Raw genomic sequence first — 53,428 nt, 5'->3', positions numbered from 1 at the left:
AATCTGCATAGAAACCAATGCACAGCCACCATTGAATGTTGTACGTCCTGGCACTTGTACATTGCACTTATTCAAGGTACTTAATTGTGTAGCATCTACAGTAGCTGCTATCATTGCTTTACACGGGGAATGGGTTAGCCTAGCGATTGTAATACTTGCACTTGGTTCTATGAACATCTTTACTGTACCAACAGCGATATATTGTTTCACTTCTTATGACAAATGTACTTATTGTAACAAATGCACTTATTGTAAGTCGCTTTGGATAAAAGCATCTGCTAAATGCCCTAAATGTAAATGTAAAATGAATCAATAACTCCAACAGATAAACATTCACACAATGCTTTAATAAATCAATATCAATATTCTCCCCTAAAACGCAATCACTTCAGACAATGTCAAATCATCTGGTAAGTGAAGTACTCCAATTTTACCCAGCATAGATAGTCAGACATAAACTCAAACAGACAGAGATGCAGACAGACCGACAGACAGAGACACAAACTGACGGACAGTGATGGACAGACAACTTATGAGCCTTTTATTTATAAGTAGTACAACTTTGAAAGTGCCGAGCAGCACTATTGTGTTTTATTGACTTGATCCAAGGAAACCTTTTTCATACAGACGGACCGGATACACGGTGGAAGACAGTCCTGTGTAAACCGTGCGGCACTGTGTTTAGGTTTGTGATGGATTTTGGAATTATCTCGACAATTTGTGACCGTTTTATTATTTTTTTTGTGACTGAGGGCACTCGGTTTATTTACAGGCAAAGCAAGTTCTTCAAACTTCTGAAGGTTGTTTTTTCTTTATCCTTGAATTCTACTATTTTCTTGTATCTCAAGTTTGAACCTTGAGATACAAGAAACACACGTGTGTGTGTGTGCCTGTTTGTGTGTGCGTCTGTCTGTCTGTCTTTATGTCCAACTATACATGATTTGCTCACATGCTTTGTATTGTTTGTATTGACATTTGTTGTTGTACACAGCAAATCTTAACCTAATGATAAATCTAGCTCTGTTCTATTCTTTTCAACCATCACTATAGCCATATATCCATTTATCCTCCAATCCTCTTCTATCCTTCTGGATATCACAGTCCCATGATGATTGAATGGAACAGAATAGTGTAGTAGTGGCTAGGGTGTTCAACTGCCAGCAAAAAGGTCTGAACCCCAATATAGCACTATAGAATACTGTCGCTAAACCCTACCTGCTCATAACATGTATCCTAACATCTTCACTGTAAGTTGCTTTGCATAAAACAGTCTGCTAGATGGCTACATGGTAACAACACAACACAGTTAATTATTATATTCTCTTTTCTATCCTTATTCTCCCAGTGCACGCTATCATGGGACCCTTGTGTTTCCATATTATATAATCAAAATGGCCGCGAGGCGCGATAACCAAAGACTCCCACAGGAAATCTTCCTCCAAGAGTTTAAAGCGTTTTTCGATTTCTTCCCTCGACTCATACTGTAATGTTAACCTTGGACAAAACACATGATTGTACTGATGAAAGCTTTTGCTCCTCTGTATGGCTCCTGTTGTTTTAACCTCCAGCTTCTGACTTCATAATCGGGGCAGCAGGGAGATGGACTGAGGGGAGGTCGGATTCAACTTGGATGTTCGATTTATTTCTCAAATGTTCAATCATCGAGGGTTTCAAGAGTAAACAGAAAGGGTGAGGTTACCTCCTTCCTTCCATCTTTGTGTCTGTCTGAAGACACGTGAGAGCACACACACACACAAACGCGCACAAACAGATAACTGTAACATTGATAATCATACGTACACAAAGAAATAACTAACCAGTCGACCGGGCAAATGCCCCTCTGGGGTCACATAGTAGAAAAATAGACCTTGATGTGTAAACCATTCCCTTGGAATCCGAAACTGTGCGCACTGTTTTTACAATCCGTGCGCATGGATTCCCCATGAGCATTGTGACGGTGAATATCTATCTGATTCAGACTGGCATCTATACAGTATGAATGACTGAATATAGGGTTTATCATCTATACAGTATGACAGTCATACTGTATAGATAATAAACCCTATATTCAGTCAGTCATGCTATGACTGAATGTAGGGTAGATCATCTATACAGTATGAATGACTGAATATAGGGTTTATAATCTATACAGTATGACAATCATACTGTATAGATGATAAACCCTATATTCAGTCAGTCATACTATGACTGACTGAATGTAGGGTTTATCATCTATACAGTATGAATGACTGAATATAGGGTTTATCATCTATACAGTATGACAGTCATGCTGTATAGAGGATAAACCCTACATTCAGTCAGTCATACTATGACTGACTGAATGTAGGGTTTATCATTTATACAGTATGAATGACTGAATATAGTTTTTATTATCTATACAGTATGAATGACTGAACATAGGGTTTATCATCTATACAGTATGAATGGGTGAATATAGGGTTTATCTATTCAGTATGCATGACTGAATATATGGTTTATCATCTATACAGGGTGAATGACTGAATGTAGGGTTTATCGTTTCACATGATAATATTTGAATGTTTGTTAAAAAATAAACCTAATCATGGGGAATTCAAGCTGCGTAGAACAAACCAAATCCGTGCGCACGGTTTCAGAATCCAAGGGAACGGTTTACAAATCTGTGCGCACGGATTTACACATGAAGGTATTTTTCTACCATGTGACCCCAGGGGGAATCCGTACAAATGTGTTTACTCAGTTGAGACACAATCTGTAACAACACTGCCACCTATTATCAATTCCTGGTAATTCATACATTCAGTGTTCACAAACAACAAGTAGAGTAGATTTAGGGTTGACTATATAGAATATACACAAACACACACTTTAACCTAACAATAATATGAATGCAGAAAAATAAACTTAGATAAGGTACTTAATGAATAAGAAAATTAATAAATGTAGCAAATCTTTCAATGTTTGAAAAAATTAACTAACTGATTACCAATATTGAGACTAATAATTTAGGCTACTATCGTTCTCTGGATCTTATCATTTCACTCTAGTTAAACGTTTAAAATGCTATCAACCAATAAGTAGACGAGTGTCTGTGTAAGATTGTCCTTCAATTTTCTCGACAATCGGCCTATTCTGAATAGGCACTGTTTGAACAAGCATCGCACTCGCACTGCTACATGTGATATATAATAAGCCTACAAGGTCTTTTAACAACAGACTCTTGGAATTACCCGCAGACGTAACTGTTCCCCAGCATGGTTATTTTTAGGTATCATTGCGTAAACTATACTATTCTTTGTATATTGGATAGCGGGTCATTATCTATCCAGGGTCAGAAACGTTTAATTTGGCAGAGCTATAGAGAATGTCATTGCTTAAATTTGTTACTAGACGTACCATAGAAGAGCTTAGATTTGTATCATTCAACATTTTAGGAAAGTTATTAATTCATTGCAAATTACACCTCACCTTTTAGGGTGGAAAGAATTCTCTTTTTTCGAATTTCAGATTATGATTGTAGATTATGGTCAAAATAGAATGACCTAGAAACTACTTTGAAATGTATCTTTGCAACCCAGAAACACAATAATACAATGTTTTGTGTGCCTAAATCCATACCTGCTCCTTAATTGCATGTACAGTATCTCAGATAGATTGCAAATCACTGTAGACAGAAATGTCTCTCAAATGATGAAATAATAGATATACAGTCCTTCATTGAAGCACTCTAATGGATTTGATGTTTCATGATGGATGGGCGACATGCAGCGGTCTTAGGGACATAGTGTGTGTTTGATACTTTATGCATAGGCGACATTGTCTACATACGTGTTTCAGTGCACCACAGTTTACAGCAGGATCCGTTGAGACCTGTTCAACAAGCTTAAACCATTCATATATCCTCAATGTAACCAACAGTAAAGACTAAACAAAAGACGCGTTGACAACAGTCATTCATCATTTGTCTCTCATGGGTTTGAATGATATGCTGCTTTAGGAATTCAACATAAAGATGATGTTAATGGGAATGCATTTTTATACATAAAACCATCAGAGGTAGTGTTGTTCGTTTTTAGTACAACAGCAATGGTTTAGCTTTAAGCAGAAAAGCTCAATCTGAAAATAGAACAATCAAAACATGTGTCACATGTGTGTGTGGGAGGGCCCTGATCTGGGTGTGTTCCCATGTGTATTGTTGTCCATTATCCAGACACATGGAACAAGATAGAGCAGGAATCCACCCTGGCTTCATTTTTAATTTTGAGCAACAGGCGGCTAGAATAACTGACGGACAAATCCATTTTTAGAAAGACGTCCACAGTACTAGGTTCTCTTTGTCCCACACATAACATGTGAGCGTAATTGAGGAACATTATTGGCGATTCATTATTTTTAAGTATGTTTTAATGTTGAAAACTGGGGGAATAGAACAGAAATCGGAAGGTGCAGGCCTGCAATGGTAAGAGACAGCAAACAATACTTACAAATGAACAAACAAATTCATTAACAAACTGAAAACAGCATTAACAAATTATTATTATTTTTTTACAATCAAACAAAGTTACAAACAAACCCGTTAAATAACCAACTTTCCATACCTTCAGGTTGTATGTGTTTGGCAGTCAGGTATTATCAGCTGATATCTCACCGTAGCAATTTTTGTTGCGTGTGAGATCTAATTGACCTCATCACCAGAACAAAAGATAGATATTATATATGGGTGAAGCCAGTGATGTGATCAACAACCACCAACAACAACATGGTAAAAATGCAAAATGCTAAAGTAAAAATCCAAAACCCTCCTTGAAGTTTTGTAATTGAATACTTCAGTATACTCAATGAGTAGTGCATCATTTATTGGTTAGGAAAATTTGCCCAGTTCAGTTCGGATTATCCCAACATATCTGAATCAAACATATATGGGGCAAGATAGTTTTCTCAGTGGTTAGGGTGTTTGACTCCCAGCGGAAAGGTTCTTGGTTCGATCCCCCATTTCTGAAGTGTCTTAATAGGCATCATTCAGCAACATGCCGTTACCACTGCTCTGTAATTAGATACATAACAGCAAATAACTGCTATCTGCTTTGGATTAAATCATCTAGTAAATTATGTTAATAGTAAATAGTAAATATTCAATGTTTTTGGGTGTAATGTGTACTCAGCAGCAAGACAAGCCCCTCAGAACCCATCGGCTTGTGAGGTCCATCACCATCGACCCGTATGACCAGCCTTCCCCCCCCGCCGAACACGTCTACGAGGACATAGACTCCGGTTATGTAAGAGGGCTTTTATTGTCTCGTATCTATAGTTTTATTACAATCAGTAACTTGGTGGTGGTTTTCTTCATGTTTATCTGATTAATTAAACCCAGGTGAGCCGCATCACTGCACACACTCCAGGAGCTCTCCTGGATGACAACATGGAGCACCAGTTCTTCAATGTCTGCAAATGTTTAAAATGAACCTTCCAACCACAACCCCCTTTGTCTCGAGCTACCTAGGTGACTTTAATCAGGCTCCTCCAGACAAAAGACGCATGGCGGGGTTGCTGGAAGAGCAGTTCACCTCAGTCATGTTTTAATTCTCCCACTGCTCTTTGCATTCATCCTAACAAATTGTGAGCTGCCACAGTGATGTTTTGAGAGAATTACGCTTGAAAAGGAGGGCACGATGGTGTAGAGAAGTGGTTAGGCTGTTTTACTCCAGACCGGAAGACACTTCTGATCGATAGACACATAGTCATCGATTGGATAGACCAGGGGTCGGCAACCCTAGCCACGCGTGCCACCACTGGCACGGGGCAGCATAATCATTGGCACAGTTGAAAGAAAAAAAAAAGTTTTATTATTATTAAAAAAAATCACAGCACAATGCAGCAGCATAATCATTACTACCGATTTTCTTTTGCACTTTATTCTGTTTTGGGCATTTCCTCCCAGTGCAAATATGTTTAAATTAGTTAAAGAAAGCAGTGTTCTGAAATGGGATCAATTAATATATTTTAAGCCTACGTTGAGTAATAGAGAAGAAAATATTTAAAATATTGTTGCAAGTGGGCTGTATGCATCGCCTTCACATGGTTTTGCAAAGCTGTACATGACAAGATATTGAAAGATATTGATGTGGATGGTTCCAACATTCTCATATATTCTCGTTTTTTTCGTTTGTGAATGAGTTTCTGAAAATGGTGTTTTAAGATGGGACATATGTAATTATAATTTTCAAGCCCATGTTGCAAATATAACAACCAAAAAAACATTTAAAATGTTGATGCATGATTGTGGATTATCTAGAAATAGTACAATTCCAGGTCTTCTGGAAATGTTTTTGGTCACTGTGTCATCATTCGGCTTAATTTTTAATATATTGTTGCTTAAGGCATACTCTTAATGGTCAAACTGGCACTGCATGTTGAAAAGGTTGCTGACCCCTGGGATAGACTGTGTCTATCTTATCGATTGACTTCTACCTGTAGGCATCCTTGAGCAAGATGCCCAAACCTTAAATATCCTGTATGTTGCTTTGGTTAAAAACATATTTATGTAAATTAATAAATTAAACATTAATGTGATTGACTTTCATTGGCTATAGTCACCATTCTAGCGTCATCTCTTGAACCCTTTACTTTATTATCATTGGTTTCCAGGAAGCAAATGTCGACAGAGTGCCTCCTCCTCTCCCTCCTCCTCCTTCCCAAAGGCCACGACCACGGCTCCATCTCCCTCCTCCTCCTTCCCCAAGGCCACGCCCAAGGCTCCCGCCCCCTCCACCTTCAAAGCCGCTAAATGTGAGGAGGCTTCCTCACCAGACATCAGCACCTGGTCTCCAGGTAACACCTCCCCTTTTTTCCCCTCACCTGACCAACAAGAAAATAGCTCATCCTCATATTGCATAAGACTTGGTTTGACATTTCTCTATGAAAATGTAAAATTAAGTCAATGTTGTTTATGGAATAGGCTCTGTGTGCACGTTAAGAAATGTAAGTCCAAGACTAAATCAATTACCTCTAAATAAATGGCATTTTGGCGAAAGACCCTTTTATTTAGTAGGATAGTAATATAAGTAGTTGCTTTTATTCTTGCATTAACATGATTACAACATGTCTTATTATTGCTATATAATTTTTACTGTCATTAGAATACCTGTTATTATACAGATAATTTTACTGTAGTCCTTACAGGATACAAGTAGTAGTAGAAATAGAAGCATACTAAGCAGTATTACTTCATAGATACTTATGCTTTGTTAGTAACAATAAATGTCACTCAGTCCTGTAAAGTATGTCAGAGAAAGCAGGGTTTCCCCTACATGGCATTGTGTACTTACAGGAACAAGGACGTGAACAGGTTTATATTTGATGTGTGTTGATAATAACTGAAAACAAAGTTTTGAAACATTTGTATTTTCCATTTAAATAGTCGACAAACGTCCATTGCAACAGAATTCGCAAAAGCATAATTTTCTTTCTCAATTCATATTAGATTTAGGCAAAACTTTCATTAGTTATCCATGGACTAACTTCAAATGTGTTTCTCAATGATCTTGCTAGGTTGTTCAAATTATTGTCAAACAATACAAAGGAGAAAATGTAATGCTCTCGCTGTAAGGATTTAACAGATCTATATATTATTCAACCCAGGATTGCTGAACCGTCTGTTGCATCTTCCCTCTATTCCAGAACCCTGCACCTGTGTATGAAGAGAGGAAGGTCCCTCCTCCTCCTCCTCCCAAGACCTATATGTACGCCAGTTTGCCCAATCTTGCTGCTGGCTCTTCCTTATTTCGCCCCCAGACGTACACTCCGAAAAATCTTGTGGCCAATGAGGTGATAAAGATTTTTACTTTGTGTTGTTACAACCTGGCCTCAGTTTATAACAAATCCATGAGGGGAATCCCACACAGAATATCATTGAAAGGGTTTATTTGTAAATCAAAACTTAACCATGAGGTGTGTAAGTCAGTTAATGCGTTGCTGAGAGAGAGAGAGAGAGAGAGAGAGAGAGAGGTTACCTGTCCATAGCCTACCTGTAGGTAGACTTTAGTTACAATAAAGGGTAACGTTTGTCATTGTTGTTTGTCTAGTTGCCACAGCCAGACATCCCAACAGGAGGTCCTCGACGACCTGCCCCTCCACGCCCTCCTCTCCCGGTCAAGAGGTCATCACTGAATTCCTCCCCATACTCCTCCTACGTCTCCTCATCCCTTTGTCCCTCCTCCTGCTCTTCCTCTTCCCTGTACTCCTCCTCAGGTTACGGCAAGGAACCTGTCTACGAGGAGGTGGAGGAACAAGTTTACCTTGAACTCCTGCCCGACAGGAGCAGGCGCTACACAGTGAGAGAAACACTACTTGCCCCACTGTAACCACACCTTGCATTGTGTTGTGCACAAAGCGCACCAGCTAACCAGCTAACCATTAAATTTTTTATACTTGTTTCCCCCAACAGTACTTAGACGATCTTTTGGAAGACTGGAAGAATGTCGATGGTGAGAATTGGAACGCATATTGTAGTGAAAATAGCCAATAAGGACAAACCATTGCTGTTGTACTAAAAACAAATAACACTACCTCTGATGGTTTTAGGTATAAAAATGCATTCTCATCAACAAAATTTGCCTTTTAATAACTAAAAGGCAAATTGTATATGCCTTTTGTTCTCTCAGACTGATGTTCAATAATGTTTCTCCTGTTTGTATTTCTGCAGTCTGTGATAACATGTCTCTTGGTCTCTATGGCGTTGGTAGAGATGACCAAACCAGGTAACTTCACTCAACAAAATGTATTCAGCTTGCTAATATGCTAACAATGCATCATGCAAGCAGCCATGTCCTAGTTTATTGTACAGCATAACTGCTGAATCAGTTGACCCCTTTCAGTAATATGTTTACATTTACATTTACATTTAGGGCATTTAGCAGACGCTTTTATCCAAAGCGACTTACAATAAGTGCATTTGTTACAATAAGTACATTTGTCATAAGAAGTGAACAATATATCGCTGTCGGTACTGTAAAGACGTTCATAGAACCAAGTGCAAGTATTACAATCGCTAGGCTAACGCTATGTTACTGCCATTAGCACGATAGCACAAGCTACAAGCAAATGGGCAAACATGCTTAAACGTCCTACTATAAGCATAGTTTAGGTGACCCCTCTACTTGATCCCATCGTGAAAAGGGAGAGAGTAGAGGGGGTTTACTCTGCCCGCTTTTCAGAGGGCAGAGTAAAGCCTGCATGACTTATATATGCATACATCAGGAAATGTGGGTGAATAAGCAGAACTCATGAACGATTCAGAATATCAATCCCTGTAGAACATTTTGCCATTGGTTTGGTGTCGATATCTTGAAAACCTGAAAAAGATGCTTTCAAAAAATCTGGCAGAAGAATTACACTACATTACAATAGTGTGCTTGCCCTTGAGACTCAGTCTCTAATACATCTCGAAAGAATGGATGTTTTCCTCCTCCTCCTCACCAGAGCTGTCATCCAAAAGGCCATCACAGTGACGAGGGCCCTCAAACACTTCAAGTCCCTCCTGGACTCCCTCCAACAACACGTCTCAGAGCTCACCACCTTCTGCGACCACCTTAACAAGAAGCAGAAGAAGAACAAGGCCATGGGCATCGCCGGGGGCACCACTGGCGCCGTGGGAGGGGTGGCGGCAGTGGTGGGCTTGGCCCTCGCTCCCGCCACCATGGGCATTTCCCTGGTCGTCACGGCGATTGGCACGGGCATGGTGGCGACCGCCGGCGGGATCAGTGCCCGCGCCGCCATCGCCGACAAGAAGAAAGCGGCAGAAAAAACGAGGATGGAGGGCATCGTGCACGACTACACAAACGACGTCGTCGACATGGAACGCTGCTCGCTGTTAATCCGCGATGGGATGGACAAGCTGAGGAGGGATGACTGCAAAGTGCTTTGGGGACCGGATGTCCTGCCAGAGGCACTGAGAATTGCCAAACTATCTCAGTTTATGCTTGAGAATGACATGTTGAGTGCATCAGGGATGTCCACCGCGTCCAAAGGTCGGATTTCGTCCGTAAATCTGCTCCAGGCCTTTTCCGGAGAGTTGGATTTGTATTTCACTGAGGAGAATGGTCAGAAGTTGAAAAAGTCAAATGAGATGAAGTTTGCAAGCAGAGTTCGCCAATTGGCAGAGAATCTGCAGGAAGTGCTTGATGAACTGTATCTAATGTGGGAAAAGATTAGTGGTTAGTACGCCTGGCGTCCGTCCATTCGATCGTCCATACTAGAATCAATCTATGTATGTGTATTTTAGACTAGAAAAATGGGACTACACTTGAATGGATCAACTGAACCCATCGTCAAGTCCGTAGAACCAGCTTGAGATGAAGTGTGCTTTGTAACATCATGGCATAAGCAGCTTGTTTCTCAGGAAAAACTTAAGAGATGCTGCTGAGATACTAAAAGCACACTGTTTAGCAGTTAAACTAATTTATATCACATCTACTACTCTTATGTGTATTGACACATTTTCTGTGTATCATTATTTGCATTCGCATGTTCATCTTTTTTTAATTATTATGTCATACATCCTACCCATCGGAGCAACAACTGACCATGTCTGTATTATTTCATGCATTGTTGCTGCCACATTATTTTGAAATAAATGGCACAAACTTTGCTGTTTAAATGTCATACATTGTAATATGAGCGCCAATGTAAGTAGGCTAATTACTTCCACTAATGTATGTTTTGAAAGTCTTTTTTTAGGGAGGTTTCCCTAAACACACACACACACACACACACACACACACACACACACACACACACACACTGTAAGCAGGACTCTAAATTCCACTTTAAATTTGTGAAATAATGTGTATCTGTATCAAAAAGTACCATAAGGGTAATACGTAGGCTACTCATTATTCATCCTCGATTCCAAGTCTGTTGTGACACTCGTTTTATTCCACAATTTATAATTCAATAAACATTCATATCGGATTACATATACATTTTAACTCCTTCAGATTGGATTTAAAATGGTCATACCAATGTTTTTATATAATTTTGTTTCTATCCACAATGAATTGCGAGTTCTACTTTGTATCTAAAAATTCGATCCCTGGAATGCATAGTGACCGGACGGCGCATTGATATAACTTAGTTCAGCGGAAGAATACCTTCAGCTTCTATATGCGTCGCCGCATCCGCGTATCGCCATTTTCTCCTCTGTGGTCCACAAAATTACATATTAGCCACCGGAACCAACGCGTTTTTGGCGAAATGGCCGTGTAGAGCAGCGATCAACAGCCGCCAACAAACAGTGCATCCAACCAGTGCACTGAGCCAATTTTAATTAATCAAAATGACGTGAGTATAATTGTTCTTCGTTTTTCTATGATCTGCTTACAGGCCTTCTAATGCCGCTCGCTTACCAGTATATACATTTTAACTACGAAATATGAATATTTCGTAACCCACAATCAGTTTGTAAAATATGAAACCGTCTGATTTTAATATTTTGGAGTAGGCTGCCCAATATGTAGACGTTTTCATTGTTCAATGTTACAGCTTCGATATGAGGCCTACATCCTCCCATACGTTCTCTTAACGCTAAATGTTATCCACGTTTCTCGGAATAAATCACCAGAAATAAACCACTGAATTGAATTTCTATTAATATTATATAAGTTAACTAAATGGGCTTGCCGCCAACGTGGCGTTTAGAAAGTAAGTCGTTTCCTCCTTTTTGGCCAAAATGGCGGCTTGAGCCAAACTGCGGCTGCTTGAGCTGTTCTTTTGGTTTGCCATTGTGCAGCTGAACGGCCATGTTGAAGCTGACACCCTGATTGACGTCAGAGTCATAAGAGTCGAGGCGGAGTTAAACCTAATTGTTCCGAGCATGAGCCCTCAATCCCACCCAGTGTAGTTTCAAGCACACCAAGATTTCTTACATTTGTTCCTTGGCACCATGGCAAATGCAGTAATGAGATTATCTCACATACGTTTTATTTGTGTTTACACTGAAATGAATATAAATAAATATTTTAAAATTCTTAACCTCATGTCTCGCTTATCTTTTTTTCTTTTTTAGGTCCTTTGTGGAATCCCTCCGATCTGCTGCAGTCGACAGCAAAAAAGACTCCGGCCCATACATATCGCCACGTACGCCGTTCGTCACCAACAACAGCCATTATGACCATGATGATGACAGACTCACAGTTTGGCCTGGGAGACATGGAGGCCCTTCTCTGGGGGCCTTCCTCTCCCATGGCTGACCCAACAGGGCTCCTGAACCCCCAGTGTGATCCAGCAGAGGAGCCGAACGGACCAGAGGGCCCTCTGTCCTTCTTCGCGTCATCGTTGCCCTCTTCATTTTCCTCCCCCTCCACCTCCTCTTCTGACTCCCCTGTTGCCTTCTACTCCCCCCCTGCCTCGCCGCCCCACAGGGACAAGGCCGGTCTTGGGCCGGACGTCCTCTCCCTCCCCTGGTTAGCCCCGTCCCCAAGTCTGGGCCGCGTTGGAACGGAGGTGGCCAGTGGCAAAGGTAAAGCCCCTCGCATCTCTTCAACAGAGAACAACCCCAATTTATCTTCTACCTTAAGAAGGGCTGAAAGTGTAGCATGATCTATTACACAATTTTAATTAGTCGTTAACGATGTACCAGCTGTAAACTGAATGACTCTCACTTTATTTGATTATGGGAATGTCAGACGTCATACCAATAATGCCCTGAATAGTCAAGTTAATGTTTTAACACTTCCATGTTCCCCTGTAGGTGATGCGTTCTGTGACCTTGACTGGATGACGGAGAGGATGGACCTGAGCGAGTTCGACCTGGACTCTCTGATTGGCTCGTGCAGCGCCGATGACGACGTCCCTAGCTCACCAGAAAGCCTCCTTGCCTCCCTCGACAGTCCGATTGTGCTCGACACCCTCCCCCAACTGCCCCCTCCACCTGCCCCCCTCAGCCCCCCTTCCCCCGCTGTGATCGCCGTGTCTACCCCCACCGACTTTGTGATGTCACCTTCTTCAGAGCCCGGGTTTGAAGTTGACCTTTGGGAAGCCACCTCCCCGCTGCCATGCGTCCCCGAACCCCAGGAGGAGCTAGAGATCAAGTCGGAGCCCGACTCCCCCGCGCCCTCCCCCGCCTACACCCTGGACCTGGGTTCCGAGGTGGACGTGGTGGACTGCGAGGTAAAGGAACGCGAGGCAAAGCCAGCACTGGTGGCGGTGCCCACTGCCGTCGTGCCCCCGGTCCCCAGGATCATCCTCTCCCTCTCCCCCACCCGCATCGTCGTCCTCTTGACCCCAAAAGACCAAGTTACAACCACCGTCACCAACATGCCAGCGGTGGACCAGTCCTCCACGCGGGCCTCCACCACATCGCCCAGGCCCCCACGGAGCAGACCCTACCCCGACCCCAGCCTCCAATCTCCCAGCACCAGCGGAGCTGGCAAGGTGCGCTCCACCAGGGGCTCGACAAGGGAAGCGGGCGGTGGTGGTGGTAGTAGTAGTAGTTGCAGTAGCAGTAGGTCGTCAAAGGCTCCCAAGGACAAGAAACTGAAGAAGATGGAGCAGAACAAGACAGCCGCCACGCGCTACCGCCAAAAGAAGCGTGTGGAGCAAGAGTCACTGAGCACCGTGTACTCAAACCTGGAGAGGAAGAACATCGAGCTGAACGAGAAGGCTGACTCCATGGCCCGCGAGATCCAGTACCTCAAAGAGCTGATGGAGGAGGTCCGCACGGCCAGGCTCCGGAAGGGTCTCGGTGGCGACCTCTAGTGGGTGGAAAGGGGAAGTGACAGGACTGCAAGATGAGATGGGAGCAAGGCGGGTGTATGTGCAAAGAGTGTTTAGGGCTGGGTCTCAGGCTGTATGTTTCAGTGTTTCCACGGAACCAGGGGCTGTATCGAACTCGACAACGAAACTCTCTAACAAGATCACTTTCTCCGTCGTATCTACGTTTTAAATTCACACATGTTGATATTTGGCCCATAAGACAAGCAAATGCAACTATGCGTCTTAAGCTGATCAGAATACTTGCCATTTCTCTGCATGGTTTTGAGTATAGTATTGTATAAGTATTGGAAATCAAGCGAAGACTTTTTAAATCGAATGCTAGTATTGAGTTGTAAAACTCACCCCTACTATGTCTAAGGTACCCACTATCCAGTTATGGACTTGCCCTGATGTGTCTCCTTTGTTTTCAGTGTAATTATATTTCTTAACTTTTTTTTTAATAACTTCTGCCTAAATATGAAGAGTAGTTGTTAGTGACGCTGTATTGCCTATCAAGTTACTTATGCATTTGTTGCTCATCGTGTGTTTCTCTGGACCTGACTAATATGTAATGATATTAAGTTGAAATGGGAATAAACATGTCTAATGTCTCAATAAAGAGATTATAACCCACTTTGATTTTGTGTAGTGTCATATGTCCATCATAAATTAGCACAATTAACCGAACATAATTTCAGGGCACAAACATGCAAGGGTTACAATCTGTTTTTTCACTAAGTAATTTAGTCGCTGAAAATTGCATGAGTCATGGTTACTATGGATTAATCACCCTCAACTTTTGCTGAACCTATTTGAAGACCACATTTGATGTATTTTCAGTTGAATGTAATCACTTCACTGTGTTTACAAGTCCAATGATTCATAGCCTCGTGAGCCGGAGGAAAGGCTGAAGTTATGCAAGTTATGTCTGAATACACCCGGTGCTTCGGAAACGATGGTTACACAAGATAAGGCATGAAACTGCCTTTAAAGAATTTCCAGGGAACACATGAGTTTAGTTGCATTGCATTCTAGATGCTACGATAAATGATTATGACAAAGCAGCGGTTACAACGTACGTGTGAACGGTCAAGTATGCTTTTTTGTTCAACGTTTTGCCATAGCTTTCAAAGTTCTTCAGTCCACACCCCAACAAGATGGCATACATATTATTTATGTTTGGACGAGAATAGTCAATAGCCAATGTTCAGCAAAAGTTATGTCATCAATGGATGATTGATTGCTGTGCATAAATGTACATTGAGCAAAGCAAACATGGCCTTCTGAAAAGCAGCTTTTATATTTGTTTTTGTTTTTTGGTAGCAAAGAAGACAAGTTCTAATAAACAAGATAAGCTGAGGTTGAGGGAAGGGTTAAGTTGAAAAGACGACTCACTCCTGGTTAGAGAAGGAAGAAGGACTTGTGATCACAAAAGGAAACAACAAACAATGTTATGAGGAAGTACATAGAAAGAATATAGCACCCTGAACAGACACTATATCCAAAGCAACTTACAGCATCTTGCTTAAGGATGCCCTCAGATAGACTGAGGACCTCAGGGTTTAAACACAAAACCTTTCGTCCGGGAGTCAAAAACCTGTAACCACTGCCTTGCACAGGAAAAACACAAGCTTAGTTGAACTTTTCAGTTGCATGATGTTTTCCGATTAAACCTTTTGAATTAGCCCTTTTCCCAGAACTATGCAGAGTACATGTTTAGTTAGGGGGACTGTAGCAGTATTTATGGGCTGCAAACCATGTTTGCAGCCCATAAATGATCATGTGCAAGGACCCACAACAACACCCTATTCAAAACTTATTGAGTTTACAAAGAGATAAATAAGATGGTATTTTTATAGCCCTGTGTGCAATTATTTTCATGCTGACTAAATTTCTTTGACATTGTGAGTATGTGACACACAAGCTAAAGGGTATATGAGCGAGAGGGATGTATAGGAGGGATATAAGAGTGTATAATAGAGAGAGAGAAAGAGAGAGAGAGAGAGGGAGAGAGAGATGCTGACTGCTAAGGAAGGCATTTCTTGATTTAATCACAATGCACACAGAATCTGTGAGCATCCAAAGTGGTCCCCAAAGATGCAAGACTATCTTCTCTGGCGGCTGGCCCAGGAGCTGCAGGTACACTAGTGAATCCTCATATGGATTGGAACCAACCTCAGGACTGTGCCTAGGAAACCTTTGTCGCCCTGGTAAAGAAGAAGAATGACCTTTAGAGGTCTCGGCCATACAGACGATATTTTACCCATAATATTGTATGGGTGCTTAAAATGCAAATCCACCATACAATGAGATCATATCCTAGTTTGTTGACAGACCACACAGGGCAGTCAAAGTTTTGAAAGTGAGGCTCTTGCACCTTTTTCACAGGAAAATCATCCCCTGATATTCAAATTCAGAACTCGTATTTTGCATCTTTTCTTTGCGTTATGGTAAATCTATTCTGGACTAGACCAGGAAGAACTGGATTGTTCAGACAAACTCTCTTTGTTGTCATGGTGTTGGGAGTGAAAGGTCCTTGGGAGGAACTCTAGGGAAATATTGTGTGAAAGTTTGCATTGACACACATACACACACACACACACACACACACACACACACACACACACACACACACACACACATGTCTTGTGCCGAGTCATCATGGTTCACTATGCTTGTGTCTTCTCCTCAGTTTTCTCCAAACTATCAATGCCATTACTCCTGTTATGGACACGGAGACAAAGGATTTATGCTATATCCTACTCCTTGATTTATATAGGCTACTTGACTGGGCTTGCCAATGGTTTGGCAGCGAATATAAAAAACTATAGGCCAAACAATAACATTAATGCATTATATTAGAAGTGAATAATTGGTATACAAATCCAATACACCTTTACTGCCAAACTTCTCTGCAATAAAAAGGTCAGAGAAGTCAAATAAAGTGAATAATTACTTTACAAATACAACTACTATTTGTGGGTGAATATTATCGTAAGGCCAAACCACTTATTTTTGCTGCACTAAAAATGTTTCGACGCTACCTTGCTAAGACTAGATGTGCGTATGCTACTGACAAATTGCATTTGTGTGAAAACAGGTTAATACATTCAAAGAGAAGACAAACCGCCCTCTGATGATCTTGCAAAAACAAAAAGATAACTGGGACCTTTTAAAGAAACTAACAGCTAACATTAAGTAGCATTAATTATACGATTCATGTCTTTTTTTATTCTCCTTATTAGTACCCCCAATATATTTCAACTCTGTATTATTGATGCATTTACTTGCTTTAATTTTGTTGATTAGGCCTGTCTGGTCCCAACACATTCAATCAGAATTATGAAAGCAATCTGAAACTGCCATGATAATAAATACAGCCAAAGCACCACAAAATAGACAACAATATATCTATATATTTTATTGTAGCTGTCCAAGGATCCAACAATTGTATAAGCAATTATGAAATCACAATTTTTAAGGACAACACACACACACACACACACACACAGCAAGTTAACTCAACCTTAGCTACAATCAATAGTGTAACACAGTGCAAAATGTTGTTCTTTTCATATTTATATCTCTCTATATATGTATGTATATATATATATATATATATATATATATACCACGTTACATCTTCTACAATGTAAATACACACAGCTTCTAGAATGTATTCACAGGTGGAGCGGAACATTATTAAGGTAGTGGACTCAAGGTCCCAAAAGTAACATATAGGAACCGTTCCACGTGGAAATTCATGCTGTTTTTTTTTACACTTTACACTAAGTGCTGCGTCAGCCTACCATGATGAGATGGGGCACAGAGTTAAATAGCATTTGGAACGAAAGCTAGCTCAGGGATTTTTTCCCTTTGAGCTGTACGGCTCCTGAATGAGAATTGTTGGCTTTGCTCTTCTTATTAAATGCATGGCAGTGCTATCGGTCACACTTTATTATTTAGGTCATTTTTTTTGTTTGTTATTCATACCATTGATCTCAACAGTACTGGGCTCAAGTGTTTGAGGTTTTTTCTCCTTGTTATTCTGCTTCCTCTTCTTCTTTTTCTTCTCCCGTAGCAATAGAGTTATAAAAGGTGAGGAAAATGGCGTCACTGTAAAAAAATGGACGTGGCTTGCAGCTGCAAGATTCACCCCGTGAGCTGGCCAACAACTGCGTAGGCACTGTGTCGTGTATCTTGGATTGCATGCGTATCATCTCAGCATGCTTCAGGGAAATTATTTTTGTCGTACATATACACGCATATATATATATCTATATATATATATATATATGTTTGTATGTATGTTTATTTCTTTATTCAAAGAAAACCACTCTTGTGGGTCAGAAGCGGGCATGGCGTTGTAGGGTGAGGCTGTGTTCGCCTGCTGAGACTGAATGAGGTTATCTCTAGAGGGTCCCACGGCATGAGACAGCGCCGTAAAAAGGATGTGTCTTTAATTCGTGGGGGAGGATGGCGGATTGGCAGGTGATAGCAGTGTGGTGTTGTTATAGACTAATGAGATGTGGAGGTGGGGAGTTTGGCTCAGAATGTGCAAACGCTGCATCTATCCTGCGGATCATGCTAACTTAAGCAAAGTCTCAAAGCAACTGTCATTTTGGTTAACTTCTGACTCACACCTGCAGTTTGTGCTAATCAGCGATTTTGTAGAAGGTGTCGGAAATATTTTCCCCAAAAGGCAAACTGTTAATTATCTCTACTGTAACATAAAAATATAGTTTTTGCTTCATGGTTATGTTTAGCTAGTTTAATATTTCTGAGTTAATATACAGTCGCTCTTTCTCCTTGCCTACAATTGAAAACCCCCAAAACTAAAAGAACAGGAGACAGCATTAAATAGCTACATTATTTAAATATGACGCAGTGACCCCCACTCCACAGGATCTTTCTGGGTACCAGCAATACTCCAAACTTTTACTTTCTTTCAGCATGATTACTTTCCTTCACTTCTACTTAAAGCAAAAGTGAAAGTGAAAGCGAAAGCGAAAGTGAAAGAGAACGCTCTGAAGCCCTTTCTGCATGTCAACTGTACACCCTGGGTGTACAGATGTTTTCACTCTGCTGCGCTCCTCTAGCTCAGAGTTGATATGGGGCAGGGCACCCCATTCCATCTGTATCTTCACCATCGTGGGCATGAGTTTTGCTCCAGCACCTCGTACCACAACCCCCTAAGACCTTGTTATTTATGAAAGTTTGCACGGCTTGTTAGTAAACATTTTTCAGTCTCGGATGAGGTTTCTCATCACAGTGACGCGCTACAGAGGATGAGACCAAGCCAGGGTGTAGGTCATCTGCGATTGCTTCGTCTCCTGTCAAAAGGCCCTTTGAGTTGTGTTTGAGTCCGCTTCTTGATTGAAGCCTTTGGGCATGGAAAAAGAGGCGTGGTCAACTGGATGAGGTTATTTTCTTGTCTACTTACGTATAAATGAGGTTATGTTTAGGCCTGGTAGAAGGCTAAGAGCGGGGTTTGAAAAAGCAGGAGTCCACTCTTGCTACGAAGGACGCCGTCACTGAAGCTGACACCCTCGACAGTCATCCTCAGGCTCTGTGTTGTCTGACGATTGTGAACTGTCCTCGCTCACTGAAAAATAACATAAAATGTAAGAGTTGTGTGTACATGTGTGTTCGTGGTGGATAATTACCGAAAAAATCCAACAGAATCAAGACTCGCGATATTTTACTTAACTAAATGTTTTACTTTTACCTTTCCTTAGGAGTGTGTATTGGTAGAGCTTAGGGGGGCATATTTGAATGTTTGTATCACGGAAAAATCGATGAATGACATGAAAGGGTTAGACGGATAAAAAAGAATAGACTAGACTCGAACAGATTAAAAAAAAAAGACTCTACAGACTTACGCCACTCGCTTTGCACGGGGAGGAAGGCCTCATCGCCGTTCTCCCGCACCATCTCCTCGATCTTGTCCAGCAGGTCCGACACGCTGCGGCTGTCCTTGCCGGGGGTCTTGCTGTCCAGCACGTGGTAGTAGTTGCCGCAGTACTCCAGCAGGCGGTGCAGCTCCCGCCCGCCCCGCTGGATGTGGTCCTCGATGGGCGTGCGTCCCAGCCAGTCCCCGCAGCTAAACAGCACCATGGTGTGCAGGGACGCCCGCTCGCCGAACAGTGCCTCGATGTGCGCCAGCAACGTGCGGCGCTTGCGGGTGGTGAGGGACGAGACGACTGGCAGCACCAGCAGCAGAGTGTGGGGGCCCGGGCGCAGCAGGGCCGCGCCCCGCTGGGACTCCTGGCGGATGCGCTTGGGCGTGCGCCGGACGGAAAACCAGTCCCAGCCGGGGGTGTCCACCACGGTGACCCGGCGGCCCGAGACCAGTGCTTGCCTACGCAGGCACATCTCCGTCTCCTGACCCACCTCGAAGTCCCGGCGGCCTAGGATGGTGTTCCCCACCGAGCTCTTGCCCACGCCCTTCCAACCTAGCAGCAGCAGTCGCAGCTCTGGGAGGGGGGGTGGGGGAGGAGGATTACACAGCACCGTGCAAGATGGAAGAAAAGATGTACAAATTCGGTTCAAAATTAAATGTAACCGACTCACCGCACACTTTTGATGAGTTAAATGTGGAAGTGCTGTGCTGGCTCACGCTAAGGAGATCAGATAGAACTGTATTGATCCCAGCTTGGTCATTTGGGCCAATTACCAATCATTGCCTTTTTACATACGTTAGTTACACATTTCATTCAAGTGTTTAAATACCCATGTAGTGTTCCATTAGTCCTAATTAGTCCCATAAGTAAGGTAATGTAACGACATCTTTCCATAATCACATGCTCATAATTAATTTGGTGTAACAAGAGTTAGACTCACTGTTTAGCTTATACAATATATACAGTCAGCATATTCTCCCCCCCCCATCACCCATCCCCAAAGCCCCAGCGTGTTTCCCTACCTCTGGGGGGTCCCCCTATCATCTGGTCTCTCTGTCTTGCGTGTTCTTCCATCCTCATCCTCTCCTCCTCCAGGGCTCTCCTGGCCTGCTCCTCCTCTAGCAGAATCAGCTCGTTCACCTCAAAGTACCAGCCTGCAAAACCGGGTTGCATAGGTTTCATTACTGCTGGAGCAAAGTGCAATGGTTCCAGAGCCGGGGGAGATATGAATGTGATGTCCATGACTAAATATGGGGCGTGATGCTGTGGATAAGCACCATCATCGATATTAGATGTAACTAAAATGTCATAATACTGTTGGTAATGTTTGTCAAATTTACAATAGTCAAAAAGGTTAGTCAAACGTACAATTATATTGGATCCTGCAGGCATGTCCTGTCCTGTAATCCTTCCCTTTACGTCTACTGCTATGTAACTTTGTAGTTAACACTATATTATCATAACTAGAAAGAAACAAAGCTTATAAGAATACAAACAAAACCTAACCAAAAATAGGAATGGACAAAAAAAACGAATGGATTTGAATAAAATGTGAATGACAAAACAACAAACAAACAATGAATCGCAGTCTGACCTTGATTGTCAGTGATCATCTCCTCCACCTTCTCCATCAGCTCTGGCACCTGCGTGTTCTCGTCTCCGTCCTTCTTGCTGTTGTCAAAGGCATGGTACCTGGAGAGCAGACCGGTGGAACAACGGTAATCACCTATCACTCAAGCTCAAAAGGTGGGATCGGTAAGGGCACCAAGCCAGCAGGCTGTTGTACTATTTACTATTCTATTTATTTATTCAGCGGACGTTTCATCCAAAGCAACTTACAATGCATTTTATCAAGGATGCATGTTATAAGGGAGCAGGTAGGGGTGATGCATCGATCTTTCTCAAGGGCACCAACAAAATGACTGCGGACAATGGGGTTGAAATTCACTATGATCACACTATCCGGCCCTTGTGTCGCTATCATACAATGACCTTTATCGACTTTTAGGTTAAAATAAAGAAGGTCTGAGTGCAGGTTATTCATTCTAAAAGGCAGGCATTTTTCTTACGCTCCGTGAAATAAATTGCAGCCTCAGGATATATATTTTTACAGGCTGTGTGTGTTTTTAGGGGATAGGAGTATTAATATGTGTGGTTATTTAAATGTTTGACATTCCTCCCAAACACCAAATCTCGGCAACAGCCCCATCTTGAGTTAACCACTTGTTACTGCAATGGCTGTGTCTGATTTGCTCCAGTTGTTGCCAGGAGACAAGTAAATAGAACCAATCAGAAATCAGAATCAGCTTCATTGGCCAAGCATGCCTTACACAGGCAAGGAATTTGACTACCGTTTTCAGACCCTCCTTCAAGCACTATCCAAATAAATTGGGCTTATCATATGTCAACTGTATTTGTATAGCACTAAATCACAGTTGCAGTCTCAAGGGGCCATCAAAGGCTGCTATTATGCTATTGATTAATTGATTAACATGTCTTTGGCTGTGTCCCTCTGGTTGCATATCCATGTTTGATGGTTTAACTGATTGATTTGGTTTCCAGAAGAACCATTTGTGTCGGGTTGTGCTTCAAAACCTACGAAGAACATCCTCCTAGTGTACATTAGGACTAAACACAGATGATGAGAAGTAGGTGATACCATCCACACTGAATTAAACATGTGCGCGATGGAAAGAGAGAGCCTGATATAGTTATAGAAAGAGACAGATTTAGAGATTAGAGAGACCAAGAAGATAGAAGAAGGAAAGTAGAGAAGCAACATGAGTTGGGTAGCACTTTGACCTCTGATTGCATGCACTGTTGCACTGTTTTTAAGTCTCATATCCCATGTCACTTTGGATAAACGCCAAATAACCCAATGGAAATGCAATGTAAAAGACATCAGGGCCCCTCCTACCTGCTCCCACACCTCTCCACCAGCCACTGCAGAGCCTCCCCTGTGTTGGCGATGTGCTCCTCCACGAAGGTCCCCTTGGGCAGCTTGTCCACCCCAGTGAACAGCACCATGGAATACCTCCAGGTCCCTCCGCCCAGGGCCCCGAGCTGGTCCTCGGCGGCCCTTCGCTGGGTCTCCTTGAAGGGCTGCGAGACCGACACCACCAGCAGGATCACGTGGGGTCCAGGGGGGCACAGAACGGCCCCCATGCACGGGTCCTCGCTGTCCAGGCTGGCGGGCGCCGTCCTCGGATGGCGCCCCCCCCCCCGAGTCGCCATCAGTGGCGCTCTCACTGTCGTCGCCGTCGTCGTCGCCGCCGCCGGCGTCCGCCACGTGGCCCGGGACCCCCCAGGGAGGAGTGTCCACCACCGTGACGCGGCGGCCATAGATCTCTGTCTGGCCGACGTTGCTGTGGGTGGTCTCGGTGCCGGCCTGGAACACCTGGTCCCCCAGGACGCTGTTGGCGCAGGAGGTCTTCCCCGCGCGCCGCCCCCCCAGCAGCAGCAGCCGGCGTTCGGGGGGGTGGCGGCCTCCGGTGTCCCCTACCACCGTGGAGCACAAAGAGAGGGGGAGACGGTGAAACACACAGGGGAGCCCTTTCATTTGGTCCCATGCCCTTGGACAGGTGACGTAAGCATGTACTAGTGGCGTCTTCGGACTGTGTAAGGACGTTGACGGAGAAAAGAGCGTCTTGGATAGGATTCAAGACCCTCCACTGTGACCCCTTTCAATCGGTGGCCTTGGTCACTGCGTAGTTTGTCGTCGCACATCGTCAAGTGTATACTAGGAGAAGCCTCTGAAAACCGCTCTCCGTTTATTCATTGGAGATCGGTGATGTCACTGCTGGCTTTATTAGTTTGTTGGATGTTGGATGCTCGGTTGTCAGTGATTTTGCACTATTTTATGGATGGGTCCTCTCGCGGTCCCAAAGGAACACCCACATTGATTAAAATGAGCTAGCTAAAAAAAAAGCCTGCAGTCAGCATCACTGTTGTTATTAGTAACCAATCCATGTAACACTCTCCATGAGGAACCCAGCAGAGAGGATATAGTCTTGTGCTCAGTAAACACCGGGGTTTCAACACATCTGCAATGTGAGGAAACACAAAAGCTAAACCCCAAAGGCCAGCAGTTTGCACTGAGATCTGGGTACAATTGGTACCCTTGTCATGTCTATATGAGTATGTTTAAGTCAAAATTCTCCAGTTTCAGGTACGCTGAAGTGTACACCCAACATCGGTGTGTGTGGGTTTGTCTGTGTGTGTGTGTGTGTGTGTGTGTGTGTGTGTGTGTGTGTGTGTGTGTGTGTGTGTGTGCGTGTGCGTGCGTCCGTTCAGCATGAATAGTAGGTGAGCAACTCCATCCCAGCATTGACTGGCATGCCGTTTAGCATCGTTCCACTGCATTAAGTCCAAAGTCAGCTGGGATGCAGGATCTAAACCACTGACCCCAGAAAGATGGATGGCTGGATATAGATGGATGGCTGCATGAAGGAATGGATGTGGGAGAAGGCAGGGTAGTGTAGTGGCTTAGCTGTTCCACTGCCAACCCAAGAGGTTCTGCGTTTGATCCAACAATATCCGCAGCTTTAACCTGCGAGCATCCTAGAGCAGGACGCCCTTCCTGCTCTGTATTTCCTTTCACTCGTTTTAGATTAAAGTGTTCGCTATATGACTAAGTTGTTAATGGATGGATAGGTGGATGGAATCACATTTGCGTTCAGGTTGACTGTCCAGTGCATCATGAAACATTCGATGGCTTCCTTCACCTCCTCCTCCCTCGGCTGTCCTTCAACACCGTCACTCTTTCTAGCACCCCTGGCTCCCCTTACTGTCCTCCAGCCTTTCTTCTGTTGTGTTTGTTCCAGCTCTCCCTTTTGTTCACAGAGGTGATGTCACAGGGAGTGAGGGCTCATAATGTGGTGAGGATGAGTGACACAATGCTGCAACCTGAGATTGAGACAAGGTCTACAAGTAGCCTGCGTTTAGGATGAGCCGCAGGAGAGAACAAGAGAGGAGGGAGAGCGAGAGAGGGGGGGGAGAAGCGTCCCAAAAATTCATTGATTTATCACTCTCAATGACTCATTAGCGTTCCGGCTATCCATGTGAGCAGCGAGACACAGGAAGTGGACGTGTCGGCTTCCTGTCTCCAAGGAGAGATGCCACGGCATTCTCTGCAGCTGACATGATGGTGGGACGAGTGTATGGGGATGATGAGAAGATCGCCAGGGCAACGGATGAGGAGGTGGGGAGACAGAGAGAGAGAGAGAGAGAGAGAGAGAGAGAGAGACAGCGAGAGACAGAAAGTGGGGAAGAGGGGGTGAGGGCTTACAGGCGAGGATGATGTTGATGTTTAGGAGGAGGAGGGTGAGAGGGTGAAGAAAAATGCTGGAAGTGTTGAACTCACCGGACTCGGACGGCACAGCAGCCATCTTGTGCGAAGAACCCCTGGCGTCTTCCTCGACCGCCGCCCCCCCCCTCCGCCTTCTCCTTCTCGGCTCCACTTTGCCGTCTCTCCTCGTCTCCCCTCTCCCCGGCCGATCAGCGATGGAGGAGGAGGCGGCACGGAGCCGTGGAGCGTCGGCAGGGTTCTGCAGAGTGGCGGTGGTGCTGGCGGTCCAAGTGTTTCCTCTTGCCTCGCTCGCGGACTCTCATTCTACTGCAGCACATAACACACACACACACACACACACACTCTCTCCAGGTCTCTATCGCATGCTCTCACTCCCTCTCTTGCTCTCTCTCTCTCTCTACTTTGTATCCAGCTCTCTCTCTCTCTCCCTCTTTCTCTCTCTGTACCACCTCTGTGCCACTCACCCCCTCCCTTCCTTCGGTTCTCCCCTCCCTCTCCCCCTTAAAGCCCGTCTAAAGGACCCCCCCCCCACACACACACACACACACACACCACACACACACACACACACACACACACACACACACACACACACACACACACACACACAACACACTGCCCTTACCCGCTGTTTATCTAATTTGCCGTTTAGTTTTTGTATTTCACCCGACCCACCCACTGCCGTGTAATTACCTCTTGTCGTCACTCGGAGGTCCAAGCAGCGGTGAGGTTGTGCAACACGGGAAGCGGGAAGGAGTAGACTCCTCGTCTTGCTCATGAAAAACACTGGGAGGAAGCCGACCCTCCCACACGTACACATCACCCACAACTGTAGCGTGAAGGCTGCGGTAAAGGAACAGATAGACAGATCCACGGCAACAGAGAGAGAGAGAGAGAGAGAGAGAGAGACACAGAGAGACGTGTTTACAGCTGGAAACATTCCCCAGCTGATGCACACCCACACTGTCACCAAAACACATTACTATTTTTATAATACCCCGTGGACATGGAAATATGAATATGAAGAAGGAGCGAGTAAAGCCCCCGCTCTCTGACATAGGCATAACAAGCATAATTTGCAATTAACAAATGCTGTCATTAGCATGATTAATTGATCTAAGACGCCATAATGAAAATGTAATTCCCTATGTTCAAACCCACGCGACGTGCCAACATCATTGAATTAAATTATCCATCCAACGACTGTTCAACGAAGATGATGTGGATTAAAAACCGTGCGGTCATTTAAAATGCGTTGACGTGATAAGTCAAGCAAAAGCACTTAGCAATACCTAAATATTTTCAATAAGAGCAAAGAATGGAGATAGCAGTATACGCTGTTTATTTTTTTATATTTACAAAAAATCGATTGACCTTTCACCGTAAATTATTGACTGTACGGAACAATGATTACCTCACGCCGTACGTCGACCATGAGTGTCGTAAAAAGATAAAAACGCTTCCATGTGAGCTCGTTCATGCGGCAGTGCTAGCTGACTTGTCTTTAGACAGCTAGTTGATAAGCTGGAATAATCATTGAAGTGTGTCAACAAAACGAGTTTGACTGCAGTCATGGAAGGATCGGATGAGTTTATGAAATATCGCTCCCCGCTGGTTTCCAGATATGCCAGCAAGGAGATGGCCTACAACTTCAGTGACAGGAAGAAATTTACAACCTGGAGAAAACTGTGGATCTACCTGGCCAAGGCGGAAAAGGTTTGATACATTAACACAGGCTAGTTAGTTAGCCACCACTGCATCTTTACATTATAGTCTAGTTAGTAGAGCGGCATAACGGGTCGTGAAACCTGTATTAACCTACTTTATAAGAAAAGGTTGCGACCTTTAGGCAGACATATCAAGTTCCCTGTTCTAAATATAGTTCTACAGGCATCCCCTGTAATGAACAACACTGGAATACTCTGTAGTGGGCTCAGCTGTAGTCTTATTCAGGCCAATACAACGGAACTCGACGGAGTCAAGACACAAACCAGGCTTTCCTACCCAAGGAACCACCATATTCTGTAAGATAGTACACAAATATCATCCTGCAGGCCTGACATGGGTATAATCTATTAAGTAAATAGAAACCAGATCTGTCAATGTTTAAACTATATAATATCTTCAGTTACTGAATCTTTGAGAGTGCCCTAATACTGTGTGAATGATGCATATGCACCTTTAATGTAGTTTAATTGGAAGCAGCATCTCCACACACACACACACACACACACACACGAAATTGGGTCATTGAAAGGCCATCAGCTGGCCTGGCTAAATGTCAAAGTAACAGGAAAGTTTCACCTTAAAGAAGAATTTAACTTATTTTGCTTGCCGAGCTGGCGAAGCATCCTAGATACGTATGATACGTATGATATTGTTCTCTCCAACCGTCTCACATTCGTAAGTTGCTGGCCATATTGGTGCCCCCATCCCCACAGAACACTCATTTAGGTGTGTGTGTGTGTGTGTTATCATTGGTTTGGCGAAAATGATATGTTTGTTGGGTACAAATGTTACAATATAACAGGACACAGAACAAACATTTATTTGGCTAATAAACTCTGTTTGCCAATCAACTGTCTCGTTGTGTTATCTGTTAGCAAGGTCACATGACCATTCAGTGCAAATTGGAGGCACTTGTTCCTGGCATGTGATGTGTCTTGTGAGCAGAAGCCCCATTTCCAGAAAGTACTCTGGGAATATGACTGAATGACTGGGAGCTAGGTTCTGAATTGCATAGTTTATCCCTTTTTTTTTTTTTACCTTTTATGCAACTTATTTAAGGAGGGAGCAACCTGTCATTTGACCAGTAGATTAAGCTGCTGTAGTCTATTTCTCAACATATTTTAGCGGTTATTGAGTCAAAATCTGTACTTTATGTCTAGCTCAATGATAGAGCTTGGCATTGATACTGCCAGGGTTAGTTGGTTTGGTTCCCACTGGGCCTACCCTTGCTAACAATGTATTCACTGAAAGTATTGTAAGAACCTTTGGATAAAAGTGTCCATTAATGACAATGGAATTGACATTGACTCCCCAAAACATATTATCATCATACCCAGTGTGTTCGATTCCTTCCTTTCAGTTCCTTAGCTTTCCAGAGCATGCATTCAACCATGGGAATACAACCTAAAAATTGCAAATATAGTACACAAAATGCATAAAATAATCAAACCACTTCAAGGTTTATATTATAGGACGGAACATGTGTAGGGTTTCAGCTGTCCTGATGTCAGTGGGGAGCTCGTTCTACTATTGTGCAGCCAGGCAGCAAACAATCCATAACAACCAACAGTTCCCACTGTGGTTTGTATTTCAGGGAATGTTTATCCCTTAAACCTGAACATATTTGATACAGTATCAGTGTCCGTACCCTTCTGATGAATGTGCCTTTTCATGGACGCGACAAGCCAGGGTAAAGGGGTTCCATTCCCACTGGGGTATATAAGACCCCCCCAACACACACATACACACACACACATGTTTGCCAAAGGCCTATTATATTCCGATGTATTCTCTCGACCCATGACTACCCCCATCCTCACCGCCTCCCCCACCCCCCTCTTCCCCCTGCAGGCGCTCGGTCTGCCCATCAGCGAGGCCCAGGTGGTGGAGATGGAGGGCCACGCGGAGGACATCGACTTTGCCATGGCGGCGGACGAGGAGCGCAAGCTGAGGCACGACGTCATGGCTCACGTGCACACCTTCGCCCACTGCTGCCCCGCCGCGGCGCCCATCATCCACCTGGGTGCTACTTCCTGCTACGTGGGGGACAACACCGTAAGGGACATATATGGAATCTATGGTGTCTCTTTATAATTTCTTTGGATTTATTCATATATATTTTTTGTCCTCTTTTGGATTTCAGCACTGATTTGACTAATGAAATGTTAAAAATGAATCATAAATTGCGCTAGTAGTTATCAATGCAGTTACAGTGTCTTGGGCCATTGGATTGGGATTATTCAGATCTTGATATCATTTTGGCAAAAAAAACATTTGTATTTCAAATGTAACTTAGTTGAGGCTGATTTGGGTCATTTTTAGCTGTCTTTCTCTCTGTACAGTACACTATGTGCAGAGAAGAGCGGTGTGAGCCAGAAGTTAACGTGTCCCATGGTACACAGACCAGGTGTACCATAGACCTGTCCTGACCTTTTTAAAATAGATTCACATCATGCAAGCAAAGCTGTCCTTTCTCTCCTAAGAAAAGCTTTGGTCCATGCGTAAAAGATCTGCCTTGCAAAGTACAGATGGTTACCGTTAACCCTTTGTAGATGTTGGCAGGTGCACAATTGTTAATTAGAGTACAGTAACACTTTCCCTTCTTTGCCAACTCTGTTTATTATGTTTTTATTTTTCTTTCCCTAGGACTTGATCATGCTCCGGGATGGATTTGACATCCTGCTGCCGAAGGTGAGGCTCAGGTGTGTGTGTGTGTGTGTGTGTGTGTGTGTGTGTGTGTGTGTGTGTGTGTGTGTGTGTGTGTGTGTGTGTGTGTGTGTGTGTGTGTGTGTGTGTGTGTGTGTGTGTGTGTGTGTGTGTGTGTGTGTGTCCTCTGTCGAATCCTCAGCTGTTTGTGTCAACAATCTGGATATAATTTGATCATGTTAGAGTGGTTTTGGTTAAGTAGCAGTACTTCATTTCTACAGGGACATAATGATGAGATAAACAGATGTTATGGATGATGAGATCCTGGAAGAGTTCATGTGTGCGTGTTGGGTTATGCATATCTGTGGTGGGTTTGTGCGCGTGTTATGTAATTGTGTTGCTATGTTTGTGCTTGAAATGTGTGCTGTTTTGTGTGTGTTGGGTTAGGTGTATCTGTTTTTGTGTGCGTGTGTGTATGTGTATCTAACGTTATCATCAATTCAAGCGAAGGCTATAAACGTGCCAGAGTGTGACTACTAATGCCTCGATGGTACAAGTGTGTGATCTGATGTGCTGATATATTATCTTTATTTATTTATTTTATTTTATTCGCAAAAGGGTGTGCTGAAATTAAAGAAATTAAATTAAAGAAAATAAAGAAATGTCGTTCTTTATTTGCGTGGCAAATTGATATCGTTTTGAGCTTTGTTTTCAAGCTTTATCTTGCATTAAAGGATGTATCTATGTATTTATGTATCAATTAGAACTAAAGTCACAAGATGTAGCCTGTAATGCCTACCAAGTTTTGGTAGATATTAATCCCCAGACAGAACGGTGTGTTTTTCGTGTGTGTATATAATGAGTGTTTATGAAAGGAATGGCCTATAATGTTTAGTTAGGCTAAGGCTACCTTAGAAGATAAGGTAAGGATATAATGAGTAATCATTTTTGCAACAATGACCTTAACCTTTACTAGTAATACAAGTATAGGAACATAAAGATCCAAGCCTTTTGAGAACTCTAGCCGTATTCTGCTTGCAAGGTGATGTGTCTCGGACACAAGAACACAGTGGTTTGCAGAACCGAGGTCGGTCGCCTTCGTCGGCATTTCATCTTCCATCTTTATGTGGCGCTAGCGTTTGTTGTTCTGTGTGTGATTATTGTCTAATTTTTGGTCATGCGTTAAAGTGTGTGCACATGAAAACATGCTGACACCCCCCCCATCTCCCCCCCAGTTGGCTAGGGTTCTGGATAGACTGGCCAACTTTGCAGAGAAATACGCTGACCTCCCCACGCTGGGCTACACACACTACCAGTGAGTTTCACTTGAAGAGACGAGAGAGGCTGTCTCAGGAGATAGCCACAGTTGTTTTTGTTAAGGCATTTGCTATTTTTCTTGCTGTGCTGTTATTTAGTGTGTGTGTTTGTCTGACACTTCTATCTGACCTGTACATGTTTCTGATCCATTCTTTCCTGCATGTATTCCTTGCTTTTATCCTCCTGTCCTTCATTCTATCGATGTTTCCTTCCTATCTTTCTCGCTCAAACTCCTTCCTTCCTTACATGGTCCCATGCTTCTGCCCTGGCCGTGTCTCTCATTATTACTCTCATTGTCTCCTCATTCCTTCTCTCCATCCTCCTTTCCTTCCTTTCTCTATCCTCCTTTCCTTCCTCCCTTCGTCCCTTCCTTCCATCCCCCTGTCCTTCCTCCCGTCCCCCCTGGCTGCCTCCTCCACCTCCAGGCCGGCCCAGTTGACCACGGTGGGGAAGCGGGCCTGCCTGTGGGTGCAGGACCTGGCCATGGACATGAGGAACCTCCAGCGTGCCCGACACGACCTGCGCTTCCGGGGGGTGAAGGGCACCACGGGCACCCAGGCCAGCTTCCTGCAGCTGTTCCAGGGCGACCACGAAAAGGTGCGCACCCGTAGAGATCCACAGTGGTCAATGCATTTACAGTCATTTTGACAGCGGTTCCAGACCTTTTGCCACTCGATGCCCACTAAAACACTTCTAAAGTGTATAATGTCACCATGCTTACGTTGTGGCTTGGTGACTGACAGGTGGAGGATCTGGACAGAATGGTGACCGAGATGGCTGGCTTCAAAAAGTGAGTTCCATACCCACTCATATAGGTTGAAAACTCAATCCGCCATGATCCCTTTGAATCTTCACTAGACCTTAATTGGACAATAGACAAAGGAAGAGCTCAACTGTTCTATGTAATGATGAAATAGAAATTAAACTTACAAATTCTTTATTTCAATGGGGCAGAGGCCAGTATTGCTAAGACTATTGCTATGGGAATCAAATTTTTAAGTTGACTTCCTCTTTCCTCCCATTCCTTGCTTCCTTCCTCCTCCCTCCTTTCCCAGGTCCTACCTGGTGACAGGGCAGACGTACAGCCGCAAGGTTGACATCGACTCTTTGTCAAGCCTGGCCAGTCTAGGAGCCACCATTCATAAGGTGAGAGAAAACTGACTGGGAATCGCATGAAGAATGTCGTCCCCTAGTGCTGGACTATCAACACTACACATATAAACGAACCCTGCAGAGATTATTCAAAAATTAAAATACATTTAGATGTCTACAATCGTATTGTGTGATTCTGATTAAAATATATATTTTTTATATTTACTATCCTGTATACTTTCATAACCATTTCTTTCTATTTTAACCTGGTTTTAAATTCTATCACTGATAGATCTGTACTGATATCCGTTTGCTGGCTAACCTGAAGGAGATTGAGGAGCCCTTTGAGAAAGAACAAATAGGTATTTATCTGCTTTCGAATTTTTTATTCGACAAGTCAATGTATCTCACAACTAGCAGGAGATTGTTTGGCCTATAGGCTCCTTAAAAAAAATGTTTAAATTCATTGGTCATCTGATGAAAGCATGAACCAAATTATCAAATGGTACTAAAAATTACTAAATAATGAATAAATAATATCAATACATATGTATCAATGAATAGATGCATAATACATCAATAACTAAATCACAAGAACGTAAATAAATCTATATTATATTAATATTATAACAGTAAAAAATTGTTTTCTAAATAACGTACAGGATGACTGTTGCCTCCGGTATTGCTGTTTACAGCTTTCCGGAGAATCGCTCAACAAAACAAATTGTGATAACTAGGGTTGGGAATCACAGGGTACCTCATTATACGATATGCAATACATGTCCCACGTTACCGATAATATCATGATACAGCGATTCTGTGATTATCAATATATAGTTTGACAATCCTAGAACAATACATCACGATATACAGCGCCTTGCAAAAGTATTCACCCCCCTTGGCTTTTTACCTATTTTGTTACATGACAGCCTTTAGTTCAATATTTTTTTAATCTGAATTTTATGTGATGGATCAAAAAACAATAGTCTAAGTTGGTGAAGTGAAATGAGAAAAATATATACATAAAACTATTTTTTAGAAATAAAAAACTGAAATTTGCCATGTGCATATGTATTCACCCCCTTTGTTATGACGCCCATAAAAAGCTCTGATGCAACCAATTACCTTCAGAAGTCACATAATTAGTGAAATGATGTCTACCTGTGTGCAATCTAAGTGTCACATGATCTGTCAGTACATATACACACTTTTTTGAAAGGCCCCAGAGGCTGCAACACCTAAACAAGAGGCACCACTAACCAAACACTGCCATGAAGACCAAGGAACTCTCCAAACAAGTCAGGGACAATGTTGTTGAGAAGTACAAGTCAGGGCTAGGTTATAAAAAAATATCCAAATCTTTGATGATCCCCAGGAGCACCATCAAATCTATCATAACCAAATGGAAAGAACATGGCACAACAGCAAACCTGCCAAGAGACGGCCGCCCACCAAAACTCACGGACAGGGCAAGGAGGGCATTAATAAGAGAGGCAGCAGAGAGACCTAAGGTAACCCTGGAGGAGCTGCAGAGTTCCACAGCAGATACTGGAGTATCTGTACATAGGACGACAATAAGCCGTACGCTCCATAGAGTTGGGCTCTATGGCAGAGTGGCCAGAAGAAAGCCATTACTTTCAGCAAAAAACAAAATGGCACGTTTTGAGTTTGCGAAAAGGCATGTGGGAGACTCCCAAAATGTATGGAGGAAGGTGCTCTGGTCTGATGAGACTAAAATTGAACTTTTTGGCCATCAAAGAAAACGCTATGTCTGGCGCAAACCCAACACATCGCATCACCCAAAGAACACCATCCCCACAGTGAAACATGGTGGTGGCAGCATCATGCTGTGGGGATGTTTTTCAGCAGCCGGGACTGGGAAACTGGTCAGAGTTGAGGGAAAGATGGATGGAGCTAAATACAGGGATGTTCTTGAGCAAAACCTGTACCACTCTGTGCATGATTTGAGGCTAGGACGGAGGTTCACCTTCCAGCAGGACAATGACCCCAAACACACTGCAAAAGCAACACTTGAGTGGTTTAAGGGGAAACATGTAAATGTGTTGGAATGGCCTAGTCAAAGCCCAGACCTCAATCCAATAGAAAATCTGTGGTCAGATTTAAAGATTGCTGTTCACAAGCGCAAACCATCCAACTTGAAGGAGCTGGAGCAGTTTTGCAAGGAGGAATGGGCAAAAATCCCAGTGGTAAGATGTGGCAAGCTCATAGAGACTTATCCAAAGCGACTTGGAGCTGTGATCGCCGCAAAAGGTGGCTCTACAAAGTATTGACTTTAGGGGGGTGAATAGTTATGCACATTGACTTTTTCTGTCATTTTGTCCTATTTGTTGTTTGCTTCACAATAAAAAAAACAAAAACATCTTCAAAGTTGTAGGCATGTTCTGTAAATTAAATTATGCAAATCCTCAAACAATCCATGTTAATTCCAGGTTGTGAGGCAACAAAACACGAAAAATGCCAAGGGGGGTGAATACTTTTGCAAGGCACTGTATGTCTAACTATGAATACATAGTGACTGTGAAATAGGTATAGTGTTGGATATCTGTCTTTATTCATGGTCTAAACTGAGTTTTTCAGTTACTTGTCTTAAAAAAATACATATTTAATAATGAATAAATAATTAATTGAAAATAACGATATTTGGCGCCAGTCTATCGATTCTCGTATTGCAAATAGAAAGGCGCTGATATATTGCTGTATAGATATTTCGTAACAGCCTCAGTCATAACTCTGTTTTCAAGGAACTCAAAGGACACACCCACTTTCCATTTTAGTCAGATATATTTTACATGCGTGTATCGTGCGTCCAGGTTCCAGTGCCATGCCCTACAAGAGGAACCCCATGCGGGCGGAGCGTTGCTGCAGCCTGGCCCGCCACCTGATGGCGCTGCTGAGCAACCCGATGCAGACAGCTTCCGTCCAGTGGCTGGAGAGGACGCTGGACGACAGTGCAAACAGGTCGCCCAACCCAAGCACTAAAAAACAACACTGAATGCCTTTTTGTCTGTGTGTCTATCTAAGAACCTACATAAATAGCACAGCGAGGAGCTCACTAAAGGAATCTTTTTGGGACCGTTACGGTCGCCTCAGGAGGATCTCTCTGCCGGAGTCGTTCCTGACCGCCGACATCATCCTCAGCACGCTGCAGAATGTGACCGAGGGGCTGGTGGTCTACCCCAAGGTCATCGAGAGACACATCCGCCACGAGCTGCCCTTCATGGCCACAGAGAACATCATCATGGCCATGGTGAAGGCCGGAGGGAACAGACAGGTGGGCGGCAGAAAGAGTCGAGATGCAGCTGAACCTCCAGCTCTGTCGTTGTTGTTGTTGTTGTTTCGTCTATGTTGCAGTTTCCGGAATCTATTCAAAAGCCTTTGTTTGAAATGTTAATTATTCAAAGGAGTATGCAAAATGTAAAAGTAAATTGCTTCTTCCTTCTAACTATTACTACTTCCTGCCGTGCGCAAGGACTGCCACGAGAAGATCCGCGTGCTGTCCCAGCAGGCTGCCGCGGTGGTGAAGCAGGAAGGCGGAGACAATGACCTGCTGACCAGGGTCCAAGCAGACCCCTACTTCAGCCCCATCCTCTCTCACCTGGACACTATCTTGGATCCCAAGACCTTCATCGGCCGAGCGCCCCAGCAGGTAGCCCTACGTTGTCCTGGCCATTTCCAAACCGTCAAGAACTTTATCAAACTTTATCAAAAAAATAAATGATCTAAAGATGTTGGTTGAAGTTGCAATACGCAACACTTCAACTGGCTAGTATCTTAAATAGCTGTACATATCTGTATTCAATGCGGATCAATTGTGTTTTCCATGTTATCAAAATAAATAACATCCTATAACTTATCGATTTAACCTTTTTGAGTATTAATATCGACACTCTCAAAACCCCTCTCCCTCTTCATCCCCAAAGCCGAGCTATGCTGCTTGGCGTCACACAGTTGCACAGACATGTGCAACTGTGTTATGTCCACAGTTTTATTATGTCCACAGTTAGTGGACATAATAGGATGTAGGATGCAGTTTCATGCGTGTATGGGTAGTGAAATGCTGGTGTGGCCAATTCCACACACTATGCAACATGTGTTGAAGGCTAAAAAGCAAAACATTTTAGTGATAGTCCAGGGAAAACATCACGTCAAACATATTTGTGCTTAAAATTGTTATAAGTTATTAAGCCAGATGGGAAATCTGGGTGTCACAGCAGAACGTACAGAACAGTAGTAGAAAGAATTTTAGAGAAAGTAATAAGCCATTAAAGGTATGAACTCTTCTTCTTCTCCATTTACTTATTTTCTAGGTTGCCAAATTCCTCTCTGAGGAGGTTCGCCCAATGCTGGAGACGTACAAAACCAAAATGGATGTCACGATTGAGCTTGAGCTGTGAGACACACAAAAATGCTTCCACGCACATGCAGTGGTCTAACTGGCAACAAACTGTGTTTGTGTTGACATTGTTGACTGTTACACTGAATAAAATAAGATATATTTCAGTTAAAATGGGTTGTATTGTATCTTTCCATCTGTGATTTTAATGAATATTGAAACTGTCTGGTGCCTTTTTTATTGTTTGTTTTACTTCATGCAGTATGTTGTTGAATTTAATATATTCATAAACCGTCCGTTGTCCGTTACATTCTCAACCAAAACTAATAAGGTCAAGTGTTACAGTGTATATAAATGCATTTAAGATTCAGCTTCTGTGTGGTACAGATGAAATCTCCAGTTAATTAATTACTGGAAGAGCTTAGAGAATGTTGTAGATGAGTGCCTCTTTTTTTAAGAAACCTATTCTGTTTTCGGGTAAGATATGAATACTGATATAGATATGAGTTCAGGGTTCTAAATACTTTGTCGGCGGCCGTTGTGTGCCTGCCTTTTATAATTAAGGGTTGGGAAAATTATTATTGTACTTGAAGTGGACTTATACTTCAAATCTACACTAAGTGTATCATACTTAGTTTGTGTCTGGCCACATGTTTGTCTTTCTGTCTTAAATTTTTCTATGTGTATTTATCTTCACAAATTGTAAATACAGGTCATACAATTGTGTGTATAAGTTACTGTTCTTTCAGACTGCTAATGGTGACATTAACATTTACACAATATTGTTATATATCACGGCTAATGATTCAAACCTAAATTTGATTAAGTCTCACTGAGGCTCATTAGATCAAAGTATATGGAACTATAAAGCATGGGATCGGACTAAAACTAGTTTTCCTTTCTATGAAGTTTTGAACCTCATATTTTGATATATTTTATGGCCATATCTTTTCGTTATTAATGATTGCACAGCCCTATTTGTTCATATATATATATATATATATATATATATATATATATATATATATATATATATATATATATTCATACATTAAGGACCCATTCAAAGCTTGTGACCTATTAATAGTCATATTTTCCCCTAAACCATTGCCAGGCTTAAAGGCAGGTGTTGGCACACCCACAGCTGGTTTTATTAGTGCTTGATAAGAGGTGTTAATAAGTATGAAGTTTGGATCTTATTGAAGTTGCACTTAGCTATTACAGTAAGAAGCTGTTCAAAGCCTGAGTGAGTATAGTCTATTACATAGCTATGCTTTTGTTTGATAATGTTTCATATAATTGTATGAACCTTGAAACACATGCACCTTTAACTTATTTTCTCAATAATGTGATCAACTTGGACCTACTTCCTTTATGTGTGTGCCACATATGCCTTCTTATCTGTAACCTTTTCATTGGTATTTAGTGGTTCTCTAACGTGATTGAGAATGTCTGTCAGTCTGTCCTTCTGTAGCAGGTTCTGAGCAAGAGTTTGGATAAGAGACACAGTCGGATGACATCATGTTGTTATGGCTGTTGCTACCAATCTGCTTCACTGCCATTGGGCTGGTTGGCATAGCGGCAGTGTAAGCATTACTTACGCATATTGATCAGCAAAATATTAGGACTAAATCTCAAACAAGTGATCTTAATGCACTGAAGTAGAAAACTGAGTGGTTAACACACAGACAACATGGAAAAGTGGATCACAGTGGACTATTACATGCAGAAAACCCAGAACTTTTATATGAATATTAATTAGTAATAAGGTCATTAATATCTGTTAGGTGTGTTGTTGCTGTTTCCCATGGGTCCGTCAACATTACAGAGAGCTTTCCGCTCATCAGGTAAGTAGGATAAGACTGCACTTAAATTAAATTATACACTTATATTACATGCATACTACTTACATATTAACATATCAGGGGTTGCAGAAAGGACAGACATGACAAACTACAAAATTATATCAAGCTATTCAATAAGCAATGTAAAAATGTAATAGCATGTACTTAATGTTATAAAATTGTGGAACAGCAAATACAGTCTCGTTATGGTTAGGAGTTGAGGTTGAGGTTAGGAATAGGCGAGAAGGTTACGCACTATGGTAGTGTTAAGCTGTTCCGCATCGTTGTTACTTATGAATTACATGCTGTTAAATGTTGTTGCATTGCTTAATACACGTGTAATTACACTGTAGCAAGGACACTGTAATGTAAGGTGTTGCCTAACATTACATTTTTCTCCCGTTAAAGCTATTGCGGCAGCTACCAGCCCGAGAGTTGCATCTTCTCCCAGATATGCAACATCTGCTCGCTTTTAGGTTACGGCATTACAATCTTCTTAACTGTTAAATATATTAAGGAATTACTCATTTATAAATTATTAGTTATTAACTCAAAATATTATTATGCAATTGATATTATTGTGTATATGTTTTTACATAATAATTCTTAGATTATTACAATGATATTTATTTCTAATAAAGAATGTAACTTAATACTATTTAATATGATCTAATAATAATAATAATAATAAAAAATGTATATTATTGGCAATGATTACAGTTATTATTATGATCCTTATTACTTAAATATATATAATGTAATCATATTTGTATGCATTTTTTCTTTATATAACTGGGGTTGCTGACCATATCTGGTTATAATCTGTCTTGACTGATACAACCCATCTTCTGCATCAATCCCCTCCTCCCCTCTCTGGATCCTAGGCATGTTGATTGTGGTGATCCGCTATCAGCAAATCCGGGACTTGGACTGCCATCCTAAAACCAACATGGCCTGCCTGGCTCTGGGGCTAACCTCCTCGTCAGGGATCTCCCTCATGGGCAACTTCCAGGTAACACATTTTATTTATAAAGCGCTTTACAATGAAAAAGTCCCATTAAAATATTTAAACGCTAACAAATCAAATATCGCAGAGAGGGGAAGGCCAAAAGCAATTTTAAAAAAAAGGTGTGTCGAGTCATGTTTTGCCCCGTCCCATCAGCATTCGGTTGTGATGGTGCTGCACTTCTTCGGGATGTTCCTGGCGTTCATCCCAGGCCTGGTCTACTTTGCGCTCCAGTTGTGGCAGATGTACCATAGTGCTCCCTGCCACCAAAAGTACTGGCTGGGGCCGCTCCGGGTCGCCTGCTGCTCGGCCTGCACCATCCTGCTCATCACTGGTATCCTACCGCCTCTGGTTGATAGAGATATATCCTACATAATGTAGATGGATGGATGATATACTCTGTTGAGTAGAAATCCTCTGAGTAGAGAATGAGTGGCGTAATAGTATTCTGTTCCGTTTAATTGCAGATTTATAGAGTAGAAGTATACAGGTATCATACTTACTAGAGTAGTGTAGAGCAGTGTTTTCTTTGTACTTCCCTACAGTTTGAGAAGTAATGTGTATGTGTTTGTTTGCTTTGACTTTAGATGACATCAACACACAGTAACAGGATACCGGTCAGGCACATGTGAAAACATTGCGTCCACTATAGGCTTATGTCACCATGCAGCCTTAAAAATGTAACGCAAAATGCATTTTCAGCAGATTGATCAATTTATTTATTAAGCATTCAAACACATTATAGGGATTGCATCTGCCACTGTATCAGGTCAGGTATCGTACCAACTTTTTCTTTCAACCTTTATTTATTTAGGGAAGGCCATGGGAGCAGGCTCTCTTTTTCAATAATGCCCTGATTACAACACACAATAAAATACATTCTAAACTACAATAGATATAAACAGTAGGTCAAACAACCAGAGCCACATATTATTCCATATAAATAATACAATGCGGAAAATAAGAAAGCTATTTAAAACAAGTGCAACCCTTATTTAATGCAACTTCAATCATCTCATTGGTCGTCTCAATTGAGACCAATCGCTCCAGTTATAGTTACTCCTGAAATCTATTCCATCTGTCAGGAGCATAAAAGTTAAAAGCAATCTTTCCTGAGTTACTATTGGTGCTTGGAATGACAAGTCTAAAGAGTGACCGAGAATGAGTTTGATATGTTGTATTGGCGGAATTTAGCAGTGAATATAACTACATAGGGAGCTTTCCACATAAGGCCTTGTAAATAAATAAAAGACAGTGTTGCTCCCTTCAGGATTCAGGATCAAATGCTCAATTGTGACGGCCATCATATCCTTGACTGTTTGCCTTACCAGGGACGGTCCTGTTCGGTGTGGACCACATCTCCGGTGCGGTTGCGTGCGAGGTCCTCGTGGTGACGCTGTTCTTCTGTCAGTTTGGCCTCTTGGCTGTCGACTTCAAACACATCGACTGCCTCGAGCTCAGCCTTTCAAAATAAATATAACATGAGTATATCATATTTGAATCCGACAAGAAGTAGCCGTTGTTTCGCATACACGCTGAAGATTAAAAATGTTAAGGAGTTTTGAGGGGAAGAAGCTGCAGAAGTTGTTAAGGGCCAAAAAAATAGGTGATTAGCAATTATATAAAAAAGCATAACTAGCAAACCAATACATAACGGTATAACAACAAAGGAGAAAACAGTTTATTTATTTTTTTACTTTTTTACTTGCCAAATACAACTGCTATCTTTTATTTCACGGAATGCCCATTACTCAGAATCCTACAGATACATGTACATGATGATTAAGTTGCCGGAAAACAGCCTGGGAAAATCCTCATCGGTTGTCTGTTAACTAATAAATGGCGCTTGTTGTATGAATGCAATATCATACTACCTCAATGGTTATCTTCGGTCTTTGTACCTTCAACTGAATTACACCCCTACTGATACTCCGGAACAAAGCACAACCTTGTGTGTGATAGAGCAATGGAACAATCTGATGTTGCGTTATAATCTCAGGATTACTGTTGAGAAAGTTGCCACAGCTTTCTTCACATGTGCATTCTTTGCTATAATTTTGTAATTAACTACATTAAATGTCAAATTATGAAACATCTATCTTATCAATAGGATTATAAGAATATTTGATGCAATCCTGGAATTCTTTAGGTTTGAACCATGAGAATGTTGTGATTCCAACAACATTTTTCTTAATAACACTAATTTTATAATTCAAACCAGTGAACCTTCAATTAAGGCACACTATTTTGAATTCCTTAGCATGCATCACTTCATCAGGGTAATGGATTGTTTCTTATCTGTCAGTACAGTACACACACACGCACGCATGCATGCACACACGCACACATGACAACAACCCTCCAATGAATACCAGGAAAAGTCTGTTCTTTGTCTGCCACTCTCTCTCCCCACCTGTCAGCTTGTATCAGAGTACAATAGAGAGAGAGAGAGAGAGACAGAGAGAGAGAGGAGAGGTGGGGGGGATTGTTGTGTTTGCAAGTTTTTCCTTTTTTCCCCAAATTATTCTCATATACAGTGGTAGGGATAAGTTTAGGCACCCATGCTAAAGTTGACTAAAAAGAGGAATAAAAAATCAACAATTAGCTGATTTGCATTGATGATTTGCATTGAGAAATCATTAGGTTAACCAACAGCAATTTGGCTAACTGGAAATGACCATGTATGATGAAGGGTATGTGATGATGTGGGGCTATTTTAATTCCAAAGGCTAAGGGAAATTAATCAGGATGCATTGTATCCTGGACCCATGAAATAACTGGCCTTTAAAAAAAAATCTGCCTGCCTCTATAGGAATTTAACATAGGGGTGTCTATACTTATGCACCCTGTATTTTAATGGAGCACATTTATTTATGTATGAGACATTATTCATTCACAAAGCTAATCAGCGTCCTTAAAGGTTGGATTTTTCCTCATTTGTTTGATTAAGGCATTAAGATCAATTTCCAAAAGATGAATTGTTAGTCCTCTCTTGAGCCTCTTTTGGCATGGGTCCCTAATCTTATGCCTGCCACTGTACCTACTCTAATGGGAGATAATATTACTTGCACTCTTCTAATATACAACCGACCAGCAGAGGTCAGCGCTGGACGTCCCTGGCATATTGAAGTGCATCGGTGGGAAAAAAGTTTGCTGGTCCCGTTCCAACAGCTTCTGGAAAGAGGTTTCTGGCTCACATGGAGCTCTTGCGTCCAGAACAATTGGCCGGGTCGGGGGGATTTTTGAGATGATCCCTATAACGGTGTGGTCTCATTGCTAAATGGGTGTGTCATACATCACTTGGCACACACTTTAAACATGCACAACTCATTCCCGCTGACCCTGAAGCTCTTGGGATTGTTTGAGGATTGTTATCTCTGGGGGAGAATTCTGTTGGCATGTGTTGTGATACAATGTGATCAACTTTTTATTTTTGTTGATAATTCTTATCGTAGTAATGTCATAATCATCAGTATTTCTATTCACCAGGGGCCCATGAAGGGGATTAATATGAGAATATAGGGGCCCCAAAAGGCCCCCAGTGTCTTGCTTGCATTCTTTCACATACTCTAAGCGGGGTGACCGGACAGGCATGGAAACGTGGAATTCTGTGGGAATTTTTCCTCAAGTACAGAGTGTTGTGTTTCATTCTGCTTTCGGAACATCAGGTTGGTGACCATGGTTTGGATGGATCATCTTATCTTCCCCCTTTTAGGAAGCATAGCTACAGGCCCAGTAGAGGTTGAAGGCTGAATTCAAGCTAAGTATGGGTTTCTGTGTGTTTGTGCATTGGTTGGTTCTGGGGACCGATCAAAATGCTAATCTATATTGCTGCTAGACACGTGAAATTGTCCACATATTGAATGTTCCAAAAGATGTGTTTCCCATGCATCTCCTTGGTAATGCCTAATGTTTCAGTGCACTCTAAGTCTATTACCATTTTTTTAAACTTATTTTTGCAGAGTTTTTTTCACCACCGTGTTATGCCCCGGCGAACAAAGCAGATTTAGCGAAGAGAGTGCTGGCGCCGAGTACCCATTGTGCCTGCTGTTTTCATTAGCCAGTATATTAATGGTGGTAGATGAGGCAATAAGACTCCCTTAAAAAGTACTGCCCAGCTTGTTGCGATGAGAGCCCCCCCCTCCACCTGTAAAGAAAATGTCCTCACAAAGCCTCCGGGTCCTCAAATGTCTGACACACTTTATTTTTTTTACTGCCTGGCTGCATTGTTGTTCTTGACTTTGAGTCAAAAACTGTTGCGAAGACTGGAGGGGAAGGTGGTGGTGGTTGGGAGGGGGACTATACGCATGGCTGCTTCGGGGGCACTGTAATCTTTCCTTTGACACCTGGGTCTCGTTATCCCAAGGTCGGCGGTTGACTGGAACAATGGTCCTGCTGCCCTATCACGTCGCGGTCAAACATGGCTGGCAATATAATCCTAAAAAAAACGACGATGATTTACGCCATTGGTACTCGGCTTTAAAAGTACTTTCAGATGTATTTTTGGTCTTTATGTCGGTGTCCTTTTACTTCTCTTCATGTTCTGTGTTTGCTGTGTCTAATGTTGTCTCTATCTGTACCTTGCCCCCTCCGCTGACCCAGGTCTCTATCACAAAGGACACCGATCTTAGATATTGATGGGTCTTCTGTCAGTATTAGGTGGATATAGATTTAATAGGGCTAGAGAAAAGCCATTGTCTGCCACATGAGGAGCCCAACCCTGATGACTTATGGCGCATTTCCACCGGAGGGTGCGGGTTGGGTCAGTCTGCAAAGGTGCTGCACGGGTTGCGTTGCCATCACCAAAAGCGGGCGTGATCCGGACTGAGTCGTATTGAGCCGTACTTGTCTCACAGTACTCCTCAGATCGGGTACTGAGACGCCTGAATGGGCTCCGCAAGTTCGAGCTACACACGCCGTCCGTTGATTGGTCGACAGAATCGCACTTCTGTGCGACGGGGATAATAACAAACAAACACATTACCCGCAAGGTATTTCTGGGCAACTGCGAAAGCTTCGTTTATTGAAGAAAATGTTGGGCAAAAGTTTGCCGCCTACATTTTTGCTCTTTCTGTGCGCGTTCTTCTTTTTCCTTGGATTTATTAGCACGCTACACTGTGTCGGCCTGCTATGAGATCACAATGCTTACATAGCTGCCGCGGCTATCGCCATACGGCTTAAACCCTGCCCTACCATAAGGGTACTGTCGGCGGTGGAAACACGAGCCGTAACTGGGCTGGGCTAAACCGCACCCTTACTACTGAGCTGAGGCGTGCTGGGTCCGAAGCGTACCCACCGGTGGAAAAGTGGCAGTAGAGACCGATGCAGGGAGAGACAGATACAGACAGAGAGAAAGAGAGAGAAAGAGAGAGAATGTGCAGAAGCAGACAGACTTCAGACAGCTGGGGCTTTTCCACAGAGCACGAGGGTTCATGAGATCACAGCCTACAGTGGGCACAGATGTGTGAGGAAGATATCAGCGGACGAGAGAGAGAGAGAGAGAGAGAGAGAGAGAGAGAGAGGGAGTGGGCACTGCCACCCGTGACCCCCCTCCCCCCACCCTCCTCCCCTCCTCCCCTCTCCTTCCTCCCCCCTCCCCTCTTGGCTTAGAGCTCCAGAGAGCTGCCCTTTGGCTGAAAAATGCCAAGTGCATGGCATTCCACTCGCCAAACAAAGACCCACCCCAGCCCCCCTCCCTCATGTCAGCTGCGCGTGGGCCGTGATCAGACAAGGCATAATTATATAATTAGCCCTCCCGGTGCTGACACCAACCACGAGATCGTTGGGTGGATATGGGGGAGATATGGGGGAGGCGGAGGGTGTCACAGTTGTGTTATCAGACAAAGAAGAGTGTCTAGACGTCTGTTTGGGTGTGTGTATGGGTGTGTGTGTGTGTGTGTGTGTCTTGTTTATGTGTGTGTGTAAGGGTGGAGTTGGATAAAGTGGAGAGGAGGGAGGGAAGGCTACAGCTGTGGCAGTTTGGACACAGATTTCCACGTTTGAGAATAGGGCATTGATAGAGATGTGGTGCGTTTATGTGTTGGGAAGACAAAGAGAATCTGTGGATGGGATTGTAAGAGAGAGAGAGAGAGAGAGACAGAGAGAGAGGGAGTGTGTCTGTGTGCTTTTTTGCCAAATTAACAACATTTAATGTGCTGTCAATGAACTGCAGATTCATGACATGGGACATCCTTACTTACCTTGAGGCACTGCTCAAAGAAACACGACCCAGATAGAGAGATGGCCCAGTCCTGCTTGACCTGCCTGACTCCAACCCCCAGACGAGAATCCACTCAGTGTCCTCTCAGGCTTGGACCCATGCCAACCTCCCTCCCCGCTCTCTTCCCCCGTGCACTCCAAACCAGCCCTGATCCTCCCCCATGCACCCCTGCTAGCCTCACCCTCCCTCCCCCATGCACCCCAGGCCTGTCTCCCCACCCTCCCTCCCCAATGCACCCCAGGCCTGTCTCCCCACCCTCCCTCCCCAATGCACCCCAGGCCTGTCTCCCCACCCTCCCTCCCCAATGCACCCCAGGCCTGTCTCCCCACCCTCCCTGCTCCACGCACCTCATGCCTGGGTCTCAGTTGGAGCAGCACCACCCCACTTGCACGCGATGCCACAGAAAAGACTATTGTTGAGCGCTCAAGATGGCATGGTGGTGGTGGTGGTGGTGGTGTAAGTGGTGGCGATGGAGGAAATCTCATGGACAATGAAGTGCGGTTTCCTCAGTGAGTGTGTATGCATTTTTTTTTCTTTGGGGCCCACACACATGTACACACACGATTTTGTCCAGTATTGCAGCATATAGCTCCATATAATTGTATATTTATAATTGTATATACAGTTATTTTAGAATGATGCTACCAATGTGTGAACGACCAGAACAAACACAGGAAATTGTTGAAATGAAATTATCTTCTGTGATTGACATCTAAACTGAGTGCGGGTCCACTGTCTGAATGACGTGTAGAATACCCTGCCTTAATTGGCCTTCAAGTGGTACCTATTATAGTCTCTACTATAGTCTTTGAGTGCTATTGTAGTTTGCCTAGTCTTGTTTCACGTGCACTTGGCTCATGAGAACACTGGTGAGAAAATAAACAAACCAGAAGAAGGAAAAAAACCCTTTCTTCTGATTCCGTCACTCGTATCTGGCTGCGTTTGTCAAGTCAGGCAGTGTGAATGTTGCAGTTGCTCCGATGTTGATTAAATGCATTGATTGTTGTCAATTGTTGCTTTGGACTCAAGTGTCTTTGGACTCAAGTGTCACTGATTTATCTCAACCTAATGTCGTCCACTGTGATGTAATAACAATGTTGCATGCAACAATTAGAACCGTTTACAACCTATATCTGACTTTGATTTCAACCAATTAAGGGGCAATTAAGACCACGAAAAACACATAACTAAACGAGACACCCTAGTAAGTGCAATTTGTGGAATGAATTAGAAAATTTATACAAATTAGAAATGTTGTGCACATATTTGTGTATATTTTCGTCATACATTCTTTCTGTCTTCTAGGGTTGGTTGTTGTCGCAAGCTATCAAAGAGAGTCTGTCTTAGTCAGCACCACCACTTCTGTAGGACTCTCAAACACATGAATACTGCAGAGCAGAAGCAATCAAACACACACACACACATACACACACGTAAACACTCACACAGACACACACACACACACACACACACACACACACATACACACACACATGTACACACTCACACACACACACACACACACACACACACACACACACACATTCATTGCAACACATAACTGCAGGACGAACTTTCATCTTCATGCACAAAGAATCCTTTAATCTAATAAATGAGAGAGAGAGATACGTCTTTCGCACATTAATTCTGTCGCTATGAATGAGTGTGTTTTCTGGAAACATCAGCTAAATGTCATTGCTCCAAGGCCATCTCACTCGAGTTTCTGACTCTGTTTGATCAGAGAGAGGAAAACTAAAAAGTTTGTCCTTGTAAGCAGGAAAGCAACACACAACCGTAGTGGTTAATTTACCAATTCCCAGGGGGTGCTTTGAGCTTAGACAACCATATTTGGTCTAAGGATTCTCAGAATGCCCTCAGAGATATCTGTGATAAGTCTTCTGTTTTCAATCATTCTGTTTTTAGATACTGGAAACTCTTTCTTAAGCGTTCCCTGAGGATAGGCATAACTAATACAAATAATTTGAATTAACCCTGTTAGTTTGTCTTTTATGAACAAAGGTAACTTAACATACTTGTGAGGTATCACTTGGTGTAATCAATGTGGACAGGTTGGCGGCTATATATATTATATATGTATATAAGCATGTATTTATGTATGTATGTACGCATATATAAATATGTTTGTATGTATGTATGTGTATATATATATATATATATACACACACACGCACACATGCACCCACTGACTAACACAAAAACACTAACACACTTGCCACCCATGAAGCACCACACGACCAAACGATGGACTCAAGCATGTCACCTTCGAGGAATTGGATAAAGAACTTCCTTGTCACCCTCAAAGGTCTCTCTCGTTCTCTTTCTAACTCTCTCTGCGTCTCTCTCACTCTCTCTTGCTTCCCCTCCTAGGGAAATGACCCTCGACCTAACAGTCACTTTAGAGGGCTTCAGAGGAAAGTGGAGTGTACACATCGTGTGTGACTTAATGGAGATTTACACATATGGATTACGTAATGGGTGTTGGTGTAGGTGGTGGTGGTGGTGGTGGTGTAGGTGGTGGTGGGATGGGGGGCTGCTCCAATACTTCACAGCTTTTGAGCATCAAAAAACATGCCCTCTGCTTTGCACCTTACACCCCTCTGCTCCCCCACCCCACAGAATGGTTCAAATGGCGGACCCTGGAGAGGCCCGGACCCTTGATTCCATGGTCGGCAGTTGGGTTACAGAATAAAAGAGCTCGTAAAAACACATCAAGCGCTGGCTGTCACACACAGCGGACGTATAGAGCTTGACGGTTCCTGACATATGCACTCTTATTCTCAATGGCTTCTCATTCACCCCGATCAAAGCAGTACAGAGTATAACGCTTGGCTGAGGCCCCTCAGCAGCACAGGAACGAGGAGAAACATCAAGAAGCTTCCCTTGTTTCCCAGTCGCTGTATGTTACAGTGAGGGCTGTATGATAAGGCCTGTGTGAACAGATCCCCGCCTCCAGCACCAAGCTTGGTCGAAACAAATATAAAGGGAAAGAAAGTGTTTGCCCAGATTTGAGCTCATCTGCCATCAGACTTTGGATACTAATTAGATACTAATGATTTGTGATACTACTACCTTACTGACCCTCCTTAAGTGTTATTCTGCTTTGTGGACAAAAGTAGCAGGGTCTTTTTAAACTTCAACCCTGGCATAGCCTCGGTCTAGTCCTAGCCCTGGTCTATCTCTGGTCTAGACCTTGCCCTGCTCTATCTCTGGTCTAGTCCTAGCACTGGTCTAGTCCTAGCACTGGTCTATCTCTGGTCTTGTCCTAGCACTGGTCTAGTCCTAGCACTGGTCTATCTCTGGTCTAGTCCTATCCCTCGACTAGGACTAGACTGGGGCTATCTGTTATCTAGTCCTAGCCCTGGTCTAGTCCTAGCCCTGGTCTATCTCTGGTCTAGTCCTAGCCTTCGTCTATCTCTGGTCTAGTCCTAGCCCTGGTCTATCTCTGGTCTAGTCCTAGCCCTGGTCTATCTCTGGTCTAGTCTTAGCCCTGGTCTATCTCTGGTCTAGTCATAGCCCTGGTCTATCTCTGGTCTAGTCCTAGCCCTGGTCTAGTCCTAGCCCTGGTCTATCTCTGGTCTAGTCCTAGCCCTGGTCTATCTCTTTTCTAGTCTTAGCCCTGGTCCATCCCTGGTCTATTCCTATCCCTGGTCTATCCCTGGTCTAGTCCTAGACCGGGTCTAGTCCTGGTCAAATTCTAGCCCTGAGCAAGCCCTGGTCCCTTGCACTGCCAGAAATCTGACGTCAAAGCCCCACCTCCCCATCCTAACCTCATCCCTTCCACCCTCCATCACCTCCCACCTCACCCTCCCGTAGCCTCCGCCTTGGCCGGTCCAGCAGTTTCATACTCTGTTGGTATTTCCGGATGGCTCCTACATCTCCAAAATAAAGGCCACCGGAGTGATCATTATAATGCTGAACAATACGAAGCGAGACGCAGGGTGACCTTTCCCTGCAAAACTGGTCAGAACTTCTGCGGGTGTGTGTGTGTGGTGTGTGTGTGTGTGTGTGTGTGTGGGTGTGGGTGTGTGTGGGTGTGTGGGTGTTTGGGTGTGTGTGTGTGTGTGTGTGGGTGGGTGTGTGTGTGTGTGTGTTTGTGTGTGTGCGTGTGCTTATGTGTGTGTGTGCCTGCGTGCGTGTTGCCAGGCCCATTGTGTTCTCAGACCTTATCATCGCGTTGCAGTTTCCTCTCCCTGCTGTGAGGGAGTGCGTGTGCATGGTTGTGTGTGTGTTTTTGTGTGCGTGTGTATGTGTCTGTATGTGTGTGTGTGTGTGTGTGTGTATGTATGTGTGTGTGTGTGTGTGTTAGTGTGTGGATGTTTTGTGGATGAATGACTGTGAGTGTGTGTGTGTGTCCATGTAAGTTTGTCCGTTGTGTGTGTGTGTGTGTGTGTGTGTGTGTTAGGAGACAGGTATGCTACAAAGGAGATAGACACACATTTTCACCTCCGGTGTGTATACATCACAGATCCAGTGCACGTCCACACTCACACCGTGAATACCGACGCATACTGATTCTGGTGTCGCCGTTGACACTAGGAGCCGCTGGGCTCTGTGTTCATACGTCAGGGTGGTCAATAAACAATCTGCTTCCTGGTTACAATCAGTGGCTTTGTATCTCCCAGCAGGTAGCCTATCAGTATATATATGTAGTATGTGTAAGAATAGGGATATTATCTTCATAGTTGTCCCTCTAAACTTGGCTCCCAGTCAAAAGGTAGACTAGTCTACTTTAGAATAGGTCCTGGCAAAGAAGCTTAATTAGGCACTTTTGTTAGTGGTCTGTATTTCTGCAGTTCAGAATGCATTTTGATGATACGATCTTTATTGATTTCAGACAGGAAATAAGGGTGTCAACAGAAAGCCATCTGAAAGGTTCAGATGGGTGTTTATGCCGAACAGTGAGGGACACATAATGAGCTCATGTAGACAGTTGTCGTCACATTACTGAATGTCTATTGATTCAAGTCAATCTGTCATTTGTCAAGATGATATCAGTGGCGATGATTACAGTCATTATGTTTCTACCGAGACGATATCAGCGTTGATAATGGGGTATTGCACCACACAACCCACAACAAGACTTTAATTCATCCCAGAATCTGTCACTTCTGGGGTCAGAGTAGCCTGTACACACTGTACAGACTCACATGCAGACATGCACGTACACACGCACACATGGACTAACGCACGCACACACTGAGACATGCACGCACATGTGGACACACACGCACACACACACAAAAGCACATGCAAACACACGCACACACATCACACACACACACACACACACACACATACACACACACACACACAAGCACATGCAAACACACACACACGCACACAAACACACACAAGCACATGCAAACACACACACACACAAACACACACAAGCACATGCAAACACACACACACACACACACATACACACAAAAGCACATGCAAACACACACATGCATACATACACCCACATGAACATCTTTTTGTGTTGTGCCTCCTCTATGTTGTCTCACGCTCTCCGAGTGCGTCAAAGCCACCGTTTGTTTCATAGGTCAAAGGTCGCTGGCGGGGGTCAACATTGTGTTAGGGTGGAAGTCGCCATGGAAACACACATCCCCATCATCCCACCATCGCATCCGAGACCTCATCCCTGGGACCACCACAGCACATTGCTTTGTGAGACTGATGTGCACTTTCAGCCGAAAGCCATGTGGGTTTCCATTTGGGCCTGGACAGCAAAGAATATGTGTATGTGTGTGTTTGTGTGTGTGAATATGTGTATGTGTGTGCCTCTGCGTCCTCGGTGCTCTGTGTGTTGTGCGTGGGAGAGAGGAGGCGATGAGTCATCATGCACACATGCCACCATCACAACAGCTCCCCCTGTTGCCGGGGGAAACCCTGGAGGCGGGGGCGTATTGTACGCAACAACAGAGTCCATATGAACTCACCGCATGTCTTTCCTTCTACACCATACCGAGGAGGAGGAGGAAGAGGAGGAGAGGAACAGGGGAAGGCCGCAGGTGGCTCATCTGCTCGAACAGTGCAGACCTTTCTTTAGTCCTCTCTTTTTATTCTGTCTTCCTTTCCCTCTGTCTCTCTATCTCATTCTTTCACTCTTTCATTTTTGCCTTCTTTGTTTCTGTGCTTCCTTCTTTCTTTCTTTCTTTCTTTCTTTCTTTCTTTCTTTCTTTCTTTCTTTCTTTCTTTCTTTCTTTCTTTCTTTCTTTCTTTCTTTCTTTCTTTCTTTCTTTCTGCCTTTCTTTCTTTCTTTCTGCCTTTCTTTCTCCCTCTCTCTCTCTGTCCTGTGGTTGAGGTAATTCCCTGTTACCAGGGTCCATCCCCAGCCCGGAGCGCCTATAAGAGAGTCTCCTTGTTGTTTCCTCCCTACTACCAGAAAGGGTTAGTCTAGACTGAGGCATAGTCCCTCACACTGTCCACGTAGGACATCTGAAAGTACTGCCCATGCTAACATCCGTTTGCATGTACATGTCTAAAAGCGTGCCTGCGTGTGTGTGTGTGTGTGTGTGTGTGTGTGTGTGTGTGTGTGTGTGTGTGTGTGTGTGTGCGCGTGTGTGTGTGTACATGTGATTGGCTGGAATTACTTTATAATTGTATGTCTATAAAAGGACACAAACAGCAAATTATCTATTTAAATCCATTACAATGCAGTATGTACGAAGAAGAGTATTTATATCGCATGCTGAGTGTGTGCCAGTGGGATTTACCAGTGCAGGATATCTGTTCCCAGCTCAGTTGCTATAGATACATTTTACTTCACTGTAAACACAGAAGTCAGACAATACTTTGTTTCTATCCATGCGTATTGTCTTCTCCTTGGATGAGATGTTTTAGGGCTGATTGTGAGATTATTTACCAGACCAGCCCATATCCTGGACATCGTCAGAGGATTTTTAACTGTAGATTGTGCCGTCTTGAGGTTTAGGTCTTTTGGGGCGTTGTCATGCTGTTCATGGTTATTTGCTAGTTTGACTTTTTTATATTTAATCATCAGCCAATGAATCAGGGAGACTTCCCCACCTCTTACATAGTGTATATTTTCTATTCACTATTTAGCAGATGCTTTTTTCGAAGAGATTTGACAATTCATTTAAATTGGTAGAGGTTGTAGTCTTGCTGAAGGATACCAACATGTTACAATTCGGTCATTGGGGATCGAACCCAGTACCTTTTCGCTAGGAGTTCAAACCACACTATCCTGTCCCCTTCCGTCTATCTACATTCTGTCATTCATAAGCCAAACCAGCCGCAATTACTCTACATAAGCGACCGTTCCGATGTTTGGTAACCTATGAACGGGGCCTGTATAAAGTGAGCTAGCTCACAGACGGAAGAGTATACATCATTGTCCATATCGCCCTGCGTATTCCCAGACACCTAAAACAACACGGTGTACTTCACACCGCTCGGAACTCCTCCACCAATGCCCTATCCCCCACTCACCGCCCCCCCACCCCTGATATCCTGAACTACCGGTCACGGATGTGGTTGCTCCACAGAACATGGTCGTGGTCAGGATCTGCAGTGGCTGATGTGCTAATGCTAACCCCTGATAACCGGATGGTGGGGAGGTGGAGCTGGAGCTGGAGGTGGAGGTGGTGGGATGGTGGGAGGGGGAGAGGAACTTCAACAAACTATCCAAAGCCATCAAAGCTATCCTACCATTGTTTGTGCCCATGCACAGGAAGCAAGGTCTGTTGTGTTATTGTTGGAATGAGGAGAAAGGGGTTGGGTGTTGAGTGAGTGTGTGTTTGTGTGTGAGTGTGAGAGTTTGACTGTATGTGTGTGTGTGTGTGTGTGTGTGTGTGTGTGTTTATGGGGGATTGTGTGCGTGTATGTTTTTCTTGCATGTGTATGTAAAGTGACACGCTCATGTGTGTGATATTTAAGTGAGTGTCTGTTTACTCACTATCCGTTATATTTGGGTAGCATGTACATTAACGCATGCATGGAAATATGTTGGTGTGTAAGCAGTATCATCAAGCGTTCGTGTGCGGTGTGATGCATTGCATCGAAGGGAGGAAACCCTTCCACACCTGAGTCATAGAGGACAAGGGCCCCCGCCCACGGCCCCCCGCCCACGGCCCCCCCACTGGCCCTCTACCAGCCCTCCACCGGGCGGAACAAGGAGCTGAGCAGGAAGACACCTGGCATGCCTAGGAGGACAAACAACCTCCTCAGAAAAGGGAAGAGGGGGGAGGAGGAGGGGGAGGAGGAGGAGGAGG

At 43.4% G+C, this 53,428-nt stretch overlaps 5 protein-coding genes across 5 annotated transcripts; 4 read left to right on the top strand and 1 right to left on the bottom strand.

The window, feature by feature from the left end:
* Nucleotides 1–4,263: 4,263 nt before the first annotated feature.
* LOC307082819 (uncharacterized protein) lies at nt 4,264–10,659 on the top strand. Its single transcript, XM_079746541.1, has 8 exons — nt 4,264–4,459; nt 5,163–5,276; nt 6,646–6,828; nt 7,678–7,824; nt 8,082–8,330; nt 8,444–8,483; nt 8,702–8,756; nt 9,478–10,659. Exons 1-8 carry the CDS (start codon nt 4,457–4,459, stop codon nt 10,214–10,216), a joined length of 1,530 nt encoding a protein of 509 aa, XP_079602667.1. The 5' UTR covers nt 4,264–4,456; the 3' UTR covers nt 10,217–10,659.
* Nucleotides 10,660–11,158: 499 nt separating this feature from the next.
* Nucleotides 11,159–14,388, top strand: atf4b (activating transcription factor 4b). The gene is made up of 3 exons (XM_079746542.1): nt 11,159–11,337; nt 12,062–12,514; nt 12,746–14,388. The coding sequence occupies exons 2-3, from the start codon at nt 12,163–12,165 to the stop codon at nt 13,750–13,752; spliced, it is 1,359 nt and encodes a 452-aa protein (XP_079602668.1). The 5' UTR covers nt 11,159–11,337; nt 12,062–12,162; the 3' UTR covers nt 13,753–14,388.
* Nucleotides 14,389–17,379: 2,991 nt separating this feature from the next.
* LOC307083083 (GTPase IMAP family member 8) lies at nt 17,380–25,319 on the bottom strand. The gene is given in 7 exon segments (XM_079746887.1): nt 17,380–19,354; nt 19,632–20,225; nt 20,675–20,806; nt 21,247–21,344; nt 22,570–22,874; nt 22,876–23,150; nt 25,015–25,319. Coding segments are annotated over 7 exon segments (1,503 nt in total). The 5' UTR covers nt 25,040–25,319; the 3' UTR covers nt 17,380–19,280.
* A 1,102-nt stretch (nt 25,320–26,421) lies between these two features.
* Nucleotides 26,422–36,267, top strand: adsl (adenylosuccinate lyase). Its single transcript, XM_079746282.1, has 12 exons — nt 26,422–26,676; nt 28,540–28,743; nt 29,335–29,379; nt 30,570–30,649; nt 31,077–31,248; nt 31,395–31,441; nt 31,707–31,797; nt 32,036–32,105; nt 34,575–34,722; nt 34,855–35,035; nt 35,234–35,410; nt 36,072–36,267. Exons 1-12 carry the CDS (start codon nt 26,533–26,535, stop codon nt 36,156–36,158), a joined length of 1,446 nt encoding a protein of 481 aa, XP_079602408.1. The 5' UTR covers nt 26,422–26,532; the 3' UTR covers nt 36,159–36,267.
* A 2,560-nt stretch (nt 36,268–38,827) lies between these two features.
* On the top strand, nt 38,828–40,421 carry tmem150b (transmembrane protein 150B; the record flags this gene model as incomplete). The annotated part of the gene is made up of 3 exons (XM_079746148.1): nt 38,828–38,953; nt 39,104–39,281; nt 40,279–40,421. The coding sequence occupies 3 exons, from the start codon at nt 38,828–38,830 to the stop codon at nt 40,419–40,421; spliced, it is 447 nt and encodes a 148-aa protein (XP_079602274.1).
* Nucleotides 40,422–53,428: the final 13,007 nt, after the last annotated feature.

This window comes from Pollachius pollachius (genome assembly GCF_949987615.1).
Source record: "Pollachius pollachius genome assembly, chromosome: 11".
Taxonomy (NCBI): domain Eukaryota; kingdom Metazoa; phylum Chordata; class Actinopteri; order Gadiformes; family Gadidae; genus Pollachius; species Pollachius pollachius.
This window is presented reverse-complemented; position numbering and strand designations above follow the sequence as displayed.

Coding starts and splice junctions, on each gene's coding strand:
- LOC307082819 (XM_079746541.1), top strand. Junction 5,277..6,645: donor AGGACATAGACTCCGGTTAT/GTAAGAGGGCTT, acceptor ATTGGTTTCCAG/GAAGCAAATGTCGACAGAGT. Junction 8,484..8,701: donor AGACTGGAAGAATGTCGATG/GTGAGAATTGGA, acceptor GTATTTCTGCAG/TCTGTGATAACATGTCTCTT.
- atf4b (XM_079746542.1), top strand. CDS start 12,163: ATGACCATGATGATGACAGACTCACAGTTTGGCCTGGGAGACATGGAG. Junction 12,515..12,745: donor GGAGGTGGCCAGTGGCAAAG/GTAAAGCCCCTC, acceptor GTTCCCCTGTAG/GTGATGCGTTCTGTGACCTT.
- adsl (XM_079746282.1), top strand. CDS start 26,533: ATGGAAGGATCGGATGAGTTTATGAAATATCGCTCCCCGCTGGTTTCC. Junction 28,744..29,334: donor GCTACGTGGGGGACAACACC/GTAAGGGACATA, acceptor TTCTTTCCCTAG/GACTTGATCATGCTCCGGGA. Junction 30,650..31,076: donor CTGGGCTACACACACTACCA/GTGAGTTTCACT, acceptor CTCCACCTCCAG/GCCGGCCCAGTTGACCACGG.